At 42.8% G+C, this 72089-nt stretch overlaps 1 protein-coding gene across 1 annotated transcript; it reads left to right on the plus strand.

Moving 5' to 3' along the window:
- The first annotated feature begins 17234 nt into the window (after positions 1–17234).
- SNCG (synuclein gamma) lies at positions 17235–43476 on the plus strand. The gene is made up of 5 exons (XM_073596736.1): positions 17235–17610; positions 25385–25426; positions 27111–27238; positions 40903–40974; positions 42111–43476. Exons 1-5 carry the CDS (start codon positions 17490–17492, stop codon positions 42129–42131), a joined length of 384 nt encoding a protein of 127 aa, XP_073452837.1. The 5' UTR covers positions 17235–17489; the 3' UTR covers positions 42132–43476.
- The last annotated feature ends 28613 nt before the right edge of the window (positions 43477–72089 follow it).

Consider the following 72089-nt stretch of genomic DNA (forward strand, 5'->3'; position numbering starts at 1 on the left):
AAGAGAGTTCTCAGCCCTGTTTAATTTCTAACGAAAGCGACTCTGGGCTTAAACAGGCTTCCTTTTCCTTGTTTCCAGGGCTGGAGAGGTAGGGAGCATTAGGATTTATTTATTTAGAGGCTTTATCCCCTTCCTGGATAAAGTATAGGTTTGCTTTAATCATCACAATGGAAACTGAAGGGTCAAACAACACTGCTGAGTTGATTGAGTACTCTCATTGCTGACTTGTAATTAATGATGGTGGGTACAGCTTTCAATATTAACTACTCCGATGTATTATATGTATGAACCATATATTATTAGATTAATAATGACCTATGTATCATTTAAAAAAAGTATCAAAATTTTTACAAGCTAAAAATGTAAGAAAATCCACCTTTAACAAAGCCTTTAGCAAGGATGTCATTTTCAGATATTCTACTAATATATGTAGCCACCTGAACCGATAGAGAACCACTTGCATGGAGAAGGTTTACCACACTATTGCTGGAAATGGATTTTAACCACATCTTCTGAAGCATTTGCTTAGTCACAAAGGTTTTATGTAAGAGATAAAGATGCAACAAAGATATGGCTCCTTTCAGTGCAGTCAGTAGATAATCAATATTGCTGGAACATCTGGAGTTGTGAAAGCTTAGATGATCTGACCTTGAGAATGTCAATAGTCTCATACTGATGCTACTGACTAATGACAGAGTGAGGAAATCAACTCCCTTATGGGGGATCTTACCTAAATCACGTCACCATGCATGCAAAGCCTGCTTTGGAAGCTGTATGTGCACAACATGAAATGTTTCATTTCATTTTGCTCACAAACATTATATAAGCACACAAATAAAAGTTGTAATATTGAATAACAACAACACAGTGAATTTGAAATGCCTACATATTAATTAAATGCACGTTTACATACAATACATAAAACATCCATTTAAAACTAGCATTTCGTTGTTATGTGAAAGCTGGAGTACTGATGTAGTCACTGGTTTCTTACAACTCACTGGGGCTCACAGTGCAAATATCTTAGAGAAAGCTGTCATCCATTATTTTGATTTTGAAAAAAAAAAAATTGTAACTTTATGACATACCTAAAGAGGATCTTCACCCTGCATTAAAAAAGCAGAGCTTTTTTTTCAACTGGAACTTGGTGGAACTCAGTTCCTCCATCTTTGGCTCAGGCTCTCTGCTCTCTGCTCCCTGCTCACCACTATCACTTGTAAGCACAGAAGTGGTAGGCTGACCCCTCTGTGATCTCCATTTTTCCTCAGTGCCTGCCCAAATAACAAGTGCTGGGACTGGGCTCAGCCCTCCCTTCTCAGTGCTCAGGTTGCTCAGCTGTTGGTTAATTGCCAGCACCCATTGTTCCACAGTGGCTCACCTGGTGATAATTTCCTGCTGGTCAGCCAGCCCCTTCTGGCTATTTAAACTGCCTGGTTCATTCCTTCGATGCCTTCACCTTTGGTCTAACATATCTGGAAACTCTGTGCTGTGTTCCTGTTGAAGACCACTAGAAGGCTGCCAATAGCCCCTGTGGACACGGCTGCCAACTATTAAACCGCTATACTATAATATTGGTTGAGAACGGGGTATATCGTGTGACTTTTTTCAGCTTTAAGTGCCCATTGATTATTCCCCATCTGGGGGCGGGACTAGGCACATGGAGTGTATGGGGGGTCATTTGAGCTTAGTGTTTTTAATGACATTTGTGTCTAATGTGTCACAGTTGTATTTTTAATTAATAAACTGATACATTGTGAGAGTGTGGTACTCTAGAGGGGGCTTTTTTCATACCGCCTCTGGTGAACCCAACGCCTGGAAATATGTTTCATCAATAAAGTCTTATATCAATTTGCAAATAGACTGTAGTTTATCCTCCTGTTTTTACCTTTCTGGTGACATCTTTGTCCCCATATTCTAGTTCCATGGTTAACTATTGGTATTTTTGGAGGTATCCCATCTGATGGACTTATCAGTCTTTGCCTTATAATTAATTTATAGGGTGATGTGGATTCAGAGGGGTTTTTACTGGTTTTCCTGTTGAAGACTTGCCTGGCTGACTTCCCTTCTGGTTTCTGATCCTGTCTGCTACCTCCAACTATGCTGATCTTTGGCTTCCTGATTTACTGGCTTGTTCTGACTACCCGCTTTGGCTACCGAACCCTGGCTATGTTTTGACTATGTTTATTATTTGTACCAATCACACTCTTGCCGTTCTAAACGTACATTTATGAATTATTAACCATAAGATATGAGGTTGGTTAAATAAGGATTCTTATAGCCAGAAGTGAAAGCTTAAATATAATAACATTTATTAAAGAAGCATTAAAAGTCTACCTAATACACAGACAATATCTATAGTCTTAAGGGAGAAAATATTAGGTTATAGTACAAGAAGACAAAGTATAATCATTACAATACAAATGGTAAACAAACAAACATGACAAGCAGGTATACCTTTAAGTGCTGGAAGATGCTCTGATAATTACCTATATTATGAATGTTCCTGGGCCCAGGTCAGTTTTCATCTCTCTACTACTCTCTTTGGAATACCTTCTTATAGGCCCATCTCTCATTGAATTGAATAGGGCCAATCTGATTGGTTTATTCTGTTAGCCCTCTATTCCCACCAGGCGTATCTCCTAATTTGGGCAACTTCCTCCTGTTGTGGTAACGAGCTGGGGGATAATTTGTTTGAAGAGGGATTAAGGTGAAAGTCATCACCTTCTCTTGAAAGGGGTACTTAACTTATGCATGGCCTTAGCCAGGGCAAAACCTCCTTTCCTGAACAGATGAAAGAAATATTCTCATCCTCTCAAACACCCCTTTGAAATGGACAAATGGTTGATTAGCATGGAGGAATACAAAGGCCTTTATTGACCTAATGAATTTGGCCCTATAACAACTACACTTCAGATGGTATCTGTCCTTGACCCTTTGAACATCAAATATACGTAATCAGCTGATTGTCTTCCCAGCACATCCTTCTCGCATACTACAAGTAGCTGTTAAATGCATTAGCTCTTTTCAGCCAGATCCTGTCGCTTATTCACATCTAGCTAAATTACCCCTTTACTGAAACCCTGTCACATACACACAACTATTATTCCTAATCCAAAAATATATATATACACATCTATATACAGATATTCTCAGTTGCTAATGGATATTACTCATAAACTCCTCATAAGGCAACAGATGACCCCTTGTGGCAAGTTGAGACAGATGAGACGAGGCCACACTTAACTGAGTAATTGTTTATGTCTAATCTCCATTAGTGAGTTGAGTTTCTCCCTCTGCCATTTTAGAAGTCGGCCCAGATATATTAACATGCTCGTCATAAATAACAGTATCCCACACTGCAATATGAGAAGACCTTTTATCCCCATTTCCACCCAGGTCCTAGTGGTGACTAAGCTGAAATCCCCATCATGTAAAAGTTCATTTAACCTTTTCCCTGTTTTCACCATATCATTACTGATTTGAATTATATGTGTATCCTTCCTTGCAAGCAGATTGTGAAGGTTTACTGACAGAGTATCAATTTTTATATCAAAATGGGGTATGTAGTTTCTAGGATCTGGGACATCAGGGGGACTCTCAATGATATAGTCTTCTGTTAGCACTGGTATGGGGGTTACTACCGTTTCCCCAATAATAGTGTACTCATGTGGAATGAAGCAGAAATTTGGATAGGGTATCGGACATGACTGACCCCCATAGAGAAATGTCTGGTGGTTGGTAACGACACAGTACAGTCCATCCATGTGGTAGGTGACCCTTGTGCTGGGTGTTCTCCATTTTGACAACTTCACGGGGCAGTTAGCTTCCATCTCACTTGGACTAGTTTCTTGAGGTGGTTGGCGTGGACTTTCCAGTTGGGGGTCCCTGGCTACTTTGGCTGTGGGATCCGGGTCATTGCTTAGACCACAGACTGGAGTGTCAATTTCGAACACATCACAACGGCATAAGTACCTATTGTCTTTGACAGTGCAGCAGGCAGTGTGTGGTGCTTTCCATCGCCCTTGAACTTGAATGAGCATTTCGGGGAGGTGCAACCTTTCCTTGTACACGTCGTTTTCGAGGTACCCGAGGGAGTGTATGGACGCCATCGTGTTAAAGTAGTCGTCTTGGGGATGGAACACTGGCAGTGACATGGTGAAGGACACATACATCAGGTCACGGTAGGCGCACAGCGACTGGCTCTTCTTGCAAGCAAATGGCCCTCTATTGGGGTGTGGTGTCACTATCCCTATGTTTCGAATTGTGGAAACCGGCAAAGGTTTGCACTTGTCTCCAGAATGTACATTCCTTCCACCACTAATATTAGTGTGAGTACAATACCATTGGGTAAGGTCTGTATCTTTTAATATATCAGGGATTTTACCTGCTTGAATATCTCTGATAACATTAGTGACTTTGGTTAAAACAAAATTCCCATATGCCGTGCATATCACCTCTTTGCCCATACCATCCTCTCTAGCTTTCTTATTATTTATATTTATGATTTCGTTTATTTTCTGTTGTGTTTTTTCAAACAACTGGGCAATGTCTTTCATGTTATAGACCGTAAACCTTTCCTCCTCTGCAAGCCCCTCAACACCCTGCAGAATCGGTTTCAGCACTTGCCGACCCTCTTTCTGTTCAAAATTTCCGATATGCCTGCAAATCGCTGACAAATCGGCTCGGTTCCAAATTGACATGCCAGATCCAAAAAGTCCTGGGATGGACCCAAGTATGTTGTCCAAGCCCTTTAACTTTCTGGATCTGAAAATGCCCCTGTGGGGAGTGAGGTTTGGTTCTGCAAATGGATCATGAGTTCGGCTTGCATGGGAGGCAATCAAATCTACCAGCAAGGAAGAATAAAACAAAGACACATTTGTCCGGGCACATGAGCCGAATTCAGCCATGTTCCACTGGGACAAATTAAGTACCACAGGTACATGAATGAACTTCACATTATTGAACAATATTCCCGGGATTGATGTTGCCGCTAGGCCACTAGGTGGTCCCTCTTGCAGTGATGGGCATTCCAATGATGTTGGTTTGTAATACGGGATTGCAGCTGTAGTTTTGGGCAAATTTGTAGAAGCAGGGGTGGTGTTACTCTTTGGGGACACATGCAAAGTAACTTTTCCTGGGACGTACTGAAGAGTGGATGCATGTGTGTTGCTGGCCAAGGGGATGGAGATAACAAAAGAATATTTCCTCTCTCCGGCATCACTCAACCGTGTCTCTTGAATCAACAAGGATCCGTTTTGAAAGCTCATGACTCTATCCCGGTAGTCAGTGATATTCCCAGCAACGCCATTAACCCAGACTAAATGATTATCAATGGGACTCCACCAATAAACTTGCTTCCCCACAGTTCCTACAATGGCCACAGGCAATAAGACAGATTCCCCCTCTATGCAGTAGACCGGATTCTTCTCCACGATCACGCTGATGAGTGGTCCAGTCTCCTCTCCCTTGGTATGTCCGAACAGATGGAGCAGGATAACAATCCACATCGACTTCATGGCTCTAAAAGGGAAGAAAGCAGCACATTTTAGTTGATTTCTTTGGCTCCATGGAACTGTTTCAGTTGGTTCGCATGAACCCATTTATCTTGTGTCTTTTTGCCCGCTTCTATTCTGATTTTATATACAGAAGGACTTAACTTATCAATAATGGAAAATGGGCCTCTCCATTTTTGCCATAAACTGTTATCCAGGGGACGTAGCTCCAAGAACATAACTCGGTCTCCTATGGCCCAAGTGCATTCTCGAACCCCTTTGTCAAAATACGCCTTGGCTTTCTTTTGACTTTTCCCCATTTGTGCTGCTGCAAATACATGGATCTCTTTTAACGCTTTTTGGAGTTTAAGGAGGTATTGGTCCATTGACAGTCTGTCTATTGTAGGGGTATGCATCTCTAGCCAGAGATGTTCAGGGAGTCTCATCTGTCTACCTGTCAGCACTTCAAAGGGTGTCAACCGGGTAGCATATGAGGGAGTTGCTCGGATGGCAATGGCCAGTAATGGCAACAGATTATCCCAGTTCTTACCATTGATGTGGACAAATTTTTTTTAGCATTGTCTTAATCTGCCGATTGGCTCTTTCAACCTGACCTGAAGATTCTGGGTGATATGGAATGTGAAACTTTTGCTCCACCCCTAACATCTCTAGGCAGGTTTTTACCATCTTTCCCGTAAAATGGGTCCCCTGATCTGACTCTATTGATGCTGGGAGCCCCCATCTACTGAACACCTGTTCCACCAAAATCTTAGCCGTATTTTGTGCAGTGTTACTTTTGGTTGGTAAAATCTCCACCCATTTCGAAAATAAATCTGTGACTACCAAAATGTATCGGTTGTTTCTAGAAGTGACTGGCAAGGGTCCCATGTAATCCATTTGTAAGGCATTCCATGGTCCTTCTTTCAGTCGGATTCGTAAAGGGGCATTGATCTTCCTTGGTGCGGGGTTAACCTGTGCACAGACAATACAATTGTCACAATACTGCTTCACATCTGTCATCATGGAAGGCCACCAACCTATGTTCTTGAGCCGCTCACCTGTTTTCTCTGACCCTTGATGACCCCCAGTAGGCAGGTCATGCACTATGTAAATCATTTCATTCTGGTATTTTTCAGGAACCACCCACGTTACTTCATCTCCCTGATGCAACAATACCTTTTTATCTTCTGATAATTTGAGGTGTTTTATGTACTTTGCCAAAGTATTCCCCTCAGAGAGTTCCCCAGTCTCATTTTGCAGTTTTTGCATGATTTCCTTAATGTTATCATCCTGCCTTTGTATGTCCGAAATATCCGGAACTTCTATGCAGGATTTTGTGAGGGCACAAACAATGGGGCACAAGACTGGGTCCGGCAAATTCGAAGGAATTTCCCAGATCTCCCCTCCCTGTGCTCCTTGTTTGTTCCCAGTATGGGGCAGTACCTGAATGACCTTTTACTTTGCACACCCATGGTTTGACTGGCAACTTTTGCACCAATGATACAATATATTTCAACAGGGATGCATGCTTAAGTGGAGACCCATCTGAGGACATGTACTGGTGGGTGTGCCAGAAGGGCAGAAATTCTGTAAGAGCATTACAGACCCACGCAGAATCTGAGTATAAAACAATTTCTTGGTCCCCTTTCATCAGTTCTAGGGCATGAGCGATTGCAGCCATCTCAGCAAATTGTGCTGATTTGACTTGACATGACCGAAAGATTGATGTTTGGGTTTTTGCTTGTGGATTGATACAGTATATTCCAAATCCTGCATGTGGGGACCCCTCCACGTAAAAACATGATCCATCTGTGAAAATTTGGACTGCGTTTTCAGGGACTGTTTCCTTTGCTGACAAAGGTCTAAAGAATTGTTGCGCAGATTGGGGGGTGATCTCACATTCATGTGGTACTCCCTGGTAAAGGAGGCCATGGGCCCTAGTGGACGGATTATTTGTGTGTTGGACTTTAATGTCTCGGTCTTGAAGCAACAGTGCCCAGTGGGCTAATCTGGCATTGGATACATTGCCATCCTTCACTCGGTCTGTAAGTAAAAATTTAGTGGGAGTGTGCGTTGTGTGCAGGATGACTGGGTTAAGCCCTATGATGTACGTGAAGTATTTCACTGCCCAAAACGTAACTAGGAGGTGTTTTTCACATAGAGAGTACTTCATTTCCACAGGAGACAAAAGTTTAGATGCATATGAAATGGGTCTCTGTTGCCCATGGATTTCCTGTGACAGAACAGCTGACATGGCTGTCTCTGATATGGCAGTCTCAATGTGAAAGGGCAGTTGGTACTCTGGGTTGGCTAACGCTGGCGCTTGCGCTAAAGCTTCTTTAAGCTCCTGCACTGCATTGGTGTGTTGCTCAGTCCAGTGCCATTGGGTATCCTTTTTTAACAAATCATACAGAGGTGCAGACTTTTGGGCAAAATCAGGGACGAAAGCCCGTGAATAATTTACCAATCCTAGAAAAGATCTCAGAGTAGGGATGCTCACTGGCAGAGGTAATTGTAGAATGGCTTTTACCTTTTCGGTTGCTATCTTACGCCCGTTTGCTGTCACTGTAATCCCAAGAAAAGACACAGATTCCTTCAACAATTGTGCCTTGATGGGATTACACTTCAGTCCCGCCTTTCCTAGGATCTGCAGAAGTTCCTCCAATAACCGCAAATGCTTTTCTTTGTTGCATGTGGCTAGCAACAGATCATCAACGTACTGGAAAATATTCTTTGGAGAAGAAAAATCAATTAAAATATCTCTCATGGTTGCATGAAATAACGTAGGAGCGTTATGGAATCCTTGCGGGACAGAATTGAACGTGTACTGTTTTCCCAGAAACGTAAATGCAAATTTGTATTGACATTCTTCTGACAAAGGTAATGACCAAAAACCGTTCGATATATCCAATACGGTGAAATATTTGTGTTTGGGGACAGATGCAACTGTGGGAGCGCAATTGTTTGTAACACTGTTCAATTTGCGGTAATCAATTGTTAATCTCCACGAATTGTCAGTACTTTTGCGAATTGGCCATATTGGCGCATTTGTTGTGGATACACATGGCCTGATGACCTTTTGGTCAAGCAGTGAATCTATGGTTTCCTGTATGTAGCTGATAGCTTCCTGTGGAAAGGGGTATTGTTTTTGCGGAGGTGGGTCTGGCCCATTGATGTGTATCACTGTATTTACCTTTCCACAGTCATGTTTATGTGTTGCAAAGCATCCCTGCTGTCTTTCTATCACCGGCTGTAGAAGCTGATGTTCTGGGTGATCTTTAATGATCTCCAGTATGTTATATTTTGAATCATTGAGTTTGATGGCTGCAATTGTGTGAGAATCAGGTATCACTATGGTGCTACCCTGATCAGTCGGAGCCCCTTGCAATAGTAAAAGGTTGGTCAGATCTAACATACATCCATTGGGAATTAAGAAGTCTGAACCCAGGAGGCTGGTTTCATTTGGCAAACACATTAATGCTACTGGCTGTTTTAGGGATAACTCACCAATTTGGATTGTCAGTGGCTTGGACAAGGCAGACTCAACATTATGTCCAGCAAAGCTCTGGAGATTCAACGGCTTTCCTGAAGATAGTGTTGAGTTTAAGGGATCTTTGTCATGAATAATTGAAATGGCCGCACCCGTATCTAGAAGCACAGTACATTGACGGCCCCTAATCAATTCTGAGACTACAGGGCGCCCACACCTATCCAGAGAAATAGGTGCTAAAATTTTGGGGCCTTGTGGTTGTCACCATTGACGACGGTCAGCCTCTGTCTGAGAAGCTACCTGTACTTCCTTTCCAGGGCCTCCTTGAAAGGCCTGTAATTGTTGTCGCAACTCTGCATAAGTAGGAGCTCTTTGTGTCCCACTGACATGCTTGCCCTCTGATGGGTGGCTATAAGAGTTTCCTCTTCCTCTGCCTCTGCCTCTGTAACCTGACTTCCCCCTATATCCCCTACCCCTCCCTTGTAAACTTTTGTCCCAATTAGGGTTGTATGGAGGATTTGATTCTCCAGGGGCGTGGGGGCCTTCTATGGTGGTAGTCCAGCATTGTAATGCAGCCACCTTCCTAAACAGCTGTTTCTCTTCTCTTTCCTTAAGCCTGTGCTGTTTATATGCTTGAATGGCATGGAATGATCTATGTATTAATCCAATGACCTCCTCATAGCTGTGTTTTCTTGGATCTATCAAATGCTCACATTTTATGCGAATAGCTGGATGGGCATTATGAATCAATAAGTTCTTATATTCCATGTCCTCTCTAGTGGTATTACCATTTGTATTGTAATGATTATACTTTGTCTTCTTGTACTATAACCTAATATTTTCTCCCTTACATCTATATACAGATATTCTCAGTTGCTAATGGATATTACTCATAAACTCCTCATAAGGCAACAACACCAAAGGTGATTTTTACTGCATTTTCTGTCTCCATCCGATTCATGGTTCCTGACAGCAAGCAATTGAGCTGCAAGTTCGAAAATGACTTGCTAAGCTATTGCTAGACTTGCCAGGCTTCACAAATTTGTTGCACATTTGCAGCAAGTCTGCCTTGCATGACTCCAGATCAACTTTCTTTGAAAACATTCAGCAAGTCTGCTACAAGTTCTGGTTCAGTTATGTAGTGCAGCCTTATGTGGTGCAATGACCCACAGGGGTCACTGTGACTTACAGAGTTCTTGCTGTAGACTCACCACTGCAACTTTGCTCTTGCTAGAGAACTTGCCAGGCAAATTTGCTACAAATTATAAAAGTGGCAACTAGAACTTGTGCTTCAAGTGATCTACAAGTGTACAAATTGCCAGTGAAAATGTGCAGCAAGTTAACAAGACCTACAATCCAACACTGCCACAAATTTGTGGCAAGTTATGCTTGCTATCTGGGTAGATGTGGACATCCCCGCTAGTTGATCTCACTGTAAGTGATAGAGGCAGAGCCACCTAAAGTGTGTGGGGAGGTACTAGAGAAGTGTGGAAAATGGCAAAGCTCTAATCGAAGAGGGGAATATGGGGCGGGGGTGGGGTGGGGTGGGGGTTTACGCAGAGGTTGTAGCAGAAGGAGGTGAAAGTGAGATGTGGATGGGGGAATACAGAGGTAAACAGTTGTGGAAGAGGGCTGAACTCTACATTTTGTGTGTAGCAAACCCATGAACTCTGCACTCTGTACATAGCTCACCCCTGAACTCTGCACTCTGTGTGTAACCCCCCGAACTCTTCAATCAGTACGTAATGCACTTATGGTGTTTAATGCCCCTTTACAACTCTCCCGCTGAAATTTGGTTACATCCACTATTTCATGCACTTTGGAGGGTGTGTGTGGCGGGAAGGAGGTTTGTAGGGAGTCGTAGTTGAGTTCCTGCCCCTATTCCCTGAGAAAAAAAGCCCTGCAAAAAGTAAAAGTTAGCAGCTACAAATACGTAGCTGCTGTCTTTTAATAAAAGGACACTCACCTGTCCAGGGGTCCAGTGCCATGCTCTCCCGAACCGCTTCTTCATTGGTCTTTGAGTCCCTGGCGCTAGCATGTTTACTGTAGGCAGCTGGCCATGATTCTTTGCAGCTTCACAGCCAGCTTCCCTCTGTGAATGGTCCCGCAGACTTCTGAGACCTGTGACGTGTCCCAGAAAATTGCGGGGAGGGTGGGTACCTGTCAAAACCAGGTGCTCGCCCCCCCCCCCACCAAAAAATGTGCCAAGAACATAAGGGGGAGGGCATAAAGTGATAAGGCAGGACTTCACCTTTAGGGTGAAATTCTGCTTTAACTTGACTCTGTTATTTAACCACTTGCCGACCGCCGCATGTACATATAGGTCGACAGAATGGCACGGACAGGCAAATGGGCGTACAGGTACGTCCCTTTAAATTCGCTGCCGTGTGGTCACGTGAGCGCCACCTGCCGCGAGCTCCGTGAGTGTGATCGCGGGTCCCACGGACTCAATGTCCGTGGGGATACCTGCGATCATCTCATGGAGAGGAATAATGGAAAAATGCTCATGTAAACAAGCATTTCCCCGCTCTGCCTAGTGACACTGACACTGATCACAGCTCCCTGTAATCTGTGTCATGTCACACATAGCCCACCCCCCCCACAGTTAGAACACATCCCTAGGACACACTTAACCAGTGCCCCCTCCTGGTTAACCCCTTCACTGCCAGTCACATTTACAATTGAAAAAAAACAAATCAAAATTACATCAATTTTTAATCGCACTGATTGCTGTATAAATGTGAATGGTCCCAAAATAGCGCCAAAAGTGTCCGATCTGTCCGCCATAATGTTGAAGTCATGATAAAAATCGCTGATCACTGCCATTACTAGTAAAAAAAAAATTATTAATAAAAATGCCATAAAACTATCCCCTATATTGTAGACGCTATATCTTTTGCGCAAACAAATCAATAAACGCTTATTGCAATTTTTTTTTTACCAAAAATATGTAGAAGAATACGTATCGGCCTAAACTGAGGAAAAAAAAAATGTTTTTATATATTTTTTGGGGATAGTTAAAGTAAAAAAGTAAAAAATATTGCTTTTTTTTCAAAATTGTCGCTCTTTTTTTGTTTATAGCGCAAAAAATAAAAACCACAGAGGTGATCAAATACCACTAAAAGAAAGCTATATTTGTGGGGAAAAAAGGACGTCAATTTTGTTTGGGAGCCACGTAGCACAACCGTGCAATTGTCAGTTAAAGCGACGCAGTGCCGAATCACAAAAAGTGCTCTGGTCTTTAGCCAGACAAATGGTCCGGGGCTTAAGTGGTTAAAAAAAAGTAAAATGGAGGAGGGAGCCTGCTTGTCCTGTTTACTTTTGGCCCATCACTATGATTAGTTGCCTCCTTGACATACTATATAGGAATATGTGTGACACAGGAGGGATAGCTAGCTCCATTACCGCAATAGAGTGTATTCAGAACGGATGGCATTTGGCTTTAACAGATGCGAATTATGCCGCGTACACACGATCACACATTCCGTTAACAAAATCCATGTTTTTTTTCCGACGGATATTGGCTCCAGCTTGTCTTACACAGTCATACAAATCTTGTCGAAAATTCCGAACGTCAAGAACACGGTGACGTACAACACGTACGACGAGCAACGAGAAAAATGAAGTTCAATAGCCAGTGTGGCTCTTTTGCTTGATTCTGAGCATGCGTGGAACTTTGTGCGTCGGAATTGTGTACACACGATCAGAATTTATGACAACGGATTTTGTTGTCGGGAAATTTGAGATCCAGATCTCAAATTTTTGTTTGTCGAAATTGCGACGGAAAATGTCCGACGGAGCCTACACATGGTCAGAATTTCCGACAAAAAGCTCCTATCGAACATTTCCTGTCGGAAAATCCGACTGTGTGTACGCGGCATAAGAGTTACTGCAGATATGTGCAGGCACCTCAAAGTAACTGCACTTTAAAGCCCAACTGTGGGAAAACTAAAAGTCCGCCTTGCAAGTCACCCACACTGCAAGGGTTAACTGCTTATTTCTGTCTATGGGTATGGACACTGCATCACTCTTGATGATGTCAGAGGACCTTAACTGCCAGAGCATAGGGGAGAACAGGTTGCAAGGACCAGAGCAGAGCAGAGGAACCTGTGGGAACAAAGGATCAGTTGGTGAAACTGCTGTACCTGGTCCCCCAGACATAAACAAGCAGTTAACCCTTGCATTGTGGACGCAGCCCTGCTGCAAAGGGGACTGTTAGTTTTCCCAGAGTTCAGCTTTAAACCTAGTACCACTTCAACAAGCATAACAGATACTGTAAGTCCATGTTCTAGCTTAAGACATCAGAAGTGATCTATTTTGATAAACAATTAAGAAAACCTTTGCTTAGGACCTACTACTACAGTAGGCCCACCACTGTTAAAGGAAATCTATACGGAGAGAAACATGGGGGCATCCATTTCTGACCTCCTACTAAGAATGCTAGTTATACAGCAGAAAAACAAACAAATTCTCCTGCACATGAGTATAGTGGCTAGCTCAATAATGAATAATAGTCCACTCCTCAATGGATAATGTTTCCTGGCTTTGCTGCCCCCTAGGACCAGGGATGCCCTTATTGCACTAGAAGGATAAAGGAAAAGAGGGCACACCAGCTGTGTGCATTATCCCAAGTAAATTTATTTTGTATAAAAAAAGATAAAAACTACTCACAAGCATGTGAAAATAAATACGCATAAACGGGCTTCCATCCTGTGGTTAAACAGTCCTAGGACCTATACTCTCCAGATCATTGGGGAGACCAATTAGGGGTCCCAGCTGGCCAACACATTTAGAAGATAAACCTTCTTCCTCCGAGCCCCTGAGGAAGACCCACTACATGGTCTCCCTTATGACCTCAACAGTACAGGTCCCAGGACTGTTTAACCATGGGATGGAAGCCTGTTTATGCGTATTTATTTTCACATGCTTGTGAGTAGTTTTTATCTTTTTTTATACAAAATAAATTTACTTGGGATAATGCACAAGGCTTGTGCACCCTCTTTTCCTTTATCTTTCTAAGAATGCTATTTACCTGCCCACCACTGCCTTTAATAGTGTCTGAGTTACTGAATTTGAGCAAACATGCAACAAGTACATTTAGAGTGATTTCAGAACTCTTGGATCAGCATGACAGCCAGTCAACCAGTATTTTCAGAAGAAGAGATTAGCAGTAGTAACCTCCATATTTCTTAAACACAGGTTTATGTTCATAAATGTTTAGTAAGCGTAGTTAAAAAAAAAAATCATAAGAATATCAAGATCACTGCTGCTGTACCCACATAATCAGTGTCCATGGAGAGTCACCAAGCCAAGTGTGGTACACTTCAAGGAAGCCAAGATACCTCTTGTTTTGAAGAAGACAAGGTCTACTTTTTGTATGCATTCTTGATATAGTAAGGGGCAAATATAGAGCCCAATTGCAGCCTAAACATGTTTTTGGATAGAGAGGGTTGGGAAAGAATATAACGTTTTTCTAGAATGTTTGTTGCTGAAAGTACGGAAAGTAAGGGAAGATCTCATCTAGGGTAACGCAGGCGACAATAAAAACCTGCGAAAGATTGAGGTAGGAGGCACTGAATCCATAAATAGATTGATCTCACAGACAAGTTAAACCATAATGAGTTCAGATTGGCATCTCGCAGACACAAAGATGCCTCTTGCGGAGCTCATACATTTATGATATTTCAGCTTACTAATCTTTAGATGTGATGGCTGCATTTTTTTCCAGGCATTTTCCCTTTATCTTCACCTGATGATTGTGCTAATAACATACTTCCTGTCCTAGGGTGACAGTATCTATGATGTTGTCAAGCCATGTAAAAACAAAAATAAGAGAGAAAAGCACCACTACCTTAGTGTAGCATTTATTAAAACATATTTGTGAAATGAAACTATAAATAGGCAATCGCATTTACAAGATATTAAAAAATGATAAGTCTTCAGCAGGTGGCGACCTTCTAAGTGGTCAATGGGGAGCAAGCCCCTCTGGGTGGATATGATGTAAGGTGCTTGGAACCAGGAAGTTAACCAGGGAAACACCAGGAAGAGCCAGCAGAAGCAGCAAACTGGATGAGAACCACCATGGATAGCAAGAAAGTGTTGCAGGCCCACAAGATGCCGTGATGATATCATGTGATGTAAATGGGCATGGTTATGTGTTTTGGGGCATGATCCCTTTCTCAAGCTAGCACAGAAAGTGTGTTAGGACTACAGAACACCTTATCGATCTGCATATACTGTGTATTAAAGTATATCTAAAACCAAGCTTACTAGTCCTTACATATGGTCGCTGCATTGGTTATCTTTTTTTCAGGTTTTTTTTACTTTTATTTTTACCTGATGATCAGAACAGTAAAATACTCCCCGTCCTAAGGTGACAACACTCACTGTAGTGCATCTGTGGAGGAGCAGTGTTCTTAGCCTAGGACAGAAAGTGTGTTAGGACTACAGAACATCTTCTCCTCGCCTCTTCTATGTTCTATAGTTTACTGTGAGACCTAGGAACAATGCTAACTGATAACAATGTAGCAGAGGCAGACAGCACAGAAAGGTATCAGCTTGCTGTATTTCTGTCAGGATCAGCACTTATAAAACAAATTCTTTTAATGGTTCCACAGACCAAAAGGGAGCAAAGAAAAAAACATTGTTGGGGTTCACATAAACGTTAATTTGTGTTTGGATATGCTTTAGAAACATAGATTTAGGAAAACCTAGATTCAATTAATATTCACATAGACCTCCTTTAGGCCCCTTTCACATGGAGTGAATCCATCCAAGCGAATCTCTCTGATGATCCCTGCTGAGCATGCGGATGACAGGTCGTTGTCCACTCACTATGCAGAGTGGACATGGACACAGCCCTCTTTCCTCTATGGGGTGGTCGGATGGAAATGGACTGCATGTCCATTTTAATCCGATTGTCATCCGATCCGCTGGACGTACCGCTGTTTTCAGCATACTTTGTCGGATCGGATGCCCGGCGGGTGTCAGCACAACACATGTCCGCTGGCATCCACTGCCCCAGATAGGACAATGGGTGGTTCGATTGGATCCGCCTGAAAAACTGGCAGGTGGACCCGATCAGTCTGCTGGTGTGAAAGGGGCCTTAGACTGGTGTTTATTTTAGAAATAGATTTGATCAGATCACTAGCAGATGATTACCTCTCAACATTTGCTCTTCAGACAATTTAAGGGCACAATTCAAAAGGCCGAAAGATTAAGGGTTGTTTTTCACTGTTCAGGATTCCCATTTTCCTCAAAATAAGGCAAAATATATTTTTAAGACATTATTTCAATAATTGGCTTATACCTAGTATGTGCTTTTAACCTCCATTCAATTAAAAACAACTTTGTGCACCAATGGGAGGCTCAATTTTCTTGCAGAATGCATATATGACATCATTATGCAGCAAAAATGTATCTGACTTTGCAAATCTATATGATACATGCTTATACATTCACCTTTGGAAGAAGGCTAGATTATGACATGCATATATAACTGCAGCATGTATTGTACTGACACTAAATGTACTGGTGTCCATGTAATAGCAAAAGTATAGCTAGTAATTTATAATAGTTACTAATGATGTCAATCCAATTTATAATTAAAAGTGGAGAACCCCGAAAGAGTTGAGCTTTATTTCCCAAAAATATGTATAATGAGTATAGCATTCACTGTATAAATTGGATCTGCAGAGGGGGCGGTAACTGTGCTAAGTGGGCGTTTACCACTTTATCCTTTTGTAAGAATTGCAGAATCATCCACTGGTCAGTTGACTATTGGCCATTTCCTTTGAGCTATTATGCAATTTTACCAACAACTTACTTTGGCCTTGTAAATTACAAGTAGCGAAGATCTTACTAACACTGGTGGAAGAGTAAAATCCCCTCTATGCCTGACTATTAATGTAATAAACCTTTCTCATACAGGGTACTTAATATGTTAGAGTGCCTCAGATAACTTTTCTCTAATGAAATTACTGATGTTCCTTTTTTACGCTAGTGCCATAACATATATGGATCCTGGATGCAATAGGTTAAAAGCACACTACTGCAAAACAGGAGCTGAATCCTCAAGCAGCTTGCAAGATGTGCCTGTACAGCATCTCTCTCTCATCCCGCAGCTTGCCCTTGAATGAATGTAGCATACTGCAGCACAGCACATCTCCAGCTTCAGAAGTGTCTGGAAATGTTCCAGTGGTCCTTTCCAATTCCAGACTCCCCCCCTGCTCTGCACTTACCCATCCTTTTTTTCAGCAGCCTGCTCCTCCCCTACAGTCCCCCTAACCCACCATACTGTACCACTCCAGTACATATCATTAATATTTTAGAACTGGATACTCATGGTCATTGGTCAGACTGCAGTGCAGCACTTTGATAAGAAGCTGACGAAATCTCTGAAAACTATCACACTGCCACCGCCCTACTGAAGATCAGCAGAGCAGCTCAGGTGGGACACAGGAAAGGCGAAAGGGTCTCTGAAACATCCCCATTTTTGCACAACTAGCATGGATGTTTTCAAGAAAGGTTTCTCCATGGCTAAGGAAGGTGTGGTGGCTGCTGCAGAGAAAACCAAGCAGGGTGTGACTGAGGCTGCAGAGAAGACCAAGGAGGGGGTCATGTACGTAGGTGAGTGAATCAAAGTTGGATAAATGCACAGAAAAAAAAAAATATTTTACATACTGAGCTTAATTAACATTTATCTCACTTCCTCTGCTTTACTTTGCCCAAGCATGCCTTAACCCACCTAGAGAGTTCATATATAGGGCATAACTGTCAAAGCTCAGTGATAGTAATACTTATTTGCTGAAAAAATGTCCATATGATTATTTGAAGAAAGATGACCTTGAATAATATTGTTTAATGTGACAAATTTTGAAGCTGGCATGATCAAAAAGAATGAAAATACAAGAAAATATATGAATATAGTAGATCACTGTTCTGTGATAGTTCAATTCTTTATTATTTTTCATATACATACCTAGGCTGGGACCAATCAAGGCTGATACTTAACAGAGATGATAGCAAACATAGAGCACATAGATCAGTTGTAACATTGTTTAAATTACAAACTTAGTGCAGTAAGTGATAAATGATACATTTAGTTAGCAAAAGACTTTTAAAATATGAACAAGGTCACAATGTACCGTGATTAGATACTTGTACAAGAAGGACAGCCGAGGTTAAATGAAATGCTGGTAATTGGAGACAACCCTGCCCATCCTTTTAGTGTTCTGGAGAGATTATAGAAGATGCTTCATTGATGCAAACAGATCAATATTTAAATGGCATTTCCCATCACAAGCTTACAGCCAGATCAAAATCTTATAGATTGGGCCTATTATTATTTGTTATAATATGAGCTGTCCATAGTGCTGATCTCTACCATCATACCAGACATTTTCCACTTAAAGGGAACCTCTACTAACATTTATATGTAGATAGTCATTGTTATTATTATTATTATTTTATTTTTTTATTCTATCTGTGGCTTCATTAGTAGTAGAGTCATTGACCTAGGAACAAGTATGCAACCAATAAACTAACAGTAAAGTCAAAACTCCTGATCTACATACAGTACTTGCTCCAGATCTATAAGCATTGGATCAGTATTAAAACCAGGCAACTAACATTTTACAAAGGAATGGCCAACTAGTTTCTTAAAGAAAAGCTGCAATGGCAGAAAATATATTGGAAATATTAGTCGCCTGGCTGTCATGCCGACCCCATGACTTCAACACTTTCACTGACCCAGAACCAGAATGCAGATTAGGTGTTTTGATTGCACTGGGTGCAGGCTTGTTGTAGTCAGCATTGAAGTAATTTCATTAGAATGACAGCAAAGTCAGCAACAGTGGCCTATGTATTTTACTCAGGTTACTTTGATCCTGCAATTGTGCTCTTTTATTTCTTCTAAATAACTCTGATACATCAGCACATTTCTTTTACTCTCTAATTTGCTAGCTTTAGCCTATTAGTTGCTATCAACTACTTTTTTGGCACTTTCTACAAGGAAATATATAGCTGAAGGATTTTGCTAGCATTCATACTGCACAGCATGACTATACAGTGTTTTAACACTTGGTGGCAATGTCTTTATACAGTTAACAAGTTGCATGCTGCTTGGTATGCTATAAAGTAAAATATCAAGGTAAAATTAGTATAAGCTGGCCTACAACTGTATGTTAACTGCAGGAGAAAATTGTATCTATGCCTATAAAGTAAATATCATTTTACAAGAGTTTTCACTGCTATGTGAATTTTTCTCTTTTAATTTTTATTGTCTGACAATTTGTATTCTCGGTTAACACTACTAAGTAGCTACACTTTACCTCCAATAGTGTTAAAAAAGGTAAGACCAAGGAATCTGCAGGGCTCTTGTTTTGTATAGAATAAAGCAATGTATACTTTTTTTTTACAAAGACTATGCATCAAGTCCTGTGCTGCACATCATACAGACAGGTTCGTATCTGTTGTTGGGTGGGGCTCAGAGAGAAACAATGGCCGATGTGTGTAAAACTGGGTGTGTCTGCATCACTGCAGTAATAATATTATTTTTTTTTTGTCATCGGAAATTTTCCACTGTGATAAGACCCTTATCTGAACTCAATACATCATAGCTAGTGCATGTTCAGGAACATCTAAAGGCCGAACACACTGCCATCCCATGGAAAGTACATTTAATATGCAACAACTAAGGCAGAAAACAGCAATGCTTTCAATGTGCAGTCATATATTCAATCATAAAGTTTAAGTGTGCTTTTTCCTCATCAGTACAAATCTATTGCAAGGCATCACTTACGTACATAAAACCATTCTCTATATTCCACGTACCAAACAAGATTATTTTTTCTGACTAATGTATTATTTTGTATTGAGTTCTAGTGAAAAGACGATGAGATGTACAAACATATAATCAGCTTATCAGGTCATAATTCAAGAATTTATTGAAGGCAGCAATATGGACAGAACAGGGGTAATTTAAAATATTTTTAACCTTAGCTCTTTATAACTACATACAGGGAGGCCCAAAATTGCTGAATTAGATATATAAGACATTGGGGTGTGTATGTGAACATTTCAGATATTAGCAGTTTCTATGCCTATTTCATAGGCATGTGTTTTCCCATTACTATTCCTAATGAGTGATACTACTGAAAAAAATTATTGGGTGGATCATGATAACATTTAATATCACCAATTAAACTAGCAAGTTTAAAAATCAATATAATTTATGTAGTGAAACATAATAAATAGGCCTAGCCTAGCTCTGAGAAAGGGGGTGCGCCCCAAAATGCGTTAGCTGTACCCTGTGTTCTGTGTATGTCCATGCACTGTGTTTATGGCCTTTTGTCAGTTGCATTTTGTGAGTACCCACTTTTATACAAACATTTCTTCTTATTAAATTACCTCTGGTAATGCACTAGGTGTGCGCGCCTTCCATTTCTGTTTTTCTTGTAATTCCTTTCAGATTACTTCATCTGAGGAAGGCAGCATCCACCTAGTTTTAGGATACCATATATACCTTTCACACCACCATTTTATCTGACATCTGTTACTCCACACCTTGGAAGACCTATTAGCACTGGAAGTGACTGTGTTTTTTGTAAAATCATAATACTACAAACTCTAAAGCATGTGATGCCACATCTGCCTCAATACACATTATTGAGTATTATCAATACAAGAATCACTGAAGATTGCTGAGAGTCCTTGGAAGGTGTATCTTGTTAGCCCCAAGGACTATGTCAGCAATGCTAAACCACAAGAATGATTTGTGCTGAGTAATGCCCCAAGGAATCCATGCAATGAGTATAGTCACCTTGCCAAGAATGCAATAAAGCTTATCCATTAGTAGTAATTGTGGTAGATTACTAAAGTAAGGTTTATATTTATTAGCTTCAAAGTCCTCCTAGATGGTTGTAGTGTATTTTTAATATGTTATTGTAAGTTGAGGTACGCACTAACCAAATGTAGTGTCTGATATCGAGTGACGCTCTTCTGCTCGGGAAGGCAGACAGTTAAGCAATCATCAAATATCCTATCTACTGATAGAGAATGCACTTAACTATCTATTCTGTGACTTTGTCTTGAATTATTGCTAGCTGGGCTCTACTCGTTGCTTTATTTGTAGCTTAAATCCGAAAATCAATTCATGTCAAAATATGCTTCATGACCGGACAAGCCAGTTCAGGCATCTTGGTGTTGGCTTGTCAGAGTATACTGCAGAGAATTGGGTGTGGCTACCATGCCCTGCTCAGTTCAATTATCCCCACACCTTAAGAAAATCTCATTAGTCTGGGAAAGTATAGCAATACAGGGCAGGGCCAGAATGGATGAGAATTAAATCCAGAAACTAGTTACACCTCTGGGATATCCTGCTGATACTTTTGGACATTAATTTTATAATTAGACTGTCCTCATTAAAATTTAGATGAAATAAATGCACAACAAATCCCGGTGGAGGGTATATTGTTATCATGTGGTATTTTAAATTTGATATAAAATGTGCCCATATAAGAAATTAATTGATATTACATCTTTGATTTTGCACTATTCCACCAATAAGGTGCATTTTCAATAGATGACAGTATTGTTTTTCAATAGATGCCAGCAGACAGTATTGTTTTTTTTTCCACATTAAAAAGTGTTTCTTAATTATCTTTAATAGACTGTGTAAAAGTAGTACTGGTATCTGGATTAAAAATGACTGTTTAGGCCTACGCCACATGTAGGCCAAGTCTGGCCCTCAATATTTTAGGATAGGGTGCAATAAACCAGTCAGGGTGCCCTGAGCAAGAATCTTGATCACAATGGATATTCCACTTTTATTATAAATTCATACATTTAGAAACATCACAAGCACACCACTGAGAAGAACGACGTATGTGATTTGTGTTTTGTAAAATCATATTACAGTCTTAGGTTCTTGCAGGATCCCTTTTTCACAGCGCAACCCACAAAAACAGTGGCAACTGTTCAAAGAATGGCTAATCAATGAAATTTGATGAAAAAATGTTTGTCATAATAACATCATAGCTTATCTACACCTTACAACCATGTCACAAAAGCCAATACATAAAAAGATATACAACGTACAGCTTGCATACATGTTAGTCTAAGCCTCAGTCAAACCTCCACCAGAACAAAATAGAGGAAAGTGCACCAGTGGCTGAAAATGGGATTCCTGCAGACATTTTTAGTGCAGCTTGACTGGATCATGTGGTGACTGTTCAAAGAATGGATAACCAATGAAATGTGATCAAAAATGTGTGTCATAATGACATCATAGCTTATCTATACCTCATGACCATTTCAAAAAAGCCAATACATAAAAAGATATACAACAATCGTACAGCTTGCATACATGTTAGCCTAGGCCTCAGTCAAGCTTTCACCAGAACCAAATAGAGGAAAGGGCACCAGTGGCTGACAATGGGATTCCTGCAGACATTTTGGTTCAAGCTTAACTGGATCACGTGTCAGCATATGCCCTATACAAGCTTGTATCGGAACCTAGTTTGTCCTAGCACAAAATCAGTGGCGAGTGATACAGCATACAAACCTAAATGTAATATGATTTTACATCCACAACATGGGCACCCCTCTCAAAACAATTTAACATCTTTGAATACATAGACACATAACGGGGAACTAGTACACACTCAAGATAGGGGCAAAGGGTATTACATAGGCAAGGTTGGGAGGTGAAGAGAAGTTGATGTTAGTACAAAAGTGTTACTAAAGCCTACAGGAATAGTGAACAGCAACCACAATGCATGCTTTATATGGCCATTGTTATCTGCCTTTAGCTTTTCAAACATTCTTGTAATGATTCTCCTCCTGGGTCCCATTATGGTAACATTTTTCTTATTTTGGTCCTTAAAATAAAAAGTTTAGAAACTCCTGCCATATAGGGCTCCATATAAAGTTTTTTCTCGAATTTTTTATCCCTAGTAAAAAAGGAGAACCTAGGACTTTAAATGAAACACCTGGGGAATAGGTGCCTCCATCCCGGTCAATTGCAAAAAAGGGGGGAATTTGGGACTTTGAATGATGCAAATGAATGGAAGCTAATGTAGAATAAAAAACACAGTTTATTAATCAGGTACGCATGACATAATACAAAGTACAGCAAAGCTAAAAATGTATCATATTTATGGTTGATCATCAACATATCAGTATTCCACCAGGGGGCACAAGTATGTGAAAGTGTCAGCATAAATGAACATAAAGAATCCGTAAACTCTATAAAGTGATCATAACAAGGCAAGGGTAAACATATAATGAACATGTAATGAACCATATCATATGTAAAAACACATAAGCATCATAGTAGGCTTGAACTGTACCCCCTCATCGGGAGCGAATGCATATGGATCATCTGTAGAAAAAATGTATATATGTAAAAAAAGGCCAATATGATCTACTAATGGACCCCAATAGTAAGGCAATTGGACAGAAGGAGAGGGAACAATTAGAGTAGGAGGATATCCATCCCCTAACTTACACACACACTTACACACATATATTTTCAACAAAGATATGGTTCGATACATATTCTACATTAGCTTCCATTCATTTGCCTCATTCAAAGTCCCAAATTCCCCCCTTTTTTGTAATTGTTTATCCCTAAGACACCAGGACAAGAAGTGAGAGGAAAGGGGCTCACCAGTAGGGATGATTGGCACAATAAACATGGCAGTTGCCTGGTGGGCTTGCTCAGGTGGGTTCAGACTAGGATCCAGACACATCCAAACTCATCAACTATTCACCCAGACAGGAAGGCAGACAGTAATAAAACCTCACATATGTATTATCTTTTCCTCACTCCACTAAAAAGTGCTTTTGTTGATTCCTTTGTCCCAATTGGAACACTTTCCCACCATTTCCTGTCCCTCTGACCCTCTGTTACTGGGACATAATAGCAACAAAGCAATAAATACCTGACACATGTTCTAACTCTCCTTTATCTATAACCAATATCTATCTATCTATCTATCTATCTATCTATCTATCTATCTATCTATCTATCTATCTATCTATCTATCTATCTCTCTATCTAGATATCTATCTAGATATAGATATATATAGATATAGATATATATAACTTGGTGGTACAGCGGTTTTTGCCTTTTCAGGAAGCAGATTTATATATAACATATAAAGGGAGCTTTGTAGGCAGGGGTGGGGATTCACAGCATTTCACAGATTGGTCTGATATGTTGTTAGGCTCAGGAGCCATTATGGCTACTATAGAGGAGTGCAGGCAGGAATACAATGTCCTACAACACTCCTCTGCTGCCTTGTAGGTGCTAAGGATCAGGACCCAGTGGCTTGAGAGCAGCTACAGTGTGCCCCTTCAGCCAGGACCTGGTCAAATTTCGATCCTTGAATGGGCACCCTGGTTGTAATGCCCTGGTTGAAGTAGGTACTGTTCAGTGGTGAAGCACTGAAAGAAGCCACCTTCTACTGTGCAAGTTTCTAGCCAAGGGAATAAATTCATGGTGCTGGTGTGGGGACTGGGGTTTACTAGAGAAAGGTATAAAACCATGAGATGGAGACTATTAGTGATCATCTAATTTCAATTTAATTTTATTCATCAAATTTGCTGACAACAAATTCAGGAATTTATTTAATTAGATAAATATTTTTTGTCATTGTGTCTATTATTATTATACAGGATTTATATAGCGCCAACAGTTGGTGCAGTGCTTTACAAAATGAGGGCAGACAGTACAATTACAATATAATTTAATACAGGAGGAATCAGAGGGCCCTGCTCGTTACAGCTTACAATCTATTTAAATTACAAAACCTCATATTTTCAACAAAGATCTCCCAAATTTTCTAAATATATAGTTTGTATTTACATGCGTGTAGTGTATAAGCATAAACGTTTTGCTTCTGGGCTCCTTAGCAATTGTATGGTCTGCTATGGCTGTAGTTATATCTTTGTACAACATATCTTTAAATGCTTGAGGTATAAGGGGGTTGTTTAGTAGTAAAAGAAAGATATTGTGGTTTTCCATTATTATGTCTGTAAATGATCCAGATTTATTGTGTTAACGGTAGCAGTGTACAGCCAGACTAGAAATGTGAGTGAAACCTTTAATGTTCTGTTTTTTTGCAAAAAAAAGAAGACAAAAAGACTCAATCTTAAAAATAATAAGCAATGTTTTCCTATACCATGTTATGGGAGTAAAGATGAATAAGCACTAAGGTGTGTAACTGAATGAATCTTGCTAGGTGTATGTGGCAAACGTGTATATAATGAATATTGTTGCATGATCAGCCCTTTTTCAGTTTGTGTTGTCACCTCCAATTAGATGTAATTCATGTTTCAGAATTCAGAACATCTTACACAACATTGATGACACAATATATAAATTTTGTTTCACAGGTGCCAAGACCAAGGAAGGTGTGGTGCACAGTGTCAGCACAGGTAAAGCATGCATCTTTTATAGCTCTTCTAAGGTACAGTCGCAAGGTGTAGCTAACTTACTACATAAGTCTTAGGCTGACCATAGACAAAGCTATTTTCTTTTCTGCAACCTGCTCTATTCAACATCAACACAGTCAGTGTTGACATGGGAATCCCTCCCGAGGAGCCATTGTGTTCTCCCAGGGGAGGGGGGGGGCGTCTCCACAGGGAGAATACAGTGATTATTGCTAGCAGCTATAACAGCCGCTAGCAATAAACGCATGTGACCGCTGTAGCAGCAGGGAGGGAGCTGAGCTGCACTGAAAAAAGAGTGTCCATATGCACACTTCAATCTTCGTGTGTCACTGCAGAGATTTTTACAATGAATATATAAATTCATCACCTACACCGACATTTGTTGTGTGGAGACACATTGGAATTCTAAAGAGTGTCTTAGGGTTTTCCTCCCTGTTGTTCTTGCAACCAATGTTACTGGGACAGAAAGCAAGCAGCAATCCAAGATTCCAAGTTATCAGGGCAAGAATAGAGAAGAAATGGTCCAATAGGTACACTTGTACTTGTGGCAACTGCTTGTGGGCATTTTCCTCTGTCTGGAGAGATTTCCTTTCACTTCTCATTTTGTCTACAGGACAAGAAGTGAGGGAAAATCTCGCAAATGAGACACAGATGGAAAAAATTACAGGTGTTTTAACTATTCCTCACCCAATCTAACAAAAAAAAATCAGGCCATTGAAACAATTGCCCTAAATCAAAAGCTAAAGAAGCCTGCATCAATATAACGTTCAAGCCCCAGGCTATATAGATATAAGGCCTATAAATAATTTACTACTGGCTTCACATTACAGACCTTGAATTGATTTACTGGATCCAACTAGTTTTGGACAAGCATGCATGCAGGGGACGAACAGACATTTAGAGTGATGGCTTCTTTCTTGGGAAAAAACAATAGCGATCAACAATAAAAATCTGACTCGTCAGATCAGCACTTCTGCCCACAAGGCCTACTCCAGACATGTTCACATTGTCTGATCTGATCATAAATGGTCAGAATAAACAATTATTGATATCCGTAGGCACCTTTAGGACCTGTATTATGTCAGGTCAGTCCTGACAGGTCAGTCCTGTTATATACACTATATTAGGAGTGGTTTAGCTGTTATAGCTGCAAAGGGTGGGCTAACTCAATATTGAACCCCACGGACTAAGACTGGGATGCCATTAAAGTTCATGCGTGTAAAGGCAGGTGTTCCAATATTTTTGGTAATAAAGTGTATGTTAAAACTTGTAATATCACAATTTGGCTTTGTAATGAACACATTATCTGCACAGAACTGGGAATTTTGGTTGAGACATCTTGCCATTAGAGTCCCAGGAAATAAAAAAAGCCCATAAAAAATTAATGTAAAAGTAAAAAATTGGTTTTGAATAGAGTTAGTCATTAGCAATATCTTTTTGATATTAAAATTTAAAAGGCAACTGTGAGATTCTGTAAAGGTTTTCCAAATGTCATGTCACTATTTCTGTCTTTGTTGTAAGAATAACACTATTTTATAACACCATGCATAAAATAGTAAGGGAAATCTGTGTCAGTCAAAACATATTGTTCGAGGATGAAACCCGCTGAGTAGGGAGGAAGTCATTTCTGAAAATATTTACTTTTTGCTTGCTTTGTTGTCATTTTTAGTTGCCGAAAAGACCAAAGAGCAGGCTCATGTTGTGGGAGGAGCTGTGGTTACTGGCGTAAATCAAGTTGCCACGAAGACGGTAGAAGGAGCAGAAAATGTTGTAACTGCAACTGGTGTTGTAAGCAAGGTAATTCTGTCATAGTGTTCCCTTACATACACAAACACCCTACCATATTGCTTAATATCAAATATTAGGATAGTGAGGTGGGTATTACACCTTCAATACTGCGTATTGCCATTATTAGTGGCACTAAAGTCGGGTTTAAAAAAGAAAATTATTCAAGTATTTATTCTTGCTCAAAAAGTACCCTTTATTGCTCCCAGCCTCTTTCCATTAGTATTTAATTACCACTGACGTCTTTATTTTTTGCTAAACAAATGAAAAAGACTGAACATTTTGAAAGATAATTTTTTCATAGTTTGTTATAAAATTTTGCAAACAAATAATTTTTCTCCTTCACTGATGCGAGCTGATGAAGCTGCACCGATGGGCCAGTGTTGCCAACCCCCCGAAGTGAAATTTACTGGCAGAACGTCAAAATTTACAAACAGTGCCCATTTTTTACTGGCAAAAAAAAAACCCATGAAATTTACTGGCAGATCCACATTTTTTACTGACACTGCAAAAAAAAAAAAACTAAAATTACTGTTTTTAGTGCTAAACATTGCAAATATTAATATTTGAACTATAAACACATAGCTAGTGCTATTAGCAATGTGTTTAAGTTAAACAAAAGTCAAAAAAATATATTTCTCAATTTACATGAAGGTCAGGTTACTATAACCCGGCCAGCAGAGAGTTCTCCCTTACATCAGAGTCTGCAGGATGGTGACCAGAGACCACCTTCCGCAGTGTGAATACACTAAGGTAAGGGGGGGGATTACTAATATAGGGGGGGAAACCTTTATATCAGTGCCCCCTTACATTATTGTATTCACTCCCGCCTTACATCAGTGACCCCCCCAGACTGGCCTGGCGGCACTGTCACTGACCTCCTCTCAGGTGCACCCAGCAGGGCTCAGTCAGATGGCTCCAGCTTGGTGGCTATTCTATAGTCTCCTCTCCACAGTCCACACGTGTCTGTCTCTTCCCGTAACCCTCCATCCTGGCAGCACTCCCACTCTTGAATCCTTTCTAGGATCCCCTCAAAGACTGCAGACATGATAAGAGACAAGAGATGGTCAGAGACTGCGGACATACTACAGGAGAAGGACAGAGGCTGCGGACATACTACAGGAGGTGGACAGAGGCTGCGGACATACTACAGGAGGGGGACAGAGGCTGCGGACATACTACAGGAGGTGGACAGAGGCTGCGGACATACTACAGGAGGTGGACAGAGGCTGCGGACATACTACAGGAGGTGGACAGAGGCTGCGGACATACTACAGGAGGTGGACAGAGGCTGCGGACATACTACAGGAGGTGGACAGAGGCTGCGGACATACTACAAGAGGTGGACAGAGGCTGCGGACATACTACAGGAGGTGGACAGAGGCTGCGGACATACTACAGGAGGGGGACAGAGGCTGCAGACATACTACAGGAGGGGGACAGAGGTTGCGGACATACTACAAGAGGTGGACAAAGACTGCGGACATACTGCAGGAGGGGGACAGAGGCTGCGGACATACTGCAGGAGGGGGACAGAGGCTGCGGACATACTGCAGGAGGGGGACAGAGGCTGTGGACATACTGCAGGAGGGGGACAGAGGCTGCGGACATGCTACAGGAGGGGGACAGAGGCTGCGGACATGCTACAGGAGGGGGACAGAGGCTGCGGACATACTACAGGAGGGGGACAGAGGTTGCGGACATACTACAGGAGGGGGACAGAGGTTGCGGACATACTACAGGAGGGGGACAGAGGTTGCGGACATACTACAGGAGGGGGACAGAGGCTGCGGACATACTACAGGAGGGGGACAGAGGTTGCGGACATACTACAGGAGGGGGACAGAGGCTGCGGACATACTACAGGAGGGGGACAGAGGCTGCGGACATACTACAGGAGGGGGACAGAGGTTGCGGACATACTACAGGAGGGGGACAGAGGCTGCGGACAAACTGCAGGAGGGGGACAGAGGTTGCGGACATACTACAGGAGGGGGACAGAGGTTGCGGACATACTACAGGAGGGGGACAGAGGTTGCGGACATACTACAGGAGGGGGACAGAGGCTGCGGACATACTACAGGAGGGGGACAGAGGTTGCGGACATACTACAGGAGGGGGACAGAGGCTGCGGACATACTACAGGAGGGGGACAGAGGCTGCGGACATACTACAGGAGGGGGACAGAGGTTGCGGACATACTACAGGAGGGGGACAGAGGCTGCGGACATACTGCAGGAGGGGGACAGAGGTTGCGGACATACTACAGGAGGGGGACAGAGGTTGCGGACATACTACAGGAGGGGGACAGAGGCTGCGGACATACTGCAGGAGGGGGACAGAGGCTGCGGACATACTACAGGAGGGGGACAGAGGCTGCGGACATACTACAGGAGGGGGACAGAGGTTGCGGACATACTACAGGAGGTGGACAAAGACTGCGGACATACTACAGGAGGGGGACAGAGGCTGCGGACATACTGCAGGAGGGGGACAGAGGCTGCGGACATACTACAGGAGGGGGACAGAGGCTGCGGACATACTACAGGAGGGGGACAGAGGCTGCGGACATACTACAGGAGGGGGACAGAGGCTGCGGACATACTGCAGGAGGGGGACAGAGGCTGCGGACATACTACAGGAGGGGGACAGAGGTTGCGGACATACTACAGGAGGGGGACAGAGGCTGCGGACATACTACAGGAGGGGGACAGAGGTTGCGGACATACTACAGGAGGGGGACAGAGGTTGCGGACATACTACAGGAGGGGGACAGAGGCTGCGGACATACTGCAGGAGGGGGACAGAGGCTGCGGACATACTACAGGAGGGGGACAGAGGCTGCGGACATACTACAGGAGGGGGACAGAGGCTGCGGACATACTACAGGAGGTGGACAGAGGCTGCGGACATACTACAGGAGGTGGACAGAGGCTGCGGACATACTACAGGAGGGGGACAGAGGCTGCGGTCAGGACACATCCTCACAGCAGCCTCCTCCCCTGTCCACCATCATATTACTTCTCCAGTCCACATCAGATTCATCAGTGTGCTGTGTCCTTCTCCTGTACCCCTTTCACCTCTGCCTTGACCTGTGGAGAGGTGAAAGGGGTACAGGAGGAGGACACAGCACACTGATGAATCTGATGTGGACTGGAGAAGTAATATGATGGTGAATAGAGCACATCAGTCTCTGTCCCCTGCATATGCCATGCAGCCAGGGCCCAGGGACAGAGACTGATGTGCTCTATTCACCATCATATTACTTCTCCCGGCTCCAGTGAGTCCCAGTAATGTCCTCCTTTAGATCCCAATCCCATCCCCCCCACAGCTTTACTCTCCGTACCTCCTGTGTGTGCACTGTGCAGCCAGCCAAGTTATGCACTGCATGACAGGACAGAGTCGCCTCGTCGCCTGGGCCTGGCTCAGCTCAGCTGTCAGCTTGCCTTGCCGCCGCGCTCGATCGATTCGAAAATGGCGCCGGGCGGCGGTATTACGTTACTGCGCATGCGCCGCCCGGCCGAGCGCGTACGAGCTTTCCCGAGCCCGGCGCATGCGCAGTTGCGTGGCCAGCTCGCGGCCATCATTTTTACCGGCACCGGTGCCCGTAACGGGCATTCACGGGCGCCCCGAAAAACGGGTTGTTTTTACGGGCTGCCCGTAAATCTACGGGCGGTTGGCAACACTGCGATGGGCACTGATAGTTGGCACTGATGAAGCGGCACTGGTGGGCACTGATGAGGCTGCACTGATAGGTGGTACTGATGGGCACTGATAGGCGACACTGATGGGCACGGATAGGTGGCACTGATGGGCCCTGATAGGCAGCACTGAAGGGCACTGAGAGGTGGCACTGATTGGCAGCACAGATAGGTGGCACTGATGGGCACTGATAAACGGCACTGATAGGCACTTGTAGGCGGGACTGATGGTAGCTAGGCAGCACTGATAGATGACACTGATGAGGAGGCACTGATGGGCACTGATTGGCAGCACTGATGGGCACTGATAGATGACACTAGTGGGCACTGTTGGGACTGCACTGATTAACAGTGCCCTGATTATCAGTGTAGATGTCCCTTTAACACAAGCTGGTTATCGGCTCTCTTCTTCTTTCCTTACACTGTCAGCATGAGGAAAGAAAAGCTGATAACCGGCTTGTGTTTACATTCTGTAATCAGCTGTCAATGGACACAGCTGATCATGTGAAATAGGGCCACTGTGATTGGCCCATTACCCTGATCTGTGAGGAACTGGGTGATCACAGAGCGCGCCATCCACACACCGCTGGGGTGCACAGGTAGCACAATCATGGGAGGACGTCCATGTACGCCCTCCCGGCAAAGTAAGTCTGCGGTGTAGTCGTCTTTCGGCTATAGTGCGGGCAGAAAGTGGTTAAAGCGGGGGTCCACCTATCTATCGTTTTTTTTTTTTTTTGAGTTCATTCAAAAACTTTTCTTCTCAGCATTACATACTCACATATTGTGTGTAATATGTCCGCCTGTGTCAGATTTCGTCGGAAAGAATAACTTATATTATTCACTGCAGGCGGTTTCCATCTTCATTGTGGGCATTTAAAGCCCACAAGCATTTATTTCCTGGATGTGGTGAATGTTGTGCTCCCAGCATTCACCGCTCGTTCCCGCACATGCTCAGTGGCATCCTGGGAAGCCTGAGACTAGCTCCCAGGAGTCTGGGAGAGGCTAGAAACACGCCTACTCCCACGGGAGGAGAATCAGGAAGTGCAAAGAAGAATAGAAAAATAAAAAGGTAATTACGGCGATTTCAATTTTTTTAAACGGCATGTCAGCATCTAGGCAAGGAAGAGAATACATACAGATATTGTTCGAAATGTTGGTGGAACTCCGCTTTAAGTGATAAAACACAGCTTGCTGATTATAAAAAGTGCAATTAAAAAAATAATTAATTTAGAAATCCCGTAAAAGAAAACATGATTCTCAGACCAGGCCACCTTCTTTCATTGCTCTGTAATCCAGTTGGAATGCTCATGTCCATTGTAGGTGCTTTTGGGTGTGGACACAGGTCAGCATGAGAACCCAGACTGGACTATGTAGCTCCATGTATAACAAATTGCAACGCACTGTGTCTTATGACACCTTTCTATTGGAACAAGCATTAACTTTTGTAGCAAATTGAGCTACAGTAACTCTTCTAATGAACCGGACTCCACAAGCCAGCCTTCGCTCTATACATGCATCAGTGAGCTTTGGCCACCCATGACCCTATTGTCCTGACCCAGTGGCGGATGGTGCTCAAAATTTTTGCAGCCACTGTGCCATCAAACGCTGCCACTGTGCCCATCAACGCTGCCACAGTGCCCATCAAATGCTGCCATTGTGCCATCAAACGCTGCCACTGTGCCATCAATTGCAGCCACTGTGCCATCAAATGCCTCCACTGTGCCCATCAAACACAGCCACTGTGCCAAACGCTGCCACTGTGCCCATCATACGCTGCCACTGTGCCATCAAACGCTGCCACTGTGCTCTCAAATGCTGCCACTGTGCCATCGATTGCAGCCACTGTGCTAAACGCAGCCACTGTGCCATCAAACGCCCCCAGTGTGACCCCCGCCCGCTCGCCACCTGCCCGGCACTTACCCTGTCTTGGTGGGGCAGCGGGTGACGGCAACGAGTGGGGACCTCCATGCGTCTCCTGCCGTCCTCATCTCCCGTCCTACCCTCCTGATAGGCGTCCAATAGCAGCCCCTGTCTTTTTGGCCAATCAGGTGACAGGTAACAGAACTGAGCACCTGATTGGCGGAGAGGTGGCTTAGTGTTAGGAAAGCAAATAGTCATTTACTTTTCTAACACAGCTGAGTGACCTGCAAGCGCCCAGCATGGCACTCGCAGGTCACTTTTTTTGAAGCCTTTTAGAGCCTATGGCTCTAATCAGGTGCCTCAAAAACCCCCTGCCACTGTAATTCAGGCGCTCTGCGCCCGAAAAGGGGCCGGACGCCTGAATAGGGGGTGGCAGCGCCGGCCATAAATAGATTCATGCAATGCATGAATCTATCTACTGGTGATAGAGGGGGTGGCAGGAGAAAGGGGACGGCGCCCGTGCACCCTTAATGCACGGGCCGCCACTTTCCTGACCATTACATTCTGGTTTTGGAGATGACCCAGTCGTCTAGCTTTTACAATTCAGGCCTTGTCAAAGGCACTCAAATCCTTAGGCTTGCCCATTATTCATGTTCACTTGCTGCCATATATATCCCACCGATTTTCAGATGCCATTGTAACAAGATAATTAATGTTATTCACTTTATCTGTCAGTGGTCATATTTTTTTGGCGCTGATCTGATCAGTATATATATATATATATATATATATATATATATATATATACACACATATCAAATTTTGTTATGTTTCATGCAGTTCCGCTGTTAGCATACAATGCACCAATGGGGGGAACTCCTTCATCCACCTCGCTTGTGTGGATTGAGGAATCCGTTTCTTTTTTTTTTTATTTCACTCAGCAGAAACGATTCATCTTTGGCCAGCTTAAGTAGCAGCTGAAGTGAATATCTTGAAAAGAAATGTAAGGCTTTTTATTATTCTTTATGAACAATAGAGGGCAGTATACATCAATATAATGTAAACAGTTTTCAATGCAAAGGAAAAAAGCATCACATAACACTAAACAATGAAAAATGCACCAACATTTTGTATATAGCATGAGCTTTCACATTTACAGTAGTTACAGATGTTTTAAAATAATACACTCTTTTTTTAACTTTTTTTATTTCTGATTGGTAGCTTTTTGGGTCTTGTCCATAGCACACTTTTTTTGTACAAAGCTTCCTTTTGAAAAAAAAGTGGATATTTGCTTCAGGGGGTTTTTCATTTATTTGGGGGGCACATTATTTTTATTTTGTGTTGCTGGGGGTCTTTATTTTAGGTTGAACAGCTTTTTTTTCGGCAAGGCTTTCCCTTAGCCAGTTTCAGACTGCTCATTGTAATGGGACAGCTGCGTGGCCCACTTACCGTTCTGAGTGGTCCTTTTTATATGTCTTTTTTTTTGTTTTTGTGCGCGTACACAACAATTTTGGTTGAATTGTCCATAGTTAAAGTGCAGACTGCAGAAAGAAAGTGCAGACTAATGAAAATGGCTTTTTAACACATGATCACTGTGACCAATCACAGCGACCCTAAATTTAAACAATGCCTGTGTTCACATTTGTGGATGAGATCACATGCTTTACATACAGGGCATGAGAGTGACTCTACCTTGTGATCGCTGTGGTTGATCACAACAATCACACAGTACAGAGCCACTTTCATTGGCACTGTACAAGTATAAACACTGGCTGCGATGCGCACCTATCTCTCCCCTTCCTGTTACACACCAAGTTCTTCTTAGAGCGGGAGGCTAAGTGCTGATCCTCAGTGTATCCCAGTTTGTAGATCACAGCGGGTGCAGTGTGTCCAAGTGCATCTCCTGAAAGCAGAGGGCCTGTATACAAGATCATGAGCTGAGCACCCTTTCTGTGCTCAGACTCATTTTAATCAATATCTAAATAGACTAAACAATATGTAATATTAACAATACCCAATACCCCTAAGTGTAATCTGCCAGGCTTTAGCTGTTTTGAAGCTAAAACTTCAAAACAGTGGCAAACTGTGAACCTGACGGAAAAAAAAAAATACTGCTAGAGGGCAAAGGAAGAAATGCCCAAGCGTCATTGTGAGGAAAAATGTCCTTGCACTAGTGGTGTTACTGAATGAAAAAAAATGCTCCTGCATTGGTGGTGTTACTGGAAGGAAAGAATATCCCTGCATTGGTGGTGTCACTGGAAAGAACAAATACCCATATGTCAGTGGAAGGAAAAATTGCCCCTGCATCATTGTCAATGGGAGAGTAAAAAAAAAGTAGTAAGCAGAACAGGGGGACATGCAGTACAGAGAGGGCAGTTGGTGGGGGCAGACAGTACTGAGAAGGGCAGATAATCATTGTACAGGCGGCACAGAGGGGGCAGTTGATGGTGGGGGCAGGCAGTACAGAAAAGGGAATTTAATATTGGAAAACAGGCCCTACGTAGGCCAGGAGGAAGCAGTACACAGAGGCTCCATCATTGTCCTGAAGTCTTAATTGTGCCCCCTCTTTGCACCTACATTGACCTGGTCCTTGGGTTTCTGACCCTCATAAACTGGTACCTGATTTAGAGTTTATTCCTGGACTCTAGGGCTGCTCTATCTCTCTATCCTTGACTCACATAGGTGCAGGGATGGGGCTAAAGTTCCAGACTGATGATCCACCCAGTAAAATTGACCTACTCAAAAACCTACCATTTCTCCTCTCCAAGCTGCACTGTCTAATCAAGCAGTGGGGAGGAGAAAGATCCAGTGTGGCAGCTACTATGCCCAGGCTGAGTGTCTCCTGGCCATACACAAAACTACTCTGAGCTGTACCCGCAATTGACAAGTGCGGCCAGCATCTCAGGAGACAAGACAGTATGAGAAAAATGTGTGCAGTGAGTCAGTATACAGTGGGCCTCATCCTCCTTGGGAGCTAGGGAGGATACGACACTGTCTTAGTTTCCAGATCACAGCAAGTGCCAATGCTTTCAGTTTCCTGATCACAGCAAGTGCCAGTGTTTCCAGTTTCCTGATCACAGCAAGTGCCAGTGTTTCCAGTTTGCCGATAACAGCCAATGCCAATGATTCCAGTTTGCAGATCACAGCCAGTGCCAGTGTTCCCAGTGATGTTGAAAGCAGCAGTGTTTCCTTTTTTACTCATTATTTACTATGCTGTCTCAATGTCCAAAAAATGTACAGTAATGAGGAGGCACATAAAATTGTTATTATGACTGATGAGAGTAGTGGAGAGACCTCACAATCAGATTCAAACTCACAGTATGAACCTGTATGAAACAGCAGTACTTTGAAGACCACCAATAAATAGGAGGATGGAGAGTTCTCTACAAAAAAGTCAAGGCTCTTAGCATACTTTGGTGTGCCTGTTTTCCAAAATGTGTTAGGCAGTCCAGAAATCAGATTTGTAATTTAAGCCCCTTGAAAGTCTGAAGGTCCTCTTTGGAATTTAGTCCCCTCTATATGGCTAGGCAGCTAAAACAACTCACAAATGTTGTATCCCCTTAATCTGGAAAAGTAGCATAATGTGTTTCTGGGTGTAATTCTAACTATTCCAATGCTGTATGTAAGAAATAACTTAAATTGACAACTTTGCAAAAAAAGTTTCTATATCTTTCTTAATTTTCCCAAAACTTGCAGTGAAAAAAATGTGATCTTTAAAAGAATCACCAAACCTTGGGATGTCTACTTTCCAAAATGTGATAATTTTGTGTGTGTTTCTGCTATTCTGGCACTTTATGGGCTTTGAAATGTGATAGGTAATCAGGAAACCAGCTGCGTAATTTGTACCCTTTAAAAACCTTTAGGTGTTCCTTGGATTTTGAGCTCCCTATGCAGATAAGCATTGAAAAAGTCTCACACATGTGGTATACCTATATCCTGGAGCAGTAACAGTCTTTTCTAAATTCAGAAAAGTCAACTATGTCATACTCAGATGCTCAAATCACACAAGGCATTCTGTATATCCTTGGTGTCCCATTACAAGACTAGCATGTACATTAAAAAAGATTATTTCCATTGTCAGGCCATGTGAAGAGCTGTAGCCCATATCAGGGCTAACTTAAAATGTGCACAGCCACTAAATAGGTAACAATGTAACATTTAAAGGATAACTTCACTTTGGTGAAAAAAACATATAGCAAATAACAAAATAATATAGCATATACAATTGCTACATAAGCCATATTATAATTGAATGTTATTGAAAATTACCTTTCCTTTTCAATTTGCAGTGCTGTGATTTTCTGTAAAATTCAATGCAATATGGCAACCTGGAGGTCTTCTTTACATGGTTGGTGTACAGAACTTCCCCAGAGATGTCATTTCCTGCTTTTATGATTGGATCACTGATTTTCCCAGAAGTCTGCACTAAGATGCAAGTCAGATTGTAACAAAAGCTTCAACTTTGGCCAGATACTCCCAAAGGGTTAATTACTTTTAAAGGGATGTAGACCCTGCAACTTTTCTCATTTTAACACTGCAAGTGCATCAACTGAATATCAATGAAAAGTTCACTCCCAATTCATATTCACTTCACACACAACAAATATCTTTTTATTCAGGGCAGAAACAGGTAGGAATCTGCAACAAAGTTAGTTAAAATCTTTGTAATGTTTATTGATCACCAGTAGGGGATTGTTTTTTTTTCACAACAATAGTGGCATTTCTCTTTTTTGGGCAAATGCTAACTTATACACATGTTAAATGATGACCAGGGCCAGATTTCTGCACAGTTTGCTCTACCTTTCTACTGTTTTTCAGCCTGTCTGCCCCCAGACTGAATGTGTCTTGTCTGCTATAAAGTATCACACCGCCTGTTAGGAAAAATTAGAATAGGAATTATTGATTATATACAGTGCCTCGAAAAAGTATTCACACCCCTTGCAATTTTCCACATTTTGTCATGTTACAACCAAAAACGTAAATGTATTTTATTGGGATTTTATGTGATAGACCAGCACAAAGTGGCACATAATTGTGAAGTGGAAGGAAAATGATAAATGGTTTTCAAAATTTTTTACAAATAAATATCTAAAAAATCTGGCATGCATTTGTATTCAGCCCCATTTACTCTGATACCCCTAACTAAAATCTATTTTTAATAAACTCCTTTCACTGCAATTACAGCTGCAAGTCTTTTTGGGGATGTCTCTACCAGCTTTGCACATCTAGAGAATGACATTTTTGCCTATTCTACTTTGCAAAATAGCTCAAGCTCTGTCAGATTGGATGGACAGTGTCTGGGAACAGCAAATTTCAAGTCTTGTCAAGATTCCCCAAAGTATTGACTCGGGGGGCTGAATACAAATGCACGCCACACTTTTCACATATTTATCTGTAAAAAATGTTTAAAACCATTTATCATTTTCCTTCCACTTACAACTCTGTGCCATTTTGTGTTGGTCTATCACATAAAATCCCAATAAAATACATTTATGTTTCTGCTTGTAACATGACAAAATGGGGAAAATCGCAGGGGGTATGAATACTTTTTCGAAGCACTGTATATCCCCAGAAATTCGCCAGTCACTGCACCTAGTGTGAGCAAGCCCTGAATAATCAAAAAGAGGCTGGTTTCTGTAGAAAATTCCACAGCTTTGAGAAGTCTTGCAGAAGGAGTACTGATATAGTTGTAGTATATAACTGAACTGAAAACAAATCTCAGTGATAAATCGCATGGCACTTATAAAACACTCTAAGATGAAACAAACAATGAAAGGTATCCCAGAGTCATGTGGATATAATATTGCATAAATGGCATACTAATTTGTACCATGATGAAATCCTGTGGGATTACCTTCAGTTTCGGATGACCTGCTTTAAGGAATTTCAGGTTTTAATTACACAAGTCTGTATTAGAGGAGCAAGAACAGGAGACAACAGCATCACTGGTATACTGAAAATGTATATGATGATGACATGAATATTTGACAGTATACAGCAATTCCTTGTTTATTAAAGACGCTTGGTAATTTGTGCATAAATGAGAACACTATATAAACACCAGAGATGCTGACAAATATCTCTTTTTGTTACACTGTTGGGTCTGGTTAACACTTTTGTGGCTCTACGAGCCAAGTTTCACGCAGGCACAGCAGCCCATTCATATAAATAGGCTGCTGTGCCTCCTGTAAACACAGGGAAAAGGTCCCTACTCTATTTTTGAAATCGCAGCTCACATGGAAACCATGGATTTCCAGTGTGTGATGGTACCATTAGGATTAATGGCGCCCACACACATCTCCTGCATTTCCTGTGCGGGTGGTTGTGGCTGGAACGACTGCAGACCCGCAGCAGGAACCACCACCACAAATGTGAACCAGGGCTTAGACCATGTGATAATGCTGACCAATTAGAATCTGTCTGGTTTGTTCTGGCAGTGCTGGACAAAGAAGACCGAAAGCAGCAGGGATTTCAAATTCCTGGACATGTGGAGCGGTTTATGGGAGCCCTGACAGCTTAGGATTGTGGGAAATAAGTGTAAAGTTTGGAGTTGTATAACTCAAGTGTAGCGCTCGCTAGCGGCTACAGTCCATGCAAAATATTCCCATTTGAGGGCTTGTTGGCCCACTTTTATTTAAAGGTAAGTTCACACAAAGTTCCAGAAAGCATAATCCATGGATTTCCCATGCAGGGGGCTTCACCATTAACACAAAAACAAAATATTCAGCCTCCTGCCTCACTTTAGTAAAGGAATAGTTAGTTATACAGCCTCCTGGCTTCCACAGACAATTTCCTTGCCCACTGTGTCCAAATAGATAGCAGCCCCTCGGTGCTCTGGCCCTCAGGCTTGGGCCTCTGTCTTTTCCAGTGCACACATGCACTCCTCTGGCTTCCCCCCTTCACACCTAAACTCCCCAGAAGGGTGGAGCCCAGAATAATGGCCATATCACTATTAATAGCCCCAGTCAGTGTGCTGGTGGTTCCAAAAACCTGGATCCTGGATTGAAGATTTCCACCCACCAGGCTCTCTTAGAAATTTCCAGGCAACAGGTCCCAAAACGGACTTTACGAAACGATGAGGAAACTAAAAAGCCAGTTTCCTCTCCATTAAGCAAACCCTCTGGAGCCCCTCAACCTGCCTGGTTGAGAATCCTGGGTTATAACCACTGTTTGGACCCTGGCAGGGTACTGCACTAGAAAATGAATTGTTTTCTTTAACTTTCATTGTACTAAAATGTTTATTAAGAACAGTAGATTTAGCCAATATGGGCAGTTACGTGCAGATGATAAAATCCCCTACTAAGGGTTGTTTCACAAGGGCGCCCAGAGGGAAAGGGGGGCAGTAAAAACAGCAGGCTGAGCAGTGGTTTTACCTTTTTCCCTGATTGCCCACTCAAATGCTAACATTACAGTCTGACAGTACTGTACATATGCTGCAGCATTTTTAACTCAAGCTGTAGAGTTTGGAGATTTACCCACTGAGCTCAATGAGAGTGCATCTCAACTGCGAGACATCTGATTTTTTTTTAACTACAAAATCCCCTTTGGGATTTGGGAAAAAAATTGGATCACTTCATGTATGCCTGTCAACCGCTGCTATACCACCCTCTGTAAAGCTATCTACTGCCACTGCCACTACTGTCTGTCTAAAAGAGACCTAATAGCGTGCTGTAGTTCATAATGACAGCTTAGATATCAACTTTACATTCATTTTCCAGACTAGACTTACATAAAATAATGCTGATTGCTCTCTTTAGGTTGCTCTAACCAGTGAGGGTTGTGTTGTCAATTAAACAAGTCATTCACAAAGCAGTCCACTGAAAATAATTTTCCTGCAATTACATGTCATTGATCTTCTATTACACCATTCCAAATTTCCAGGAGGCTGGAATATTTGAACTGATGGTGGTCTGTATAGACTTGAGTTGAGAAACACTTGCATATGAATGCTGGAACCAAACACCCCCAATAACTTCATGTAAATGTTCCTCAAAGTGCAAACTATATTAGGCTACAATAACTTGCATGAAGCATTCCAGATATTAAGATAAATGTATCTTAGTACAGTTAAATATCTGTAGATCTTAACCTGTGTTTAACTTTATACAATTATAGGATGACCTTGCACGTCCAGGCGAAGCTGCTACAGAAGAACCATCTATGGAGGCCACAGAAGAGGCTGAGCAGGTAAAAAAAACACACATATTCTGCACCTCCTCATCTGTCTTTACTTCCAGACTTCCGAGTACTGAGGCACTGTATGCTTTAACTTCATTCATATCCACTTCTCCTAACCAAATACTTTTCACATATCATTGATTTTAGTGTTTGCATTGCACAACACCAAAATTCTGTAAAATAATATTGTGCTAACACCATATTTGAGCAGTCTACTAAAAAAAAAAAAAAATCCATTCAATCATTATAATAATAATAATAATAATAATAATAATCATCATCATCATAATAATCATCATAATCTCCACCGATTACATGACACTTCACTATAATTTTCAATTAGAACCCCCCTTGACAAATGATCCACACATTCAAGCACAGCAATATTTTTTCTCCTAGCAGAAATACAATTTCTTGCCCTCCTACTTGAGTGCAATATGCTGGCATAAATAGGTAATGGCCAAACTTCTCATTACAAATAGACTTGTAGTGCTAAGGAAAAGAGCGGCTATGTTTCATCAGGCCTGGTAGTTCATAGGGTGCACTGGCCAGCACGGTCAAACTCTGGTGCCTTCTGGATGTTGTAGTCAATTTAGACATACACAGCTGCTATAGCAGGAATGTGGAGATAATATTATCAAATTGTAAGTTGTTAATACAACATGTCTTAAACAATAGCTATTTCTGTGATTTCAATAAAAAAAGTAAAAAACAAAGGGTTAAGAAAGAAGCATGTGCTGTATATGGTAATGTTTTTACAACATCCATGAAAAAGGTGGACCATGGGTCAAGAAGCAGGAGGATGCTCATAAGACATTTTAGTGGGTAAAGGGGCTAGTGAAAATAGGCTAAAAATGTATAAAATCCAGTGGCCTTTAAAGTAGAATAAAGCACAATACTGCAACTGAACTTTGACATCTACACATTCTATTTTTTTAATTAATATACACATTTGTTTCCATTCTACATGTCTATCATGTTTGCAAGTGTTTGGGTGTACAAACAGATATATAGATATAGGTGTAGTACAGGATGTATTACTTTTGTATTACTTTTGAAACTGCCATGCTCAGAAGTGAGAAAGTTAGAAACAGTATATAACAAAGTATTAATTCATGGTCTTTAATCAACTATGTCTTTTTCAGGCCATTGAAGGTGAAAATTAGTCAACTGTCCACATTTTCTGCTGAAAATCCTTGAAGATTTTATTTATGAACACAGCAGGGAAGCCATAAAGGCCACAATAGGCACCCACTATCCATTGTACAGTTCATCATGTCTCTGTAAAGATTCACATCATTATGTGTTCAGCTAAACGAGTCAGCTCTTTATACCTCACTCATCACACATTGGTTTTATTTTCTGAAATGTTGAGTTTATTTTAGTTTACTTCCCATAATGTCTTGTTACTCAAATTCTATTAAGTTTTTTATTGTCGTTTAAACCAAATAATGGCTTAATTATATGCTGGGAAGTTTGATGTCTTCTGTGCTTTTCCATCTTGTCAGTTTTGATTTCATCATCATTCTCATATTTTCTGGTGAGAAAAAGTTTGAGAACACTTTAGAATTTTCTACATATATGCATAAATGGCTCTCCAAATGTGATCTGACCCTTATCTAAGTCCACTAAAAACAAACATAACATCTTACACTGCCATATTCTTTGAACAAATGCTTTAAACAATGAATTTATTTCAAGTAAAAGCTGTAAATGGAAACCTTTACTTTTAGTAACTAGTAAAAACTGAAAAGAACCTCAAACAGAAGGTCTCTCCAATTGCTGCTCAAGCGGCACAGTGACTGGGAAGTACTTGACCGACACTTGTATTCTGTTCATGTATATATACTTGGGATGCCATGTTTTATTGGCCTAGGAGTGATGTCCTACAGGAATATCTGCAAGGGCTTCAAAGAATCTGGGGCATGAAACATAACAAAGATCTAAGACACAAGAGTAGATACTGTATATAATGCTACAACTTATGTAAACTGTAGCTGTAGCCCTAAGGGGGCTCATGTTGTCAGAAATTCTTTGTCACTTTTTCCAGGCATATAAACTTCTGTTGTGAACAACAGATTGCCAAAATTAATGTAAAACCCACATCTGAACTGAGTGGAATGCATGAATTTTACCTTCTTTTTAGAATGTTATTAATCTAAAAGTTCACATACTTTTTCCATCAATTACCTTAATTGATCATACTATTTTCTCATCAAAGTTATGGCAATTTAATGTGCTCTATGTGCTGCTTATTAAGACCATAAGTATATACCGTATGAGTAAAGATCAGACCACATTTGTAGAGCCATCCATAAAGAAACTGAAATAAATTCCTAGTGGTTTATACACTTTTTCCCACAGTTGTATGCCTGTCTTCTAACTGTGTCAAAACTATGTCTGCCATTGAATCTTCATTGTTGTGTTTCTTTCTTGGCATACTGGCACTTTAATTTTTTTCTTGTAAATTATATTTCTTACAACATAAATAAAACTGAGTTTAAAGCGTAATTCTTACTGCAGATCAAATAAAAACAAAAATGATAAGAATTTATATCTGTACATACTAGGTACGGTTTTATGGACCAGTTATTGACGTAAGTTTAGAAACCTGTAAAATTGAAATGTGCACCCAATCACCAAAATTATATGCAAGATTTAGTATGGTAATGTAATTTTAAACTTAAATATTTGTAAATCTTTAGCATTTGTTAAAAAAATGCCTGATAATTCTGCCATGTGGATAGGGTGACAATACTTTGGGGGTTATTTACGAATTGCAAATCAACTTTGCACTACAAGTGCAAACTACAAGTGCAAAGTGCACTTGAAATTGCACTGAAAGTGCACTTGGAAGTGCAGTCACTGTAGATCCGAGGGGGACATGCAAGGAAGATAAAAAACAGCATTTTAGCTTGCACATGATTGGATGATAAATTCAGCAGAGCTTCCCCCCTCATTTCAGCTTTAGTGGCTCCATTTTTTAAATTAATCTAGAGCAGTAAGACAATCACTGCCTGACGAAGGGGCCCTGCGTGGCTCTGAAACATTGCGCTTCTTTGTATGTGATGTGATCCTCCTTCTATAACAAAAATGTTCAGTTTAAGATCAGTGGTGTGCTGCCAAATATTTACATTGTGTTAGATAAGCGATAGAGTTGGTTCTGCAATGCCCTAGACGTAGCAAGCATTTAACTCTTGAAGTGCATGGGTTGGGGGGACTGGTTAACGCTGGATGGAGTTTTTTTTCATGTGTAGTAATCTGTTTTTAAAACGATCTGGTTCAACTGCCATTAAACTCTGTAATTTGAAAGAAAAAAAGAGAAATAATGTATGTGCAGAGAGTCAAGATAGCCAACTTAACAAGCTTATGGCTTCAAGATACACTGTCACTTTACTGATACAGGTCAAAATAACAGTGTCTGGACAAAGAGCACTCCCCTTACCACCTTTAAAACAGCTGGCACTGAAATCAGTGCTGTCAATGACCTGGGGGAGCAGTGACATCACTCCCTCAGTAATGTTTCAGTGCTTGGACCTAGTGATTGTCTGGCTTTGTGCGTATGTTAAAACTTTGTGAATTGAGCCTCTTGAGCAGGGGTATTGAATTCGATTTTAAGGAGGTCTGATCAGTAAAAAAAGTTTCCAGCAGAGCTCTGATTTGCATGTTTGTGCGAAGCCTCCTTTATATCACAGCCCCCTTATATCACAATCCCGTTCTTACATTAGTGTCCTCAGTCCCCCACTTAATTTCACAGTTTTCCCTTCAGAGTAGTGTTCTCAGTCCCCCTCCACATCACCCCCTCCCTCTTCACAGTAGTACTGAATCCCCTTTACATAACATACCCCCTTTATTCACAGCAGTGTCCTCACCCCTTCACCCCCCCAAAGTACTGTCATCTGCCCCTTCACATCAACCCCCCCACACACACACATCACTGCCCCTTCACATCACAACCCCCTCACATCACAAATTCCCCCCCCCACATCACCCCCCAAGACACTGTCCCCTTCACTTCTCCTGCCACCCCAGCACTGCCCACCCTTGCATCACCCCTCACAGCACTGCACCCATTCACATTACCTAATTCCCCCCTTATCATAACCCACTTCCCCTTCACATAACCCCCACTACAGCACTGAACCCTCTTTACATCACCGTCTCCCTTCACATTACCACTCCACACATCACGGGCCCCCTTCACATCACCATCCCTACCCCAGCACTGCCCCCTTCATATCAACCCCCCACACAGACACACATGCAGCACTGTCCCCTTCACATCACTCTCCCCACAGCACTGCCCCCTCACATCACAAATCCCCCCCCTGCAGTAGTGTGATCTGCCCTCTTCATGTCACCTACATCCCCTTCACATCACCTTCCCTTCCACAGCATGGCCCCCCATTTAGATCACCCTCGCATCACTAATCCCCCATCCCCCAGTAGTGTGCTCTGCCCACTTCACTCCCTTACAGCACTGCCTCCTCTCAAATCACAATCCCCGCCTCTTCACAGACCCCCTTTCCCCCCATACAGTAGTGTGCTCTGCCCTCTGGATATCCAGCCAGCCTTCCTGCCTCTAGAACTACCTCCCTTTACATTACCCCCACCCACTCCATTAGGGTCCTCTGCCCTTCACTTTCCTACCTTAGACTGAATGGAGGTCGGGAGGCAGGATGGTTAGAAGCCGGGTGCAGGTGTGGGAGGGAGAGCCCTGCATTGGGAACAGGCAATAAGCTGAGTGCGGGTAATAAGCTGACCACAGCTCGGCATTGGACTGGAATGGGAGCTGCCTGCTGTTAACTTTCCAGATTAAACAGCAGGTGATTGGTGACTAGGACCGCCTTGCATCCTAGCCACCAATCATCTGCTGGTTAATCTGGAAAGCGGTAGCTCCCGCTCCCGTCCAATGCAGAGCTGTGCCTCCCAGACTCAGGTTATTACCTGCACTCAGCTTATTACCCAACCCCGAATGCAGAACTGTGCCTCCCGCACCCAGCCTCTTACCATCTTGCCTCCAGAGGTAGAGAGGTAGGCAGAGAATGACAGTGATCAAGGCTGGGGAATAGAAGTGGCTCCTAAATGTCATGACTGTGGGTCCCGATGGGACAGTGGCTCGGCCATTTAGTTATGCTTGCTCTAGAGTCTTTATATGACTAGATAATACTTATGGCTATATGTATATTAGACAGTACTTACAATATTAAGACCTAACATAGACATATATTTACTGTACATTTATTGCCCTGTAAGGTTATTGTGCCTTTAATTTGATATTTATTATGCAACAATCCTAATACAAATATACACATCTTTTGAATCATGATTTTTAATAGGGGAAGTGTAAAACACTTCTGGAAAGACTGTAAGAAAAAATGTGACAGCATAGTTAGACTGTTTATAGGTATACAATGCTGTGAAAAAGTATTTGCCCCCTTCCTGATATATTATTATGTTTTGCATATTTGTCACGTTTAAATTATTCAGATAATCAAACAAATGTTAATATTACACAAACATAACCCAAAATGCAGTTTGTAAATAATGATTTCATTTATTAAGGGAAAAAAGGTGTCCAAACCTGCCTGGCCCTATGTGATAAAGTAAAATGAATAAATTGTGATTAACCCCTTTTTTTGGAAAGCTGAGGTAAATTTCACTCGCCACACCCAGATCTGATTACTGACAGGCCTGTTTAATCAAGAAAGCACTTAAATAGCTGTCTAAAAGATCTAAAAAAGCAACACATCATGCCGCTATTTAATGAAATTCAAGAAATGATTACAAAGCCATTTCTAGGGCTTTATGACTCCAGCGAACCACATTGTCCACAAATAGAGAAAACTTGAAACAATGATGAACCTTCCCAGGAGTGACCCAGAACAACACCTGAAGAGCTGCAGGCCTCACTTGCCTCAGTTAAGGTTAGTGTTCATGATTCTACAATAGTAAAGAGACTGGGCAAAAAATGGCATCCATGGAGTTCCAAGGCAAAAGCCACTGCTGACCAAAAAGAACACAAAAGCTCATCTCACATTTGCCAAAAAAACATCTTGATTATCCCCAAGAGTTTTGGGCAAATATTCTGAGGACTAATGAGACAAAAGTTGAACTTTTTGGAAGGTGTGCGTCCCATTACATCTGGCATACAACTAATACAGCATTTCAAAACAAGAACATCATACCAACAGTCAAACATGGTGGTGGTAATGTGATGGTCTGGGGCTGCATTGCAGCTTCAGTACCTGGACAACTTGCCATAATTGATGGAACCATGAATTCTGCACTCTAACAGAAAATCCTGAAGGAGAATTTCCGGTCATCAGTTCCTGACCTCAAGCTCAAGCGCACTTGGGTTAAGCAGCAGGACAATGATCGGAAACACACCAGCAGGCCCACCTCTGAATGGCTCAAAAAAACAAAATTAAGGTTTTAGAGTGGCCTAGTAACTTTTTCACATAGGGCCAGGCAGGTTTGGACAGATTTTTCTCTTAATACATGAAATCATCATTTAAAAACTGCATTTTGTATTTACTCGGGTTATCTTTGTGTAATGTTAAAATTTGTTTGAGGATCTGAATCATTTAAGTGTGACAAATATACAAAAAAATGTAAAAATCAGGAAAGGAGCAAATCCTTTTTCACAGCACAGTATATAAAGATCTATATTGTGTGAACATTTTACTATGGTAACATTTCTTACATATGTTGTACAAAAAAAAAAAAAAAAACCTTACCATATCCACCTTTTATTTATTGATGTTAACCTGATGGGATCCCTCCTTGCGTAAACAAAAGTTACCTAGCAGTACTCACCCTCTTCCTGCTCCAGTGCTGCACCCATCCTGGGCTGCTGGGTCTTCCTCCAGGTTGAATGCCACCCAGCAACATTCAGCACACTTCCTGTGAGCCCAAGATTAACAAGTACGCTCCCCAGAGTGTGTATCATCATTCTGGCCTGGGCTCACTGGATAATGTTGCAGAAAACAGTGTTCATATTACTATGTGCGTTTCATTCTATGCAGTATTCAGTAACACCAACCACCAGAGGACAGAGGGGATGGAAGAGGACCCCACTTGCCCATTATTAGAAAGAACACCTTAAAAAAGGTATGTTTCAAAAATAAATGCCAGAAGCCTAAGGAAAATTTATCACATTGGATTCAGAAAGGAATACCTTGTCCCTCAGTGTGAAATTTGGGCACAGTGATGACCGTGAGATTCTTGTTTACCCTTTCTTTTGATCAAGACTACTGTAGATTGAGAGAGGATGAATTTGAAAGAAATAAACACTTAGACCACAGGTTATATTTTGATATCCTTTGGAATGAATTTGAGAGCATGAAAAAATCTTTTACAAACTATAGCCTAAAAACTGACTATTTTTGCAAACAAACATGTGGCTGTGATATTACTCCCTTCCTGTTCTTCAGTCTACAGTACTTCAAAAGGATTGTCCATAGTCCATACCATGCCACCTCCTGTGCCTCATTGTTGACCAGTGGGGCCACCCATCACAGTGAGCAGGATGCAGGATGGTTTGAGACCAGCCTCTTAATCAGGAGGGATCCCTGGGAACTTAATACTTATTTGACACTGCCTGTGTAGTGATAAATTAAGGCCTTAGATATACTTTTATTTATATTTATCTGTCTTCAGACTCCCACAGAGGTAGCTCCTTGCAATATCCACACATCTTGTTTCCCAAGTGCTATGGTAAATGAACACAAAATAGCACTATTGTAATCATAGGTGTGCACAGCCTATTGCATTAGGGTGTGCACCCCAAAGCTCAAACACACATGCATGTGCTGAGCGGCTTCCTGTTCATTCACAAATTGAAGCATAGTAAACACAGTTATGATTGAACACAGTGACTGTGTTCACAGTGTTCATTTAGAAAAGGAAGGGGCTGGTAAATGAGATATTAATTAGCCCCTTCTCCATCCTGAAACATCCCCTACAGCATCTGGGGGGGGAGAGGAGGGAAGCCAGCAGCACCGTGGTGGGGGGCATGCAACACGGGGGGAAGCCCAGGAAGAAGGGGGAATCGGCACTGTACAGAGTTATTAGGGTGTGCCCAGGCACACCTGGCACACCCCCTGCGCGCGCCTATGATTGTAATACAACTGTATGTTGCTACATCAGAATAAATAAAAAACGATGATGTTAAAATCATATATTTCATCAGTCACTTTATTTGCAGCCCAAACCCTATATTTAAACATAAAATCAAACACTTTACTTTGTACAGTTCAGTTTTAATTAAAACACACATATAGCAACCACAAATAAAGCTCTCCTACGTGCTGAAACAATAAGAAGAAGTCCTTAGTATAGGCACAAAGTAAAAGCCTTTTCTCCTATGTGTAGACATCTGTGTAGTGTGGGGCACACATGGTGAAAATGGAAGAGGGACGTGTGTGTGTGTTACATAATTCTCACCCTCTGGTAGTCCAAAAACAAACTATGCACAAGGAACATGGAGAGGAAAAGAGCATGTACACTTCCTGCATGGGCTAAAATATCTAGTCAAAAATTGGATATATAATGAACTACTAGGTGGTGGTATGGAAGATATGATGTGAGTTACATAAATGTACCTCTTGCTCAGTCGTATCCCCATGTGATCACAAGGCAACAGGAAGTCAATGAAATCCAATTTATTAAGAGCTGTGCCAGTAAATCTGCATACATGAAGTAAATTAAAAACTTACACCATCCTTGTGACCCCCGTGGTGTGTGGATATGGAGCTTGGTGAAAGGGGCAAAAAGGGGTAATGATTTATGGGGTGGCCAATCCTGTAGGAACACTTGCTGGGCACTGTAGCGGATGAAGAAGACTCTGTCTACAGTGGGCTCATAGGAAGTTATGTGCCGTAAGTGATGTGTCGGAAGTATGTCATAGAGGGCTGCATCATCGGAAGTGACATACCAATAGCATTCAGAGGGTCAGCCAAAGAGGGTATGCAGTGTTTTGGGGCCTGCCCCCCTTGTCAAATCTCATTTTGTTTGTGGACTTATCTGATTATTGAGTCGCTCCCCTCGATCATATCACTTATAGCTGCAGGAACACTGAACATCAATGAATTATAACTATGCCATATGGACACCAGTGATTTAATGTTATAATAAGCAAGATGCCTGACTTACTGCAGTTGTCAACACTTCAGGGGGCCTATTTTGAAAGGCATTTATTCTCATCAGAACTGCTTCTCTCCCCATACAAGTCAATAGGAAAACAAAATCAGCTTGAAGCTGGTTGATTCAGCTTAGAAGGAGGTTAAATGCTGACCAGAAGGAGGACAACTGCAGGTCATATACACCTGTCAATGAACTTTGAATGATCTTCAAGTGTGTCAAAGTGATGTCAAACACAGGCTGAATGCACCTGAAAGCAAGTTGCAATTGTCCATTGACACAGGCTTTTGAAGTGGGTATAAGTCATTTATTGACCATGAGTTAACAATAACAGAGACTGCACAGGATATTCTGAAAAATGCTTCCACCTTTCCACTCTAGAGTGGCATGAGCAGGAAATTTCAGAATCAGTCTATATCAAATATTTAGTTCCATAGATCAAATACATGTGAATATAGAGTATACAATTGTAATGATACCTACGCTAACACTACAGCGTGTAATTTGTATAATGGCAGACATTTTAGATTTCAACATTAAAGAATAACTCTAGGCAGAGAGGTTTTTGTGTTTCACCACTAAATCATACCACTGAAAAAAACTAAATAAGTATATATAAATAAGATTACAAAACACAAGAGTAATGCGGTGTACAATGATACCTTTTTTTATTGAACTAACAAGCTTTCAAGAGTTTTCTTTTCTTCCTCAGGTATTGCTTCATACCTGGGAAAAAGAGGAAAACTCTCAAAGGCTTTTCTTTATAGTTTAAAGCAATTTCAACAAACACCAGGGCTGTGTAATTATTGACCTGAACAAGAAGGGGATGAAAGTGCCCAGTATTATATATGTTATACTTACCTGCCCTGTAATGGTTTTGCACAGAGCAGCTCATATCCTCCTTTTCTCGGGCCCCGCACCAGTGCTCCTGGCTCATCCCCCACTTGTGTGTGCATGCTCACGAGCCCTGCTCTATGCGTCTGTAAGACCAAAGAGCCATGGCTCAGCCCCACCCTCTACTCTTTTCTCACTGGCTGCGATTGACAGCAGTGGGAGCCAATGGCAAAAGAGGAGAGTGGGACTTTGGGTACAGTGTGGCACGGCCGCGCAGTTGTCAGTTAAAGCGAAGCACTGCCGTATCGCAAAAAATGACCTGGTCATTGAGCAGCCAAATCTTCCGGGGCTGAAGTGGTTAAAGAACACAACATCCAGGGCTATGGAAAATAATTATAATGCAATAAATAAATTACAACGCTCGCAACAGTACAAATAAAGCAAATAACCACCAAAAAACATATCACAATTGTGTTAATATATATTTTAATATAATCCTATTAAAGTGCTCTAGTGCTACAAAAAACTTCAAACACTGTATAAAGATACAACGCTTGAAACAGTGCGAAATTGATATGTACAACAACATATGAGATATTATAAGTGCTCTTGTGCTCCAATTCACTCAAAAGTGCAAAGTGCTTCAAAATTACCTGAAATGACCAATTCTTGAAAAGAAGACACGTCAAGCGGATCTCATTTTTTGCCATAATTTTTGGGAAATTAAGAAACATACCGGACTCTAAATCTCAATGTGAATGCATCATGAACACAGAGTGGTACTGTGGATGCATATATAGTGCAAAAGTGCCACGTCCTAAAACTGATTACGAAAAAGAAAAGGGAGGGACTTTGGACTTTTTAGGCACAGTAACATCACTAGAGTGTAATATTAATAAAAGATGTAAGTTTATTGAAAAAATATTAAAAAACATTAATATTTAAAACACCACAATACATTTAAATGTAGATGAAGGTATAGGAAATACTTATTGACATTAATGCTGTCCAAACTTAATTAAAGTAAACAGACAACTCGGACAGGAGGATATCCATTCAAAATGTACAATAGTCCGGGGACTGTGGCTGGACAGCAGGTCAATGGTGGTTAGTTCATATTTCAGAATTGCTCAACATGTTACGCATTCCTAAACACTTCTTCAGGAGAAATGGAAATGTGGCTATCAAAGATAAATAACAACATACATACAATTAGTATATCATAAGCTAACAGTGAACAAAAAAACGTAATATCAAACATTGATTCAAATCAGCTCAAAAAACATGCACCGGTCAAACCATAGAAGCACAAGATTTAAGATTTAAGAGTAATGTTTACCGGACATGTTAACCATAAAAATGGTTTTATGGTTAACATGTCCGGTAAACATTACTCTTAAATCTAACCTGAGTTTTGTGCCAGCAACCAAAAAACTAATGACTGGTGAATACCCTTATATACACTTTATTATAATGTTTGGTATGCCCCCCCGTGGTGACTCTTCATCGCCCCCCTTGTATGCCCAGCTTGTGCTTCTGTGGTTTGGCCGGTGCATGTTTTTTGAGCTGATTTGAATCAATGTATGGGATAAGGGAGATAAGGGGTTAATTTACAGGTTACATAGAGACAGCATTGGATCTAGTATGTGTAAGAGGGGAGGGGAGCCTGAAAGGGTTAAAATCCACTCATTCTATGTCCATTCATAATTACACAATCTCTCTCCATCTCCTGTTGAAAGGGGAAGAGGAAGGATTAGCACAGTAAACAGTAAAAGCTATGGCCAATCACAGGGCTCACATGGTACCCAACTGCTCAGATCAGCTGCGTTCAGTGTCTCTGTGTACCCACCTAATGAAGGCTGGGTACACAGCGATTCCACTACCGCCCAATGTCTGTTTGTCCAATGCCGCTCATAAATGCCACTGGATAAACAAAGGGCTGCCTATCTGCCATTGAAAACATACTGTGGTACGTACGTGGATAATGACAGAGCTGCCATAATTTGTATTCTTTATATCTGCCTGGAGTAGAACTTGAAGGTCCATTTCCAGTTGTTATATTTTGTTTTAAGAAATGTGGGTAAGAACTTGTGACATCTCACACAACCCACACATTGTTGTCAACAGTCCCGATTTTACCGGGACAATCCCGATTTTGGGACCCTTGTCCCGATCGGAGGCTGTCCCGATTCGGGATTTTGCCCAGGGAAATCGTGAATGTTTGCTTTTTCATTTTTGGAGCAGCTGGCTTCATTAAAATGGCCGCCGCTGTCGCTAGATTATTCCCCCTTGTGTTCAGTGGAGAGAGGAAGGGGGCTTGATCCGTGCAGGCAATGAATCGGCTTCTCCTCTCACAATGCTAAAGCCGGGGTTAGCTGCACGGATCGGCCCTTCCCCTCTCCACTGAACACATGGCGCGCCAGCCGCTCATGCCATGTTCCTTCTACTCTTGTCTCTGCAGCAATTTAACTTTAATGTACAGGAAGGGGGTTAACTATACACAGGAGGAGGGGGGGTTAAGTATATACAGGAGGGGGGTTAGCTCTATACAGGAGGAGGGGGGTTAACTATATACAGGAGGAGGGGGGTTAGCTATATACAGGAGGAGGGGGGTTAGCTATATACAGGAGGAGGGGGGTTAACTATATACAGGAGGAGGGGGTAGCTCTATACAGAAGGAGGGGGTTAACTATATACAGGAGGAGGGGAGTTAACTATATACAGGAGGAGGGGGGTTAACTATATACAGGAGGAGGGGGGTTAGCTATATACAGGAGGGGGGGTTAACTATATATAGGAGGAGGGGGGTTAACTATATACAGGAGGAGGGGGTTAGCTATATACAGGAGGAGGGGGGGTTAGCTATATACAGAAGGGGGAGTTAACTATATACAGGAGGAGGGGGGTTAGCTATATACAGGAGGAGGTGGGTTAACTATATACAGGAGGAGGGGGGTTAACTATATACAGGAGGAGGGGGGTTAACTATATACAGGAGGAGGGGGGTTAACTATATACAGGAGGGGGAGTTAGCTATATACAGGAGGAGGGGGGTTAGCTATATACAGGAGGAGGGGGTTAACTATATACAGGAGGAGGGGGGTTAGCTATATACAGGGTGGGGGGGTTAGCTATATACAGGAGGAGGGGGGGTTAGCTATATACAGGAGGAGGGGGTTAACTATACACAGGAGGGGGAGTTACCTATATACAGGAGGAGGGGCTTAACTATATACAGGAGGAGGGGTTTAACTATATACAGGAGGAGGGGGTTAGTTATATACAGGGTGAGGGGGGGTTAGCTATATACAGGAGGAGGGGGTTAACTATATACAGGAGGAGGGGGGTTAACTATATACAGGAGGAGGGGGGTTAGCTATATACAGGAGGAGGGGGGTTAACTATATACAGGAGGAGGGGGTTAACTATATACAGGAGGAGGGGGTAGCTCTATACAGAAGGAGGGGGGTTAACTATATACAGGAGGAGGGGGTTTAACTATATACAGGAGGAGGGGGGTTAGCTATATACAGGAGGGGGGGTTAACTTTATACAGGAGGAGGGGGTTAACTATATACAGGTGGAGGGTTAGCTATATACAGGAGGAGGGGGGGTTAGCTATATACAGGAGGAGGGGGTTAACTATATACAGGAGGAGGGGGGTTAACTATATACAGGAGGAGGGGGTTAACTATATACAGGAGGGGGAGTTAGCTATATACAGGAGGAGGGGGGTTAGCTATATACAGGAGGAGGGGGGTTAACTATATACAGGAGGAGGGGGTTAGCTATATACAGGGTGGGGGGGTTAGCTATATACAGGAGGAGGGGTGGTTAGCTATATACAGGAGGAGGGGGTTAGCTATATACAGGAGGAAGGGGTTAACGATATACAGAAGGGGGAGGGTTAACTATGTACAGGGTGGGGGTTAACTATATACAGGAGGGGGGAGGGTAAACTATGTACAGGAGGGGGGTTAACTATATACAGGAGGGGGGTTAACTATTTACAGGAGGGGGGTTAACTATTTACAGGAGGGGGGAACTATTTACAGGAGGGGGGTTAACTTTGTACAGAAGGGGTTACTATGTACAGGGGGGATACTATGTACGGGGGGTAACTATGTACAGGGGGGTAACTATGCACAGGGGGGTAACTATGTACAGGGGGGTAACTAGGGGGAGAGGGGAAACTATGTACAGGGGGAGGGGGTAACTATGTACTGGGGGGTAACTATGGCTCTACCTGGGACACTGATGTAAGGACTGAGGCTGGGAACACTGGTGTAAGGACTGACTCTGCTGGGGACACCTGATGCAAGGAGGGACTCTGCTGGGGGCACCTGATGCAAGGAGGGACTCTGCTGGGGGCACCTGATGCAAGGACGGACTCTGCTGGGGGCACCTGATGCAAGGATGAACTCTGCTGGGGGCACCTGATACAAGGACGGACTCTGCTGGGGGCAACTGATGCAAGGACGAACTATGCTGGGAGCACCTGATGTAACGATGGACTCTGCTGGGGGCACCTGATGCAAGGTCGGACTCTGCTGGTGGCACCTGGTGCAAGGACAGACTCTGCTGGGGACACCTGATGCAAGGAAGGACTCTGCTGGGGGCACCTGATGCAAAGACAGACTCTGCTGGGAGCACCTGATGCAAGGAAGGACTCTGCTGGTGGCAGGCGACGTGGCTAGTTACACGCTCAGGGATCCCACTGATTCGGCATTATGGTGAGTTGAATGATTTAATTTTATATTACAATGTAATAATAGAAATAATGCACTTCAATCATCCTGACACCATAACAATCATGGTGCCGGGATGATTACATAGTTACATAGTTACATAGTTACATAGTAGGTGAGGTTGAAAAAAGACACAAGTCCATCAAGTCCAACCTATGTGTGTGATTATGTGTCAGTATTACATTATATATCCCTGTATGTTGCGGTCATTCAGGTGCTTATCTAATAGTTTCTTGAAGCTATCAATGCTCCCCGCTGAGACCACTGCCTGTGGAAGGTAATTCCACATCCTTGCCGCTCTTACAGTAAAGAACCCTCTGCGTAGTTTAAGGTTAAACCACTTTTCTTCTAATTTTAATGAGTGGCCACGAGTCTTGTTAAACTCTCTTCTGCGAAAAAGTTTTATCCCTATTGTGGGGTCACCAGTACGGTATTTGTATATTGAAATCATATCCCCTCTCAAGCGTCTCTTCTCCAGAGAGAATAAGTTCAGTGCTCGCAACCTTTCCTCATAACTAAGATCCTCCAGACCCTTTATTAGCTTTGTTGCCCTTCTTTGTACTCGCTCCATTTCCAGCACATCCTTCCTGAGGACTGGTGCCCAGAACTGGACAGCATACTCTAGGTGCGGCCGGACCAGAGCCTTGTAGAGTGGGAGAATTATCATTTTATCTCTGGAGTTGATCCCCTTTTTAATGCATGCCAATATTCTGTTTGCTTTGTTAGCAGCAGCTTGGCATTGCATGCCATTGCTGATTTTCCATCCTAGATTCCCCCAGAGGTTCTCCCCCCAGTGTATAGATTGCATTCATATTTTTGCCACCTAAATGCATTATTTTACATTTTTCTACATTGAACCTGATTTGCCATGTAGTCGCTCACCCCATTAATTTGTTCAAGTCTTTTTGCAAGGTTTCCACATCCTACGGAGAAGTTATTGCCCTGCTTAGCTTAGTATCGTCTGCAAATACAGAGATTGAAATGTTTATCCCATCCTCCAGATCGTTTATGAACAAATTAAATAGGATTGGTCCCAGCACAGAACCCTGGGGAACCCCACTACCCACCCCTGACCATTCTCAGTACTCCCCATTTATCACCACCCTCTGAACTCGCCCTTGTAGCCAGTTTTCAATCCATGTACTCACCCTATGGTCCATGCCAACGGACCTTATTTTGTACAGTAAAGGTTTATGGGGAACTGTGTCAAATGCTTTTGCAAAATCCAGGTACACCACGTCTACGGGCCTTCCTTTATCTAGATGGCAACTCACCTCCTCATAGAAGGTTAATAGATTGGTTTGGCAAGAAAGATTCTTCATGAACCCATGCTGATTACTGCTAATGATACCGTTCTTATTACTAAAATCTTGTATATAGTCCCTTATCATCCCCTCCAAGAGTTTACATACTATTGATGTTAGACTAACTGGTCTGTAATTCCCGGGGATGTATTTTGGGCCCTTTTTAAATATTGGTGCTACATTGGCTTTTCTCCAATCCAAACTGGTACCATTCCAGTCAGTAGACTATCTGTAAAAATTAGGAACAACGGTCTGGCAATCACTTGACTGAGTTCCCTAAGTACCCTCGGATGCAAGCCATCTGGTCCTGGTGATTTATTAATGTTAAGTTTCTCAAGTCTAATTTTAATTCTGTCCTCTGTTAACCATGGAGGTGCTTCCTGTGTTGTGTCATGAGGATAAACACTGCAGTTTTGGTTACTGAAGCCCCCCGATTCACTCGTGAGGACTGAGGAGAAGAATAAATTCAATACCTTCGCCATCTCCCCATGCTTTGTAACCAGATGTCCTTCCTCATTCTTTATGGGGCCAATATGGTCTGTCCTCCCTTTTTTACTGTTTACATACTTAAAGAACTTCTTGGGATTTTTTTTGCTCTCTTCCGCTATGTATCTTTCATGTTCTATCTTAGCTGTCCTAATTGCACCCTTACATTTCTTGTTACATTCTTTATAAAGTCTGAATGCTGAGGATGATCCCTCAACCTTGTATTTTTTGAAGGCCATCTCCTTTGCTTTTATATGCATTTTTACAGTGGAGTTAGGCCATCCAGGACTTTTGTTCGCTCTTTTAAATTTATTACCCAATGGGATACATTGGCTAATGCCCTTATTTAATATGCTCTTAAAGAAAACCCACCTCTCCTCCATATTCTTTGTTGCTAATATTTTATCCCAATTTATGCCTTTTAGCAAGGTTTGTAGTTTAGGGAAGTTGGCCCTTTTGAAATTCAGTGTCTTTGTATTCCCTTTATGTTTCCTATTTGTATGATTTATACTGAAACTAATTGACCTGTGATCGCTGTTACCTAAATTGCCCCATATTTCCACATCTGTGATCAGGTCAGTATTGTTGGTAATCAGTAGATCCAGTAATGTTTTTTTCTAGTTGGTGCGTCTACCATCTGACCCATAAAATTGTCCTGCAAGACATTAAGGAATTGACAAGCCTTAAATGAATGCGCGGTTCCCTCCGCCCAGTCTATGTCTGGATAATTAAAATCCCCCATTATGATAACACTTCCCCTCCTTGCTGCTAATCCAAATTGTGATAGGAGATCTGTCTCCACTTCCTCCCTCAGGTTAGGGGGCCTATAGCATACTCCCAGTATTATTTTCCCCTTAGCTTCATCCCTTTGGAGCTCTACCCATAGGGATTCCACCTCCTCTCTAGCTCCCTCAGTGATGTCATCTCTCACATTCACTTATACATTATTCTTGATATATAGGCATACCCCTCCCCCTTTTTTACCTTCTCTATCCTTGCGGTATAGGGTATACCCTTGAATGTTTGCCAGCCAATCATGAGAGCTGTTGAACCAGGTCTCTGAAATTCCCACAAAATCCAAATCCTCCTCGTACAACAGTATCTCTAGTTCACCCATCTTGTCTGCCATGCTCCTGGCATTGGTGAACATGCCACATAGTTCAGACCGGTCGCATATTGTCCTCGTATTGGGTGTTTCGAGATTGCAACTAGGACTTGCTACTATACTCACCTTGTGTTTTTGTGCTTTGGTTAACCTACCACTAATGCCCCCAATACTACCTTCTGGAATATCTTCCACGCTGGCTATCTCTGCCTCTGGACCCTCCCCCCCATCACCTAGTTTAAAAACCCCTCTAACATTTTGGCCATCTTCATTCCCAGCAGATCTGCACCCTCCTCATTTAGGTGCAGTCCGTCCCTTCTATAGTACCGGTTACTGACTGAGAAGTCGGCCCAGTCCTCCAGGAACCCAAACCCCTCCTTAATACACCAGCTCTTCAGCCACTTGTTTACTTCCCTAATCTCCCTTTGCCTTTCTGGTGTGGCTCGATGTACCGGTAGTATTCCTGAGAATACTACCTTGGAGGTCCTTTTCCTCAATTTAGCTCCTAAGTCCCTAAAATCGTTCTTTAGGACACTCCATCTGCCTCTGACTTTGTCATTGGTGCCAACATGCACCATGACAGCCAGGTCTTCCCCAGCCCCTCCCAGTAATCTGTCCACAAGATCCGTGATGTGCCAAACCCGAGCGCCCGGTAGACAACATACTGTTCGGCGCTTCAGGTCTTGCTTACAGATTGCCCTCTCTGTCCTTCTAAGAATTGAGTCCCCTACCACCAGAATCTGTCTTTCCTTTCCCTTTGCTGCCCCCCCACTCTCACTGGAGGAGTTCTTCCCCCGGCAGCTAGGAGAGTCCCTCAGCTCCAGCAGTGCTGGTCCCTGACTGGTTTCACCAAAGTCACTCAATGGAGCGTATTTATTGGGATGCTCCAGTCCTGGATCGGCCTCCCTGGCACTTCCCCCTCTACCCCTCCTGACTGTCACCCATCTACTCTTTGCTAGTGCCTGCACCTCTTTTTCTCCACCTGCCTCTGTGCTGGCCTCTGCCGCCACCTGCCGTGTATGTTCCTGGCTCTCCTTTAGTATGGAGGGACTTCTCAGTGCTGACAGTTGCTTCCCCAGACTCAGAACCTGGGCTTTCAGGGAAACAATGTGCTTACATTTTGCACAGCAGTATTCGCCCTCGGTCGGATGATCAAGGAACGCATACATGCAGCAAGATGTACAAAGAGTCGCCTCTCCACACCCGCCGGGCATCGTACCTATTAAATTTAGTGAGGATTGGGGATTTTACCCTGTTCAAATTACCTAACAGCTAGCTTCCTGGCACTAATACTCAAGACAATACACAGGTACACAACAAAATACACAGGTACTCACAGACCTACGTGCACTCGCAATACACAAGTATACAGTACACAATACACAAGTACTAACGATCCACACACACTACTCAGACAACACTGATTGAAGCGGTAACACCAGGTGTTTGGAGTATCTTTATCCGCTGATTGTTTCCCTCTCCATCCCTCATTCATCTCAGACTCTAGCCACACCCCCTTTGAGCCACGCCCATTTAAGCAATGCTCACTATTTCATGTAAACCGCGCCCATTTTCTGCTTCACATGCCGCAATTAGCTTTTTTTGCTATGCCACGCCTACAAATGCATGCCCCACCCCCTAATTATTATACAGCTCCGCCTACAGCCAAAAAAGTATCCCACAAATTGTTTTTGCAATGTTGGCAACTATGCCCACATCATGCCATATTACTTTGTTTTTTGATGGGTGTCAAACAGAAAAGGAAGTTTGGGAAAGTCTCCCCAGTTGCTGCCTATTTAGAGATATCATACAGAAAATAAAGTGAGGGTAAATCCTCCCAATGAGGACATATAAAAGCAAGTTTTCTTTTCTTTCGGATGCATTGTTATTATTTATTGATACAAAAAGGAAAAGAACAGTAGTTGTGATTACATGTAATAAGTAAGAAATTGTACTTTATACAGAGCTGTACAATACCATATTCAGAAAAAAACTGTCCTATACGATACAAAATTAAAAATCATAGACAATCGTAGAGATACTTCAATGCAAGTCATTTCAAATAATGCAGTATAAAATTATGTTCATATTATTATTGATATTAGAAAGAAATATTCTCACAGTTATGTATGTAAGACGTAAAAGTATGTTGATCACACTGCTATCATAGTGTTAGGAAGATAGTATTAAAAAAAAGCATGTTTTCTAATAAAACGGGGAGTGAAAATTTTAATCCTATTCTATGTCTATGCGCTTATAAGGGGGTCAGCTGTTATGAGTTATTTACATTCTTTTGGTGGCAGTAACAGGGTTAATGCAGTTATGTATTCCTTAAGAAGTGACTAAATGTATTAAAACTGAGGATACTGTAAATAAGAGTTTTATTTGATATGCAGCAATAATTAGACTGGGAGAAGAAGGGACAACATTTTTTATAGCCATTTGAGAAAAATAGACTGCAATCACTTCTGTCAGGAAATGCACATCCAATGAGCCTTATAAGCAAAATTATTTCCTCCATACAAAAAAAAACATGCATTTGAAGAAATTGGATAAAACCAATAAACAGAATACCACCAAGGTATTCTAATGGAGAATACAAATTGTGAATAACAGCCTCACAAATCCCCCAAAAAACTTCAAAACCAAATGGGAAAATTCATCACAGGTAGGGATGAGCCGAACACCCCCCGGTTCGGTTCGCACCAGAACCTGCGAACGGACCGAAAATTTGCACGGACGTTAGAACCCCATTGACGTCTATGGGACTTGAACGTTCAAAATCAAAAGTGCTCATTTTAAAGGCTAATTTGCTTGGTATTGTCCTAAAAAGGGTTTGGGAACCCGGGTCCTGCCCCAGGGGACATGTATCAATGCAAAAAAAACCTTTTAAAAACGGCCGTTTTTTCGGGAGCAGTGATTTTAATGATGCTTAAAATAAAAAATAAAGTGAAATATTCCTTTAAATGTCGTACCTGGGGGGTGTCTATAGTATGCCAGTAAAGTGGCGCGTGTTTCCCGTGCTTAGAACAGTCCCTGCACAAAATGTCATTTTAAAGGAAAAAAAGTCATTTAAAACTGCTTGCGGCTTTAATGTAATGTCGGGTCCTGGCAATATGGATGAAAATCAGTGAGACAAATAGCATGAGTAACCCCCAGTCCATTACCAGGCCCTTTGGGTCTTGTATGGATATTAAGGAGAACCCCGCACCCAAATTAAAAAAGGAAAGGCGTGGGGCCACCAGGCCCTATATACTCTGAACAGCAGTATACAGGCGGTGCAAACAAGAAAGGGACTGTAGGTTTGTTGTTAAGTAGACTCTGTTTGTAATTTTGAACTGGTACATTTTTAACGTGTTTAGCTCCAGACAAAAAATCTATTTTAAGCTTTTTGGAAACATAGGGAAGGGTTATCACCCCTGTGACATTTGTTTTGCTGTTTGTGCTCCTCTTCAGAAGATTTCACCTCACTTTTTGTCCCAATGACAAATGTTTTTTGAAAATTTTGGGTTTTTTGTGAAACAAGGATTGGTGATAAAGCATCAGTGGAAAGGAGAAATGTTTTTCCCATATTAACTCTTACAGGAGAGAATTTCCCTTCCTAGGGGTAAATTTCATCTCACTTCCTGTTGTCTCCTTCTGTTTGCAAGTAGGAGTCGTTTGTAAGTTGCATGTTTGAAAGTAGGGGCCTGCCCTATATACTCAGCAGTAGGGATGAGCGGAACACCCCCCGGTTCGGTTCGCACCAGAACTTGCGAACGGACCGAAAATTTGCACGAACGTTAGAACCCCATTGACGTCTATGGAACTCGAATGTTTGAAATCAAAAGTGCTCATTTTAAAGGCTAATTTGCATGGTATTGTCCTAAAAAGGGTTTGGGGACCCGAGTCCTGCCCCAGGGGACATGTATCAATACAAAAAAAACTTTTTAAAACGTCCGTTTTTTCGGGAGAAGTGATTTTAATGATGCTTAAAGTAAAAAAAAAAAAGTGAAATATTCCTTTAAATATCGTACCTGGTGGGTGTCTATAGTATGCCTGTAAAGTGCCGCGTGTTTCCCGTGCTTAGAACAGTCCCTACACAAAATGTCATTTTTAAAGGAAAAAAAGTCATTTAAAACTGCTTGCGGCTTTAATGTAATGTCAGGTCCTGGCAATATGGATGAAAATCAGTGAGACAAACGGCATGGGTACCCCCAAGTCCATTCCAGGCCCTTTGGGTCTTGTATGGATATTAAGGGGAACCCCGCACCCAAATTAAAAAAGGAAACAGCAGTATACAGGCTCTGTACTCTGAACAGCAGTATACAGGTGGTGCAAACAAGACAGGGACTGTAGGTTTGTTGTTAAGTAGAATCTGTTTGTAATTTTGAACTGGTACATTTTTAACGTGTTTAGCTCCAGCCAAAAAAGCTATTTTAAGCTTTTTGGAAAACCTAGGGAAGGGTTATCACCCCTGTGACATTTGTTTTGCTGTCTGTGCTCCTATTTAGAAGATTTCACCTCACTTTTTGTCCCAATGACAAATGTTTTTTGAAAATTTGGCTTTTTTTGTGAAACAAGGATTGGTGATAAAGCATCAGTGGAAAGGAGAAATGTTTTTCCCATATTAACTCTTACAGGAGAGAATTTCCCTTCCTAGGGGTAGATTTCATCTCACTTCCTGTTGTCTCCTTCCGTTTGCAAGTAGGAGTCGTTTGTAAGTTGGATGTTTGAAAGTAGGGGCCTGCCCTATATACTCAGCAGAAATTTGGGCCTTAGGTGTTGTTGTGGCCACAATACTGTAAGCCATCACAGGGCCCTGCTGTGAAATATTAGATCAAGAATAGTAATTACATGCCCCTGTTGAACAGGGACAGAAAATTGGGCCTTTGGTGGTGGTGGTGGTGGTGCTGGTGCCACAACACTGTAAGTCCTCACTCGCTCTTGGTGGGCACAGAAACGGGCCCTGCTGTGAAATATTAGATCAAGAATTGTAATTACATGCCCTTGTTGAACAGGGGCTGAAAAATTGGGCCTTAGGCACTGGTGCTGGTGCCACAACACTGCAACCCCTCACAGATACTCTAGTTGGATCGCAGGAACGAGCCCTGATGCAAAGTATTGCATCAAAAATTGTAATTACACGCCCCTGTTAAACAGGGGCTGAAAAATTGGGCCTTAGGCACTGGTGGCGGCACCCAGAACCAAAAATGTTCTTACAAGCTATCAGTGTGATCATTGAGCAGGAAGAGGATAATTACTCAGGATAGTCACTCAGCATCAGCATAGGCAGTCTTTGAAGGGATCTGAGATTTCAAAAAAAATTATTCGGTTACATCAGCATCAGGTGCTTGGTAGCTGGTAATGATTCATTTTTATGAAGGTCAGTCGATTGACCGAGTCGGTAGACAGACGCACCCTGTGATCGGTTACAAAGCCTCCAGCAGCACTGAATGTGCATTCCGAAAGAACGCTGGATGCAGGGCAGGCCAGTAGCTTAATTGCATACTGTGCAAGCTCTGGCCAGTGATCCATCCTCAAGACCCAGTAACCCAGAGGATTTTCGGTGGGAAAGGTGTCCAAGTCAAATCTTGCCCCTATGTATTCCTGCACCATGTAAAACAGATGCTGGAGATGGTTGCTGGAACCGATCATACCTTGGGGCTGCGGACTAAAAAATTGTCTGAACGCAACGGTCAGACGGCCACCTTCTCTACCACTCCTTCTTTGACTGACCGAAGCCTCAGCAACACGTCCAGAAACAGGAGTTTGTATTCTCCCAGTCTCTGGGAACGTGTTGCACAGACCTTTCTGCAAGGCCTCCCGAAGATGTTTCATCCTCTGCTCCCTCTGCGACGGTAAGATAAAGTCCGCAACCTTACCCATGTAACGTGGATCAAGGAGCGTTGCCAGCCAGTATTGGTCCTTCTCCTTGATACCACGAATACGAGGATCCTTACGCAGGCTTTGCAGAATCAGGGAGGCCATGCAGCGTAGGTTTGCTGAGGCATTCGGTCCGGAGTCCTCTGGGTCACTAAGAACGACATGGTCCGCAGCCACCTCCTCCCAGCCACGTACAAGTCTATGTGTTTCTTGGGACTGATCCCTTAAAGACTGCTGCTGATGCTGAGTGCCAGGCTCCACTTCCATACTGACACAATCCTCCTCCTCGTCCTCTTCCTGTGTGATCGGCGGGCACGCAGGAACACTGTCTGGATAAAGGGGGCCTTGAGAGCTAAGGAAGTCCTCCTCTTCCTGCCTCTGTTCTGCCTCAAGTGCCCTGTCCATTATTCCACGCAGCGTGTGCTCCAACAGGTGGACAAGGGGGACAGTGTCACTGATGCATGCACTGTCACTGCTCACCATCCTCGTGGCCTCCTCAACTGGTGACAGGACAGTGCATGCATCCCTGATCATGGCCCACTGGCGTGGGGAAAAAAAAACAAGCTCCCCTGACCCTGTCCTGGTGCCATAGTCGCACAGGTACTCATTGATGGCCCTCTGTTGCGTGTGCAGCTGCTGCAGCATGGCCAACGTTGAGTTCCACCTGGTGGGCATGTCACAGATTAGGCGATTCTTGGGCAGGTTTAACCTCTTTTTGGAGGTCTGCCAGCCGAGCACTGGCATTATATGACCGGCGGAAATGCACACAGACTTTCCTGGCCTGCCTCAGGACATCCTGTAAGCCCGGGTACCTGCCCAAGAACCGCTGCACCACCAAGTTAAGGACATGAGCCAAACAGGGCATATGGGTCATTTGTCCCTGTCGGAGGGCAGAGATGAGGTTGGTGCCATTGTCGCAAACCACCATCCCTGCCTTAAGTTGGCGTGGCGTCAACCACCTCTGAAACTGCCTCTGCAGAACTGGCAGAACCTCTGCCCCAGTGTGGCTCCTGTCCCCCAAGCACACCAGCTCAAGCACCGCATGGCATCTTTTGGCCTGCATACTTGCGTAGCCCCTTGAATGGCGACGGAGCACTGCTGGTTCCGAGGACAAAGCACAGGAAGAGGCCATGGAGGAAGAAGAAGAGGAGGGGGTGGAGGAGAGAGGTGTGTCACAATCATTAGTAGTGGCATTTTCAAGGCGTGGTGGCGGAACAACCTTCAACACTACTGCACCTTGTTCTGCATCCCTCCCAGCTGCCAGCAGAGTTACCCAATGCGCAGTGAAACTTAGGTAACGTCCCTGTCCGTGCCTGCTGGACCATGAGTCAGTGGTAATATGCACCTTACCGCTGACTGCCCTGTCCAGCGAGGCATGGACATTGCCTTCCACATGCCGGTAGAGAGCCGGAATTGCCTTCCGTGAGAAAAAGTGGCGTTTGGGTACCTGCCACTGAGGAACCGCACATTCCACAAACTCATTTGGCAGAGTCTAGCAACTGAAAAGGCAGCAGTTGAAGTGCTAGCAATTTTGCCAAGCTAGCATTCAACCGCTGGGCATGTGGATGGCTGGGAACAAACTTCTTTCGGTGGTGCAGCAGCTGGGGCAGTGAAATTTGCCTGGTACAATCTGACGTTGTGTACTGAAAGCAGATTGCCCACAAGTAATTGGCTGTGACACACCTAATTCTACACCTTCATTCCTCTCAGTGCAGGTCTCAGAGAGGACTGAAGGTATAGTGGGGTTGGAGATCTCAGCTGATGAGGAGCAAGGAGAGGTCCTCTTTGTTCTTTGGTGTGGGTCTTTTAGATACGCTTGCCAACGAACTGCATGGCGGGTCAACATATGTCTGGTCAAGCATGTGGTGCCCAAGCGGGAGATGTTTTGCTCATGCGAAATACACTTTAGGCATATGTTGCAAATAGCAGCGGTGCGATCTGATACACTCGTCTCAAAAAAGGCCCACACCAAAGAACTTTTGAAACAACGTACAGAGACAGCAGCGCCCTGCACATGCGGAGCTTTGGGGTGTGATGCAGTCAGTGTGCTGCCCTTAGACTGGCCCCTGGAGGGCATCCTGCCTCGTTGGTGATGTGCCTCTTCCTCCTCCTCCTCCTCTCTCCTATCAGACACTCACGTTGAGTCAGTGACCTCATCATCCCCTCCCTCCTCATCACTGGAGCAAACCTGGCAGTATGCTGCAGCAGGGGGAGCATGACTGCCAGATTGCTGTCCTTCTTGGGCACCCCCTCTGTCCGTGCTCACGTTACTGCCTTCATCTAGCTCAGTATCATCATCAGAACCTTCTAAACGCTGGGCATCCTCCTGGAGCATGTACCCAACACTGTGGTCAAACAGTTCGAGGGACTCCTCAGGAGGACATGGTGGGGCTAGGGAAGGAGTCACTGATGCCATTGAGCCGAGGTTGGCAGCTGCTTTGCCAGACAAAGTACCCTGAGCATGGGTGAGAGAGGATGAGGACACCTTGGTCATCCACTCGACCAAGTCTTCCGCATGTTGCGGCTCAACACGGCCCTCTGCCAAAAAAAAGGCCAAGCGTGTCCCACGGCCACGTGCTGATGAGGATGCACCGTCTCCACGACCAGCACTGTTGCCTCTAGACACAGAGCCTGCTTGCTCTCTTTTATTGGCTTGTGACTGTCTGCCTCTCCTCGTTGGCCTTCCAGACATACTAATGGCCTGTAGCTGCACTAAGCTGGGATATATATATATCTATATATAGATATATATCTATATATAGATATATAGATATATCTATATATAGATATATCTATATATAGATATCTATATATAGATATATCTATATATATATATATATAGATATATATATATATAGATATACATATCTATATATATATATATATAGATATATATATATATACTGATACTGCAGCTAGCAAAATCAAGTGCCTGCCTGTAGTATGAGAACACCACCAGGTAGCTTTAGGTGAACACTGTGCAGAGCTCGCAAAAAAATAACTTGTAGCTTATTTAGCTGCCTGCGGTAGTGATAGGATCAGCAAAATACCACCAAACTTCTACAGGTAGCTTTAGGTGAACACTGTGCAGAGCTCGCAAAAAAATAACTTGTAGCTTATTTAGCTGCCTGCGGTAGTGATAGGATCAGGAAAACACCACAACCTTCTACAGGTAGCTTTAGGTGAACACTGTGCAGAGCTCGCAAAAAACTAACTTGTAGCTTATTTAGCTGCCTGCGGTAGTGATAGGATCAGGAAAACACCACCAACCTTCTACAGGTAGCTTTAGCTGAACACTGTGCAGAGCTCGCACTACACTAACTTGTAGTTTTAGCTGAACACTGTGCAGAGCTCGCAAAAAACTAACTTGTAGCTTATTTAGCTACCTGCGGTACTGATAGGATCAAGAAAACACCACCAACCTTCTACAGGTAGCTTTAGCGGAACACTGTGCAGAGCTCGCACTACACTAACTTGTAGTTTTAGCTGAACACTGTGCAGAGTTCGCAAAAAATGAACTTGTAGCTTATTTAGCTGCCTGCGGTAGAGATAGGATCAGGAAAACACCACCAACCTTATACAGGTAGCTTTAGGTGAACACTGTGCAGAGCTCGCAAAAAACTAACTTGTAGCTTATTTACCTGCCTGCGGTAGTGATAGGATCAAGAAAACACCACCAACCTTCGACAGGTAGCTTTAGGTGAACACTGTGCAGAGCTTGCAAAAAGTAACTTGTAGCTTATTTAGCTGCCTGCGGTAGTGATAGGATCAGGAAAACAACACCAACCTTCTACAGGTAGCTTTAGCTGAACACTGTGCAGAGCTCGCAAAAAACGAACTTGTAGCTTATTTAGCTACCTGCGGTACTGATAGGATCAGGAAAACACCACCAACCTTCTACAGGTAGCTTTAGCTGAACACTGTGCAGAGCTCACACTACACTAACTTGTAGTTTTAGGTGAACACTGTGCAGAGCTCGCAAAAAACTAACTTGTAGCTTATTTAACTGCCTGCGGTAGTGATAGGATCAGGAAAACACCATCAACCTTCGACAGGTAGCTTTAGGTGAACACTGTGCAGAGCTCGCAAAAAAATAACTTGTAGCTTATTTAGCTGCCTGTGGTAGTGATAGGATCAGGAAAACACCACCAACCTTCTACAGGTAGCTTTAGCTGAACACTGTGCAGAGGTCGCACTTCACTAACTTGTAGTTTTAGCTGTACACTGTGAGGAGGACGCCTTACACTAACTTGTAGCTTTAGCTGAACACTGTTCAGAGGACGCACTACACTAACTTGTAGCTTTAGCTGAACACTGTGCAGAGGTCGCACTACACTAACTTGTAGTTTTATCTGAACACTGTTCAGAGGACGCACTACGCTAACTTGTAGCTTTAGCTGAACACTGTTCAGAGGACGCACTACACTAACTTGTAGCTTTAGCTGAACACTGTGCAGAGGTCGCACTACACTAACTTGTAGTTTTAGCTGAACACTGTTCAGAGGACGCACTACACTAACTTGTAGCTTTAGCTGAACACTGTGCAGAGGTCACACTACGCTAACTTGTAGTTTTAGCTGAACACTGTGCAGAGCTCGCACTACACTAACTCGTAGTTTTAGCTGAACACTGTGCAGAGTTCGCAAAAAATGAACTTGTAGCTTATTTAGCTGCCTGCGGTAGTGATAGGATCAAGAAAACACCACCAACCTTCGACAGGTAGCTTTAGGTGAACACTGTGCAGAGCTTGCAAAAAATAACTTGTAGCTTATTTAGCTGCCTGCGGTAGTGATAGGATCAGGAAAACACCACCAACCTTCTACAGGTAGCTTTAGCTGAACACTGTGCAGAGCTCGCAAAAAACTAACTTGTAGCTTATTTAGCTACCTGCGGTACTGATAGGATCAGGAAAACACCACCAACCTTCTACAGGTAGCATTAGCTGAACACTGTGCAGAACTCGCACTACACTAACTTGTAGTTTTAGGTGAACACTGTGCAGAGCTCGCAAAAAACTAACTTGTAGCTTATTTAGCTGCCTGCGGTAGTGATAGGATCAGGAAAACACTACCAACCTTCGACAGGTAGCTTTAGGTGAACACTGTGCAGAGCTCCCAAAAAAATAACTTGTAGCTTATTTAGCTGCCTGTGGTAGTGATAGGATCAGGAAAACACCACCAACCTTCTACAGGTAGCTTTAGCTGAACACTGTGCAGAGGTCGCACTTCACTAACTTGTAGCTTTAGCTGAACACTGTGCAGAGGTCGCACTACACTAACTTGTAGTTTTATCTGAACACTGTTCAGAGGACGCACTACACTAACTTGTAGCTTTAGCTGAACACTGTTCAGAGGACGCACTACACTAACTTGTAGCTTTAGCTGAACACTGTTCAGAGGACGCATTACACTAACTTGTAGCTTTAGCTGAACACTGTGCAGAGGTTGCACTACACTAACTTGTAGTTTTAGCTGAACACTGTTCAGAGGACGCACTACACTAACTTGTATCTTTAGCTGAACACTGTGCAGAGGTCACACTATGCTAACTTGTAGTTTTAGCTGAACACTGTTCAGAGGACGCACTACACTAACTTGAAGCTTTAGCTGAACACTGTGCAGAGGTCGCACTAGACTAACTTGTAGTTTTAGCTGAACACTGTGCAGAGGTCGCACTACACTAACTTGTAGTTTTAGCTGAACACTGTTCAGAGGACGCACTACACTAACTTGTAGCTTTAGCTGAACACTGTGCAGAGGTCGCACTACACTAACTTGTAGCTTTAGCTGAACACTGTTCAGAGGACGCACTACACTAACTTGTAGCTTTAGCTGAACACTGTGCAGAGGTCGCACTACACTAACTTGTAGTTTTAGCTGAATACTGTGAGGAGGACGCACTACACCAACTTGTAGCTTTAGCTGAACACTGTGAGGAGGACGCACTACCCTAACTTGTAGCTTTAGCTGAACACTGTGCAGAGGTCACACTAAACTAACTTGTAGCTTTAGCTGGACACTGTGAGGAGGACGCACTACCCTAACTTGTAACTTTAGCTGAACACTGTGCAGAGGTCACACTAAACTAACTTGTAGCTTTAGCTGTACATTGTGAGGAGGACGCACTACACTAACTTGTAGTTTTAGCCGAACACTGTGCAGGGGTTACACTAAACTAACTTGTATCTGGGGGCCTGGCCAAGATGGCGGACTTAACGGACGTGTGTTCTGAGCTCTCCTGGAGTGTAATCCGATAAATTAATCCGCACTGTTCCGCTGCACCGACTAAAGGAATCCTGGCCTTGCTGGATGTCTTCCAGGACTCCTGGCTACAAAAAGAGGGGTAAGAAGCTAAAGTTCCCCCAAATATCCCAGAAGAGGACGGATCAACCCCCCGCTCTGCGGGATCTCCGGCGCGCCATAGTAATATGGCGTCGCAGACAGACCACGAGGAGGATCCTGCTTTGACCCCTCCAGGACTGACGGAGCTCATGGCGGCCATCACCTCCTGCCAGTCAGCAGTAACTTCTTGTCAATCCACCTTGGCCTCCAAGATAGAAGAGGTCCAGCTGAACGTGGGCATAGTTAGGCAAGATTTGGATAAAATCCGCTCTAGGGTATCAGAGGCTGAGCGGAGGATAGGAGAGGCAGAGGACACAATCACTGACCATGATGCCTCCATCCGCGCCCTCCAGACAAAGGTGCGGGCCCTGGAGTACCGTGCGGAAGACGCCGAGAACCGGAGCAGGAGGAACAACCTCAGGATCGCGGGTCTCCCGGAGGGGGTAGAGGGCCGAGCCCCAGCCCAGTTTGCGGAGGAGTTATTGCGCTCCATGCTCCCTGCTGCCCAGCTTTCCCCGTACTTTGTGGTGGAGAGGGCCCATCGGGGCCTGAGGCATCTCCCCCTCGCACTTTCATCCTCCGTTTGTTAAACTTTCGAGACAGGGATGAGTTGCTTAGAGCTTTGCGTGTTGCTGGTGAGCTGCCTTACAAAAATGTCAAGCTCCTGCTGTTCCCAGACTATACCATGGAAACGCAACGCCAACACCGCTCTTTTGATTCGGTTAAAGCTGCCCTGCGAAGAAGAGGAATAAAGTACAGCATCTTATTCCCTGCTAAACTGCGAGTGGTAGACGGTGAGACGGTTCGATTTTTCACTAACTCTAAAGATGCCTCCGCTTGGCTGGAGACTCTCCCCCCCGTAAGTTTAACTTTCGTATTCTGCAACTATGGGCGCGCTGATTGGAATTGCTTACTTTGCATATTAGTGCAAGATTTCTTGACTTCTACAAAACTCTTTATTCCTCTAGAGCTGATTTTGATCATTCCCAGTTGATTGAATATCTCAACCGGGTCATCCTCTTTAGAGCCCGAAAAATGTGTAGAACTGGAGAAGGATATTTCTTTAGAAGAGGTTCAGGAGGCCCTGGATTCTATGCAGCAGGGAAAGGCCCGGGACCAGATGGGATACCCATTGAATTTTATGCTATATACCAAGAACTCCTCGCACCTAGATTTACTTCGTTACTACAGCAATCTTTTACTTTGAATGCTCACCCTGAATCTTTCTCTGAAGCAGTGGTGGTGTTGGTGCCCAAACCCGGTAAGGACCCTGAAGAATGTGCCTCTTATCGACCTA

Source organism: Aquarana catesbeiana, linkage group LG08 (genome assembly GCF_042186555.1).
Source record: "Aquarana catesbeiana isolate 2022-GZ linkage group LG08, ASM4218655v1, whole genome shotgun sequence".
In the NCBI taxonomy this organism is placed as follows: domain Eukaryota; kingdom Metazoa; phylum Chordata; class Amphibia; order Anura; family Ranidae; genus Aquarana; species Aquarana catesbeiana.

What these genes read in the sequence shown, in the direction of transcription:
- SNCG (XM_073596736.1), top strand. Translation starts at nt 17,490, where the DNA reads ATGGATGTTTTCAAGAAAGGTTTCTCCATGGCTAAGGAAGGTGTGGTG. An exon ending in GGAGGGGGTCATGTACGTAG is followed by an intron (nt 17,611 to 25,384) that starts GTGAGTGAATCA and finishes TTTGTTTCACAG; the next exon opens with GTGCCAAGACCAAGGAAGGT. An exon ending in CAACTGGTGTTGTAAGCAAG is followed by an intron (nt 27,239 to 40,902) that starts GTAATTCTGTCA and finishes ATACAATTATAG; the next exon opens with GATGACCTTGCACGTCCAGG.